The following is a 55270-nucleotide window of genomic DNA, read 5'->3' as shown; positions in this document are numbered from 1 at the left end:
AGGGGAGCGCCCACGCGCACGGAGTGGGAGCGCGGAGACGGGGCAGGACTCGGGGCAGCTCCCGAAGTTGGCGCGGGGCGGGCAACGGGAGCGCCCTGAGAGGGCGGGGCCGGCACGGCGGGGGCGGGGGCTGCGGGGGCGGGGCCTGTTGGGTGGGCGGGGCGGGGCCGGAGGGGCGGGGCCTGTGGGGCGGGTGGGCGGGGCCTGCCGCGGAGCGGGTGGGGCGGGAAGCTCGGGCGCGAGGCGGGAAGCTCGGGCGCGAGGCGGGCGGGCGGGCGGGGTCGCAGCGCCAGGGCCAGGGCGCGAGGCGGGTGCGGGCGTGTGTGGCCGCCCCTGGGTGCGCGGGAGGCCGCGTCCTTGAGTGGGGCGTGGCCCGCGAGGCTCGTGGGCGGGGCGGGGCGGGGCGGGCGCGTCAGGTGCGCGTCAGGTGCGCGTCCAGCGGCGTCGCCGAGGCCGCCTCTCCTCAGACCGCGGGCGGGCGCGGCCCTGGGCGGCCGTGGGGCCCGCGCTCCCCGCGTCGCAGCGGCGTCCGGCGGGAGCGGCGCGCGGTAAGGCGGGTGCGGCGCGGCCTGCGGGGGTCGCCGCGGGCGGGCGGGCGGCGGCGTCGCGTTGCGAGCGGGGCCGGTTCGCCCGGCCGCGAGCTCCGGGCGCTGCGAGGCGGCCGCGGCCTTCGGCGCCCTCCCCGACGGGCCCGCGGGGACGAGCCGCGCGCGGGCGTGAGGGGCCGCGGGCTCCGCTGCCGGGCCCGGAGGGCGCCCCTGGTCGGCGCGGGACCGCCGCGGGCCCTGCCGTCGCGGCGCTGGCTCCCGAGGCGCGGCCCGGCGGCGTTGGCGGCTCCGCGAGGTCGCCCTGCCCGCGGCCCGGCGGAGGCGCCGATGTGGGGCGGCCCCCGCTGCCGGGCGCCCCTCGCCGGCCCGAGGCGCGGAAGCCGCCGGCGGCCCCTGAGTGGGCGCGCTCGGGGCGCGGCCGCGGGGCCTGGGGCGCCTGAGGGCGGCCGGGCCGGGCCGGGCTCGGCGCGCGCGGGTCTCGTTCGCGGCCCGATTCCGCGGGGGCGCCGGGGCCCCGCCGAGACCCTGAGGCCGGCGCGAGCCTCCCCCCCACCCCCCCCCGCGCGGCTCTGCCGAGCAGGTGCGTGTTTGACGCGCGCGTGCACCCGGCAGACGTGGGTGTGCGGACACGCGCGTGCACGCTCACAGTGCACACGCGCAGCGCGCGCACGCATAGCACGCACGCACAGCGCGCCCACGTACTGACACGCACAGCGCGCCCACGTACAGCGTGCCCACGTACAGGCACGCACGCACACCGTGCACACGTACAGGCTCGCGCGCGCACGGCGCACGCACGGTACACGGCGCGCACACGCACGCCGCACACGCACGCACGCCGCACACGCACGCACGCCGCACACGCACGCACGCCGCACACGCCAATCCCTAGAAGGGCTCGGGGCGTCGGGCGCGGCCCCTCCGGCCCCCGCTGCCCCGCGAGCCCGTCCGGGCCTGGGGGCCGGGTGGCCGCCAGCCCCGGGCCCGCCGAGCGGTGGGCGCGGGCGGGATGCGGGCGGCGCCGCCCCGGGAGCAGCGGCCACGCGCGGCCGACACACTTGGCGCGGGCTCGAGGCCGCGAGGGGGGCCGGGACGGCATGTGCCTGGGGCGCCGGCCGCTGACGGGGTTTAGTGCCGGTGCCGACGCGGGATGCCGACCCGGGGCTCCCGGAGCCGCGGCGGGCCGGGCGCAGCCTCTGAGCGCCGGTTCGATCCCCGGCCAGGAGCGGCCCCCGCGCCCGCCGACTCCCGGCTCCCCGCCGCCCCGCAGCGGTGGGTCTCGCGGGGCCGCCGTCCCGCGCCCGCTGTCTCGGGGCGCTCACCCCGCGCCTCCGGCCCGCGCCGGCGCTTAGCTCGGCCTTAGCCAGACGGGACGCGGCCCCGCCGCGGCGCCCGGGCCGGTGAATTTTGGCGCGTTCGGTGGCACCGGGCGGGGCCCCCAGGGACAGCGGGGCAGGACGGGCGCGTCTGCCGAGACCCGCCGGGGCCGGGCCGGGAGCTCCGCTGCGCCCTGCGGCTGCCTCCGGGCGGGGCGGCGGCTTCACAGGCTCGGTTAGGCCCTGCGCCCCCAGGGAGGCCCCGAAAGTGCCTCGAGGCCGTGCGCTCCCGCCCGCCCTGCGCCCTCTGCTCGCCGCGGCTGCGGGGTCGGGAGCGGGAAGTGGCGGCGGCGTCCGCCCGGGTCACGCGCGCCGCAGAGGCCGGGCCGGGCGGGCGCTCCTGGCGCCGGGTCGAGCTCCGCGCTCCGCTGCCGCGTCCCGGCGGCCTGGCCCGGGCGGGCGCTCGCGGGTCGGCGTCTCGGCGGGGCACCCGGCGCGCCTCCCTCGCCCCGTGGGGCCCACGCAGACCCGCGTCTAAGCGTTTTTAAGGAACCTCCGGGCTGTGGGGCGTGAGCGCGGCCGGCCTGTGTTCCCGGCGGCCGTGCGGGGGCGCCTCTGCCCCTCCTCGCGGGGTCGTGTCCCGGTTGTCTCCCGACCGCCGCTTGGCCCGGTGCGAGCTGACGTCTCGTGTTTTCCTTTGTGGTTTTTTTCCCTCTCTCGTTAGTTTGTTTTCCTAGCTTTGCTCTCCCCCTTCCAAACCTCCTGCGCCCACGCCCCGCCTGCCCCCCACCTCTTCCTCGCTCTCGGCGCTGAGTGCCGGGTCTGGTCCTGCTGGTCTTTGTCTGTGGACGATTCTTTTTTTTTTTTTTTTTTAATAGAGGCATGTTTTATTTATTTATTTATTTGTTTGTTTTGTTTATACAAGCACTGGGTACAGCCAGAAGCGCGGGAGGGTGAGAGGATTCACCAGAGCCAGAGCGGGGAGCAGAGCAGGCAGAAGGACCGAAGGACACTGCTGAGGGGAGCAGCGGGCGGCAGGAGAGGTCTGCGCGCCATGGGGGACCCTCCTCCGGTGGCCGGGGAGCAGCCGGGGATCGAACCGGCGCCGCGGAGGCCGCGGGCAGCTTCGCAACCCAGCGCTCAACCGCTGCGCCACCGGGGAGGCCCTGTGGACGATTCTTTCATCTGTGCTGCGCAGAGGAGGGCAACCCCCCGCGGGCTGGCTGCTGCTCTGCGGTGACTGCACGCCACAGCGCCATCCGTTCTGTCCCAGATGCCACCCTCTCCGCCATTGCGCGTGTGTCCCGGTCTGCCCGCCCGTCTGCTGAAGGGCACGGGTCCTGGTTCGCAAACGGCAGCCGCGGGAGTCCTGCTGTGTGACAGGCGTAGGGGAAACTTTTTTTTTTGAAGATTTTATTTCTACAAGAACCGGGTACAGGCTAGAGACGCGGGAGGGTGTGTCGCCAGAGCCAGAGCGGGGAGCAGAACAGGCAGACTGACGAAACCCACTGCTGAGGGGAGCAGCGGGGAGACAGGAGGGGTCTGCTGCGCCCTGTGGGTTGCTCCTGGCCGGCTGGGGATCGAACCCGCGCTACAGAGGCCACGGACAGCTCCACAGCGCGGCGCTCAACCCGCTGCGCCGCCAGGGCGGGCCCTGGGTGAAGCTCCTTTTCCTAGAGTGCTCCCGGCTCACGGGTGTTGCTGGGCCACGCGGGATCTCCAGCCGTATTTCCTCGAGCTCTGCGCGCTGCTCTGCACCGGGGCTGCCCGGCGTGGGTGCGGCGCCTTCCCCCGCCTCGCCGGCTTTCCTTCCTCCAGCTCGTGGCCGCGCGGCGAGGGTCTCTGCGCGGCCCCGGCGCCCACTCGGCCGGGGTTGGCGCTTCTGTCTCCAGAGCGTCTGGTCGGTGGCGCCGAGTCCGGGGACCTTTCTCTGCACGGACGGGGACCCCAGTCCAGCCTCGTGCTGCTGGGCGGTGCGGGGGTGGCGCCGCCCGGTCTCTCGGTGCCCCGCGTCTAAGGCCGCGGCTGTCGTCCGGCAGGGCCAGGCTTTGGCATGTGTGGGGCCCAGCGCTGCCTGGGGGGCAGACCAGGGCGAGGCCGGGAGAGGCCGGGGAGGCCCGGGAAGGCCCGGGAAGGCCCGGGAGGCCCTGGCATGCCCCGGCGGGTCTGGGGCAGGAGCTCGGGCCCTTTCTGCTGCGCCTGGAGCCGCCCCCCCCGTGTCCCTTCCTGCGTCCCCTTTCCCGAGGGGCGGCTCCGCGCCGGCGGTGGGGGGGCACATCCGAGCAGGGTGTGTGATCGGGCACCCGGAAACCGTCACCGTGTGCGCCCCGGCTCCGTGCTGCCGGCCCTCGGCCCCAGGGCGGGCGCGTCCACGCTGGGTGCCTGCCGGGTGTCCGCGGTGGGGCCTTGCCCCGGGACCGCCCTCCCGTGCGGGGCCCTCGCCGGAGAAGGGGGCGCCTGCAACTCACCCGGCGGGGTGACTGGCCAGGGGCGGGCCAGGGCTGGCCAAGCACGCGTCCCGTGACCGTGGCCGATGTTTCAGGAGCAGGCGTTGAACCCCGACACCGGCCGTGCTCCGTGGGGGCCCTCCCCGCCGGCTCCGACCCCGGGCCTGACACACACATCCCCCCCCCAACCCCCCCCCCCCCCCGTGCCGTCAGAGGAGGGTCGCGGTGGCCCCGCTGGGGCCTCAGGGAGGGAGGCGCCTGGGCGCTCAGCCCTGTTCTCCCTGCAGGGGCTGCTTCAAGGCCTTGTACACCCACAAGCCCCCGGCGGACTGAAGGGCCCCGGCCTCTCCCCCGTGCCGGGCAGGGCGTCTGGTCCTGTGCGGCCTCACTTCCCCGGCCCTGACACGCCCCTGGGCCGCCCTGGGGGACGCCTGCTGGACTGTTAGTCGGGGCGCCCTCCTGGTTGCCCGCCCGGGCCCCGGGCCAGGCGCCTGGCTGTGCTGCCCGTGCAGGCCCAAGGGCCGCTAGACAGCTGGGGGTGCCCCGTGCCCCCGTGGAGACCCTTGGGGGTCTCAGGGTGTGGCGGGAAGGAGAGCGGCCCCACTCTGACCCGGCGCCTGCCTCAGGGCCCCCCAGCTATGGTCTCCTGGGAAATGGACGTCTGGGGTTTGTCAGAAACTCTAGACTGAGCTGCACCGCAGGGCCAGGCCTTCCAGCGCGAGGCTGCCGCGGCCCGCGGGGCAACACCAGGTCCAGACGACACGGCCTCCCCCGCCCGCCTGGCCAGCCCCCCTTCAGTCGGGCCCCCAGACGTGAGCAGAGCTGACTGGGGGGGACCCGGCTGCCTCCAGGGCCGGTCTGCACCAGCCCGGTATGGCGGCGTCGGGGGAGGCCGGCCTGGGGTTCCTGTGCTGGCAAGGCCCGAGTCGAGGGCAGCTCATCACCGGGGCGGCCGGCCTATCTGGAGAGGCAGAGGGTGTGCACCAAGCCCCCCGCCTCCCGCCGGGCCCCACGACCCCCGCAGCGCCGCAGGCACGCGCCAGCTGGCCCCCGGGGTAAGCGGGGTCTTCATGAGGCCTGGCCTTCCCAACTAGCTCCTGCCCCCAGAGCTGCCCGCACCCGGGTCCTGTGCCGGGAGCCTCCCAGGGACGCCATCCACAGCGCAGGGACCCAGGCGCCGGCCCCGCGCCCTCAGCCCGTCGCCAGGGGCAGGCTGGCCTGGGAGGGGAAGGAGCGCCTCCCTCTGCTGCTGCCCCGGCTCCAGGGCGCTTCTGGGGGTTGGGGGTGGCCCTCCGCGTCCCCGGGCTCGTGGGCCAGGCTGGACCCACCGCACCCTGGCCCCGGTCTGCCTGCCTGGGATGCAGGGCGGCCCACCCAGCCCAGCCCGGACGGGGCGCAGCGGCAGTGGCGCCTCTTGCTGTCGGGGGGTGGTGGGGTGGGGGGCGGGCGCGCGCGCACGGGGAGCGCAGGACCGGCTTTGAAATGAAAGGGCGACTTGGGGGGACGCTGGCGCCGCCGGGCACCGGCCTCCGGGAGCGGGTGGACGCCGCCGTGTACGAAGAGCATGTAATTAATTTATTTATTTCTTTACACAGAACTGAAGTGATGTTACAGTACATAAGTTATTTACACTGTGCAGTAATGTGTTGCAAAATAAATTATCTAGAAGGCAGCAAAAGTACATTGTGAATGTGTATAAAACTGTACAGCTTACGGGTACGCGTCTATGGTTATTGGCTCTGTAGTGTTTCAAGTTATGTTCTCAGAAAGAGAAACCAAATGCCCAAGAGTAAAGGAAAAAATATACAAACCACGTGGATTTGACTCCATTAAAAACACGAAGGCGAGCCTGGCTCCGCGTCCCTCTGAGCGGCGTCCGGCCCGGCTCCGCGGGGGCGGTCGGCGCGCCCTGGCCCTCCGGCCGGGAGCTCGGGATCGGAGGGGCGGGCGCCTGGATGTTCTTCCTTTCGCCGACCGGGACGGAACACGGGCCCTCGCGCTCTGTCCTGCAGCCGGCTGCGGACGGGCCAGGCCGCGGGGCCGCGCCGGCTCCCCGGCTCCCACGGCGGCCGGCGGCCTCTCCCTGCGTCCCCGCCGACGGGGCGGGCGGCGGTGCTGGGCGGACGGGCGGGCGCGTCAGGCCGGCAGCAGCACGAAGTCGTCGTTGACGTCCACCATGGGCACGTAGAAGGAGGGCACCTCGTTCACGCACAGCGACTTGTGCCCGGCGGGGTCGAGCTCCTGCACCTTGAGCTGCCACTCCATCCGCTGCACGGCGTTCAGCGCGGCCGCCTCGTGCTGCTGCCGCATCAGCAGGCAGGTCTGCGGGCACAGCCGGCGGGTCAGGACGGGACCCGGCCCCACGGCGCCCCTTTTCCGTCCGAGTGGCCCCGCGGCGGCGGCCCGCGCCGGCCCCGACCGCGCTCCTAGAGCGCAGGCGCCGGGGAGGGGCGGGCTGCCCACCCGCCGCGGCGCTCGGCTCGGGCCTCGCCGGCGTCTGCCGAGGTCCCGTCCCCTCCGGGCACCGACTGGGTCCCCGTCACCGGGGACGCGCAGACTCTGCTGCTCTACAGGGAAGCCCCGCGTCTGTGCTGAGGCGCTGAGGCCGCCCCGGTCCAGCCGGGGAGGCGGCGGGCAGAGACCGCGTGGCCGGAGCCCCAGCCCACGCCCTCGTCGGCCAGCAAAGGGCCAAGTGAGGCTGGCGTCTGGGGGGGCCGGCGCCTGTTCCGGGAACCGAGGCCCCGACCCCGCCAGCCACGGCCGCCACCCACAGGAGGCCGGCCGTGGGCCGCGAGGGCCGGGGCGGGGCGGGCACCCACCTTCATGCGGTCGTACTTGTCGTCCACGTCCTGCAGCCAAGAGATGAACTGGCGGGCGTTGAAGCGGTCCCGCACCGACTTGTTCTCGTCCCCCTGTCGGGAGCAACGGCCGGTGAGCGGGAGACCCGGGTGCCGCGGGCCCCAGTGGGCGTCCGAGCACACCCCGAGCTGGGGCGGGGCACGCGCCTCCACTTTTTGTCATCAAAATGGATTTTGTTGTTGACGGGCGACTGCGCGTCAGCGTCCGGGGTCCGCGGGACGAGGGGTTTCCAGGAGGAGCTGCGGCAGGCGCCACCCCCCCTCCCCCCGCGGGGGTCTCTTCCTAGGTGCCGTCCCCGACCCCCAGGCCTGTGCTGGCGCCCCTCTGGCCAGAGCACCCCTTACAAATGCCAAAGTACCCGGCCCTGCTGGCGCAGCGAGGGGACGGGTGTGCTCGGGGCCACGGGTGCGGACGTTCCCTGCGGCGCCGAGCATGTGCCGGCAGCCGGCAAGCCTGTCTGCGCCCTCACGGCCTGCGGGGCGCCAGGAGCGTCCAGAGCTCCTCAGGCCCTGGGCCGGAAGACAGGCGAGAGCGCCCACTGGGTGGTGCCCGGAGGTGGCCAAGGCACCAGCAGGCTCTGACCCCACAGGCAGCTCTGACCCGGGGCAGGAGGCAGGAGGCACCCCGTGGAGGGGACGGCTGGCTGCGCGAGGGCCCCGCACCAGCGCGGCCAGCTTCATTCACAGGGCCCCGGGGCCGTATACAGGCCAGGAGGCGCCATGCCCAGCAGCCCGGGCCCCCAGGAGGACTCTGCGTACCCAACGAGGACACATGCACGGAAAGGCCCCCGTCCACCCCACGGCCTGAGTGGCCTCCGGGCCCCGCGCCCGCCCACCTGGCTCTCCAGGGGCATGTTGTACACCTCCGAGTCCAGCAGCATGGTGCAGGCGCTGAAGGGCACCGCCTGGTTCGCGATGGTCCTGGCTGCCCGGCAGTGGACGCGCAGGATCTCCTGCTCGCAGGAGACGATGAGCTTCTCCTGGGGCAGGGGAGGAGCAGCATCAGCCAAGCCCTGACTCCCCAACAGGCCCCGCGCACCCCTCGAGGCCGCGCGCCCCCAGCCCCGCGTACCCGCTCGATGCTGTGCTGCAGGCGCAGTTTCCCCCTCACCGCTTCCTGCTGCTTGAACAGCTCCTTCAGGGGCTCCGCCAGGGAGGGCGGGGGCGCGATCTGGGGTCACATGGGGGAGCGAGTCAGTGCCGCCGCCGGCTGCCCGCACAGCCTCGCCCCAAGACAAGAGGCTCAGCGCCGGAAGAGCACCCCAAACCCCACTGCCCGCGGTGTCTCCCAGGGAGGGCCCCCAAGAACTGCGGCCACGTGGGGGGTGGGCAGGGGCGCGGCACAAGGTGCTCCCAGAAGAGGGCCTCGGCCGCCACCGCACCCGGCAGGCCCCGACGTCAGGTGCCGGGTGAGACGGGCGCGCCGGGCACCCCAGGCCGCCCCTCCCTGGGTCCCGGGGACGACAGCGCCGCCTCCACACGGCCCTGGGGGCCCCGGGCGGCTAACCAGCGAGGGGGAGGGGAGCCCCCCGACGCAGCAGCCGGCGGGGCGCACTCACCACGGGGATGTGCAGCTTGCTGAGCGGCTTGCCGTCCAGCAGGTAGGAGCCCGTGTAGGTGACGTACTCGGCGTAGCACTGCGGCGCCTGGGGCGTGATGTAGCAGAGGATCTTCCGCTTCTCCTCAATCTTCTTGCGGATCTGCAGGTACTCGAAGTAGGGGTTCGCCCTGTCGCTGTGGTAGGGCTCGATGGCGTCCAGCTTGATGGCGTCCACGATGGCGGCCAGCGTCTGCTGGATCACCTCCCGCGTCTGCTGCGTGGACGGGTGCAGCGGCGGCGGCAGCGTCTGGCCCGAGCGCTGCAGGCGGCGCTTGCGCGGGTGCTGGGCCTGGGCCTCGTCCTCCTCGCAGCCCCGGCCCCGGGCCCTGGGCGCGGCGGGCGCCGGCTCCTTCTCCGGAGGCGGCGAGCTCTGCTTGTGCTGGTTGGCCAGCATCTGGGCCCGGTTCCTGGTCATGCGCTGGGGGACCTCCTCCACGCGGGGGGCCTTCTGGGCCTCGGGCGAGGGCTTGGGCTCCGAGTCCGCGGCTTCGGGCTGGACGCCGCCCGGGGGCCCCTCCGGCCCGGCGCTGTCGTGGGGGCCGGCCCGGTCAGCCGCGTCTGCGGGAGGGTCGGGGGCGCAGCGGGGCGCGGCCAGGGCATCCGGGTCCTCGGCCTCCTGGTCCGCGCTCCCTGGCAGGAGCTGCTCGGGCAGGGCTGGCTCCGGCCCCGAGCCCGGGCCGGCATCCCCGGGGGTCTGCTCGTCCGGCAGAGCCCCCGCCTCCCCAGCTCCCTGCCGCGCCGCGTCCGGCTCGGGCTCCGCGGGAGGGTCGGGCTCGGGCCGGGGGGGCGCCTCTTCTGGAGGCGGCAAGAGCTGTTCCTCGGGGGCCGACGAGGCTGCGTCCCCGCCGCTCGCCAGGGCGGGGGGCCCTGCAGGGGTGTCCTCTGGAGGGCTGAGGGGGCTCCCTTCCGCAGGCTCTGCCCCCACGTCGGAGACGTCCTTGGGCTGGAGAGGAAGGTCGGGCAGTGAGAAGGGCCCCAAGTCCAGGTCGTCCTCCGGGCCGGCGAAGGCGTCCGACCAGGGCACGGCCTCCACGGGGCCCAGGGCAGCCAGGCCGTGGCCGTTCCCCAGGAAGTTGCCGTCCAGGGCCCCCAGAGCCTGCACCTGCGCCACGGCGGCCACGCACGCAGGCTCGGGGGGCGCGTCGGGGGGCGCGTCGGGCAGCGCCTTGCAGTCACCGAAGAAGGACTCCAGCCTGGAGGAGGTGGCGAAGGGGGTGGGCTCCTCGGAGGCGGGGACGGGGACCGCCGCCTCCCCGGAGTCGTCCTTGACGTCCTCGAGCCCGGGCTCCGGGACGGACAGAGGGTAGGGGACAGGGGAGGCCGGGTAAGGGGCCTCGGTGGGGCCGAAGGGCCCCGGAACAGCAGCGTGGAGGGGCTCCTCGGCACAGAAGTGTTTCGGGGACTCCGGGAACCGCTGCGGAGACTTCAGCAGGAGCTCCGAGCCCATGGGCCAGCTGACGGGGTTCTCGGCGGCGCCCCCCAGCAGGCCAGAGGACAGGGCCTGCTCTGTGGCAGGGTGCGCCCACTCCACGGGCCCCTCGGTGATGACCGTGCTGAAGGGCCCCTCGTCCAGGGGCTCCAGGTAGCTGGGCTCGGGGGGGATGATGGCCGCCGTGGCCTGCTGGTCCTCCGTGGCGTCCAGGGGGATGCCCAGGTCGGGGGGGAGGGCGCCCTCCATGGACGGGGCCGACAGCGCGTCTCTGTGTGCGGGCGGGGACTTGGCCGGCAGCGTGGAGAAGGCGCCGTCGGGGGAGGGGGTGGCGGTGACCACGGCGGCCGGCGGGCAGTGCAGGGCGTCCACTCTGGGGGAGGCGGCGCCGTAGTCCGGCGAGTAACACCCCGGGGACAGGCAGGCGAACTTGTCCGCGGGGCCCGGGGGCCCGGGGGCCTTGTCCTCCAGGAGCGGCCCCGGCGAGCCGTAGCTGGCCGGAGCGGGGACGCTCTGCTGCCGGAACAGCTTGTCCCCGACGCTGAACTCCTCCTCGGGGGTCCTCCGGATGTCCACGGACACGGACCGGTACAGGCTCGTGCACAGGGGCCGGGTGGGCGTCTGGCCGGGGGTCTCCGAGATCCCGCCGGCCGCCGCCGCCGCCGCCGAGAACCGGTCGTAGAAGGAGGGGGAGCCGGTGCCGGCGACCGTGCCGGGGGCGGGCGGGGGCTCCGTGCAGTCGAACATGAGGTCGGGGTAGTCGTCCGCGCTGCAGGACGGGGTCCGGGGCGTGTGCATGGCCTCCTCGTAGCCGGGGCAGGGCGGGGCGGGCGCGGGGACGCCGGTGGGCCGGCCCTGGTCCGGCCTGGGGGAGGCGGGCAGGCCCTCCCTCGCGGGCGGCCCCGCCAGCCAGTCCCTGGCGTCGGGCGCGGGCGCGGGCAGGGGCTTGCCCTCGGCGGCGGGGGCGGCGGGCGCCGGCTCGCGGGGCTTCCTGTCCTTCGGGGCAGGGTCCGGCCCGGGGGGCTTCCTGGCGGAGGCGTCCAGGCTCTTCTTGCGGGCGTCGTCGGCCGGCCGCGCCCTGTCCTTGAGCTTGGGGTCCCCGGAGCGGTGCCGCAGCTTCTCCATCTGCTTCATGCGCTCCTTGTGCCGCTTGTGCCGCTCCTCGATCTCCAGGTCCTTCTGCGACAGCATCCGCTCGAAGCTGGTCATCATCAGGTCCCCGTCCCCCAGCAGCTTCTCGCGGGGCCGGGCGTCCTTGCGGCCCGGGTCCCGCGGCAGCGGCAGCCGCTCGCTCCCGTTGCTCAGCCGGGCCGCGTCGCCCCGCTCCTTCTCGGGGTTCTCCTTGAGCCTGTCCCTGGGCTTGGCCTCCCCGAGCCGCGGGCCCTCGTCCCGGGGCTTCTCGCGGCCGGGGGCCGGGGGCCGCGGCTCCTCCTTGTGGTGCTTGTCGCGGTGCCGCTCCTTCTCCTCCCGCCAGCGCTCGCGGCGCCGCTCCCGCCGGCGCTTCTCCCGCAGGAGGCTGAGGGCGCCGGCGCCGAAGGGCTTGAGCTCCTTGTCCGGCTTCTTGGCCGGCTCCCGCTCGGACTCGCCCTTCTCCCTCTTCTCGGCGGGAAACGGCTCCGCGGCCTTGTCCGGCTCCTCGTCCAGCTCGGCCTTGGCGCCGTAGGCCAGCGCGTAGGCCTCGGCGTCCAGGAGGTCCCTGTCGTGCGGGCCGGGGTCCTTGCGGCCGCCGGGGTCCTTGTGCTCGTCGGCCTTGTCCCGCTTGTCGGCCTTGTCCTTCCGGGCCCGCTCCCGCTCCCGCTCCCGCTCGTGGCTCTTCTTGGAGGAGGACGAGGCGTGGCGCAGGCGCTCGCGCTCGCGGCCCCGCTCCTCGGGCGGCTCCGGGAAGGCGGCCTCCAGCAGGGCGCTCAGCGCGGGGTCGGGGCCGCGCTCGGGGAAGCTGTCGGACGACGCCTCGCTGGCCTTGTCGTTGGAGTCCTCGCGGTCCTCGCGCAGGGCCGCCTCCTCCAGCCGCTCCAGCAGGCTGCGCTCCAGCTCGCCGGCCCGCGCGGCCTTCCGCTCCCGGCCGTGCTCCCGGTGCCGGCCCTTGGCCTTGTCCTCGGCCGCGCCCTTGCGCTCCGCCCGCTCGGGGGGCTTCTGCTTGGGCCTCTTCTCGGGCGCGCCGTCGGCGGGGGCCCGGTCCTTGCGCTCCCTGTACCTCTCCGCCGGCTCCTTCTCCCGCCGCTCCTTGTGCCGGTCGGCGCCCCGCTCCCGCCGCTCCCGGCCCCCGTCGGCCGCGCCCCGCTCCTTCCTCTTCTCCCGGGGCTCCTTGTCCTTCTGCCTGTCCGCGTGCTGCCGGTCGGCGGAGCCCTTGCGGTGCCGGTCGCCGTCCTCCCGCTCGGGCGGGCCGTCCGCCCGCGCCGCCTCCCCGGCCTCGGCCGCCGCGAAGGGCTCCTTGTCGTCCTCGCTCTCGTCCGTGAAGATGTCCGCGATGTACCAGCTCTTCTCCTTGCCCTTCCTGTCGTCCTTCTTCTCGGGGGCGTCCTCCGCGGCCGCGCCGGCGAGGGCCTTGTCCCTCCGCTCCCGCGCCGGCTCCGGGGCCGCCCTCCGCTCGCGCTCCCGGCCGTGGGGCTCCCGGTGCTTGTCCTTGGCGTCCTTCTTCTCCTTGAAGCCCTTGTCCGGGTCCTTGTCCTTGGGGGCCCTGTCCGGGCCGGCCTTCTCGGCCCTGTCCTTGTCGCTGGACTTGTCCCTGTGCTTCTCCGCCTTGCTCTTCTCCCGCTTCTCCCGCTCGCGCGCCGGGTGGTGCCGCTCCCAGGGCTCCAGGCTCCTGCCCGGGTCGCCGTCGGGCCGGTCCCGGAAGACGCCGTCGCAGCCCAGCTCCTTGGGCTCCTCCCTGAAGGCCTCGTCGGGCCTGGCCCTGCCGTCCTTGCGCTCCCGGGCGCCCTCCAGGGCCTCCTTCCTGTCGCGCCCGCCCTCGGCGGCCTCTCTGCGCTTCCGGTCCTTCTCGGGGAGGCCGCCGGGGGGGCCCTTGTGCTTCTCGGCCGGCTCCCGCCTCTTCTCGGGGTTCCTGTCCAGGGGGTCCCGCTCCTTCTTCCTGAAGAGGGCGTCCCGCTCGGCCCGCCGCTCCCCGTGCTCCCGCTTCTCGCGGGCCCGGGCCTCGCGCTTGCGGTCCTTGCCGTCCTCCTTCACCGTCTCCAGGATCAGCCTGGCCACCGAGTCGCCCTTGAGGTCCCTGAAGTCCGTCCCGGGCGAGTCCCAGCTGTCCTCGCCCCGGAAGTCGAAGGAGGAGTCGGACAGGTCGGAGAGCCAGCGGTCCTGCTGGTCGTCGGAGAGCCCGAACTTGGCGTCGTCGGGCTCCAGGAACTGGCCGGCGCCGCGGTACTCGTCGAAGGCGGGCTCGTCGCGGAAGGCCTTCTCCCGCCGGGGCGCCGGCGCCTTCTCGCGGCTCGCGCGCTCCTCCTTGCCCTCGCCCTTCCTGTCCGGCCGGGCGGCTCTGTCTTTGGGCTTCTTCTTCCTCTCCTCGCGGCCCGGCCTCAGCTTCTCCTCCTTCGGGGACTTCTCCTTGGCCGGCTTCTCCCGCTCGGCGCGGAGGCCGCGCTCCCGCTCCTCGCGCAGGGCCCGGCCCGCCTCTTTGGTTCTCCGGGGGGGCTTGTCCTCCCGGCAGACCCTGCCCCCCTCGTCCCTGAAGAGCCAGTCCTTGTCCTCCGGCTTCGCCTTGCCGGGCCGCTCCTCCTTCCGGAAGTGCTCGCGGTCGTGCTTGAGCGCCCGCAGCTTGCTCTCGGCGGGCAGGTCGCTGTCCAGCAGGAGGGCCTTGTCCGCCCGCGGCTTGGCGTCCTCGTACTCGTAGCCGAAGCTCTTGAGCTTGAGCTCCTGGCCGACGGGGCCCAGCCCCTTGTCCTTGCTCCTGTGTTTGTGTTTCATCTTGTGTTTCTTGACGACCTTCCCCTCCTTGTCCAGCTTGGGGATGGCGCCATCCGCGCTGGAGTGGACGGCGCTGCGCTTCTCGGGCAGCGCGCTCTGCAGGCCGCCCCTCTTCCGGTGCTCCTGCCGCTTCCGCGCGGGCTTCAGCGACTCCACGCTCGAGCCCTCGGAGGGGCAGTCGGACTCGCTCGTCAGCCGCGTCCGCGTGGAGTCCGACAGGGAGCTGACCTCGGACCAGGCGGGGGAGGAGATGGTCTTCCAGTTGTCCGTGCGCCAGTGCTTGGCGTGCTGCTCCGAGAGGCCGGGCGCGTGCTTCTGGGCGGCGCAGCTCCCGTGCGACGAGGTGGAGGAGGCGGACAGGGGGCTGAACAGGGAGGGGTCCTTCAGCACCAGCGGGGACTCCTTGAGGCCGCCGGAGCTGAGCACCGAGTCGGCGTCGTCCGCGCCGCTGTCCGGGCACTCGCTGTCCGAGTCCGAGGAGAACTTGTCGCTCCTCTTCCCGAACCGCACCTCCTTGCCTTTCGGCTCCTTCTTCCGCTTCTTCTTCACCTTGTTCTTCTCCTTCTGCGGCTTGGCGGGCGCGGGCTCCCGGGCCTTGCCGCCGGGCAGCAGCGCGTGCGCGAGCCGCAGCTTCTCGGCCGGCCCCGCGGGCACGCCCACGTCGTCCTCATCCGAGGAGTCCGACAGGATGCGGTGGACGGCTTTCTTCGGTGCGGCCGCGCTGTTCTTCGCGTAGCTCTTCACGTCCATTTTGGGGATGGACACGAAGCTGGTGGCCTTGGCCTCCTTCCTGTAGTCCTTCTTGAGCAGGTGCTTGTCGTCCACGGGGGGCACCCGGTCCTGCTCGTCGTCCTCATCGAACTCGTACTCGTCCTTGACGGGGGCCGCGGCCTTCTGGGGCTCGGGCGTCTTGGCCTTGTGCTTGAGGCCCTTCTCGAACTCTGAGTCCGTGTTGTTGCCATCGACGGAGCTGGACGGGGCGAACGAGGGGGCGTCCTCTTCCTCGGAGCTCTCTGCGGGGGACAGAGGGGGTGTCAGGCAGGCTCGGGGCACCGCGGACAGGGCAGCGGCGCCCCCCCCCCCCAAAGCAAGAACAGGCCTCTGGGCCCCGAGACCCCACACGGAGCAGAGGGGCCACCCCGCCCGGGCCCCGGCACTGACCGGTCGAGCTCTCCTCGCTGGATGTGTAGGTGCCTTTGCCCAGCAGGAGGTTCACCATGGTGGGCGAGCTGGCCACCTTCAGCGGTGTCTCCCCCTTCCTGTTGCTCTGCTGGGGGTTCCCCCCGTACCGCAGCAGCAGCTTCACCACCTAGGAGACAGCGGCGGGCGCGGGGCGGCGCTGAGACCAGGCTGGGGGCCAGGGAGATGCCCTCGGCCCTCCCGTGGCCCTCGGCAGCAGCGGCCTGGGCCTGCATCCCAGGGCGCAGGAGGCTGGAGCCAGCACTCCCACCCATGGGCAGCACTCCCCAGAGGAGCCACAGCCCTCGGGGGCGGGGACGTGAGTGACGGTCACCGCCCGTGGCCTGGGGCAGGGGCTCTGCCGGCTGAGGCCCTCACGCACCCTCCCCCGACCCTGCCCACGTTCTTCTGAGCAAACCCCAGACGGCTCACGAGCTTCCTCCACTTACTTGCCCAGAAGGGCCTCAAAACACGAGCCCGGCAGCCGACGGCGCCATCCCACCGGGGAGGCCGCTCCGGCTCCTGGGCCTCGGACCCCACCTGTCGGACCCCACAGCCCAGTGCCCACCTCGGCGCTCAGGCCCTACAGTGGACACCGCGGGGTCTGCCGACGCCATCTCCCCAGCTGGCACCACTTCGGTCCCGTGCGTGGTACTCCCTGGCCCCAGCCCCGCTGGTGGGGGAGCGGCTCAGCGCCCCGGTCTGCAGATGGTGGCCGATCGTGGGGGCATCTGCACTGGCTTCCGGGACCCCCGCTGAGCCCCCAGAGCCCCCTTCTGGGGCATGACCATCCACTCCCCCGGCGGGGCGGCCCCCACGCGCGCAGAAGCCCACCTTGTAGTGCCCGTTGTTGGCGGCGTCGTGCAGGGGCGTGTCGTCGTCCAGGCCCTTGGTGTTCACCTCGGCGCCCGCGGCCAGCAGCTGCTTGGCCACGTCGTAGTAGCCGCGGTTGCAGGCCTCGTGCAGGGCCGTCCAGCCTGCCGAGGACACACAGGACGTGGCTCTCCTGACCCTTGGCCCCTCGCCGCCACCCGCAGTTGGGGAGCCCCACCCTGCAGCCCCGGGGCCCATGGCCGCCCACCTGCGAAGTCCTTGACGTTGACGTCGGCGCCCTCGCTGATGAGCTCCTTGATGCGCCGGGCGTCCCCCCGGATGGCCGCGCGGTGCAGGCGCGTCTCCCCACGCTCGTTCCTCTTGTTCACCTTGTCTTTGGTCTTGGAGGCAGAGCTGGGCGTCCCCTTCTGACACACGGCCGCCTGGGAGGGGTGCTTTGGTGTCGTGTCCACTGCGGCCGGAGAGGACGCGGCGTCACCGAGGCTGGCGGGCACAGGTGTGGCCGCCCCGGCCGGGCCCTCCCGCTGGGCTCACCTGGGCTGTTGGCCGACTCCTCGGCCGTCATCTGCATGAGCAGCGCCACCTGCTGGCGCTCGGAGAGGGGGTAGCCGGCGCGGATCCCCGACAGCCCCATGCCGAAGAGCAGCCCAGCCTTGCGGGCCACCGGCTCCTTCTTGATCCGCTTCCGCTCGGGACCCTGCTTCTCTGCGAGGCGGTGGAGAGAGGGCAGACTTTGTGCCGGCGCGTCCCCGACCCGCGGGCCCTGCCTGCCGCCTCGCGGCCTCCGGGCACCGGGGACGCCGGGCGGGCGGTGCCGTCACCTCGGCCGGAGAGCCACGAGCCACCCGCCGCCTCAGAGCTGCCGGACGCCCGCGGCGGCGCCCCGACCCCGCTCCGCGGCAGGTGCCTCCCGGACCGCCCGCCGCCCTCGAGGCGGAGGCGCATGGCCCGGCGCTCGCAAGCACGTCTCTGCCTAAGCACGCGTGTCTGGCTCCGGCCGCCTTCCCCGACCCGCCTCCACACGGTCCAGAACACGCAAGCAGGCCAAGCGGCTGTCGTACTGTACCTTTCTTCTTGCTTCTAGGAACCTCCATTTCAGGGCGTGGCGCCTCGAGGAGCGAGCCAGCCTTGCAGTGCCACGACGTGGACTGGGCTGGAGGCATCTAAAGGCATCAACACAGAGCACTAACGAGACACGAGGCACAGCCCGCTCGGCCGCGCCTGCTCGGCCACCTCACCTACCAGCACACGCTCCAGCCTCAGGCCACGCAGGGGCGCGGGGCGGCCGCTCACGGAGCCCCGGGGTGAGGACGGACACTGCCCCGGCACCACAGGCCAGGAGCCCAAAGCTGCCGCCTCCGCCCGGCCTCGGCGGGTGGGGCCCGCGCGGGAGCAGACCCCAGGCCACAGCCTGAGGCGCCCCACTTCACTCAATGCCCCCGGAGCGCCCCTAGAGCCCACCTAGCTGGCCACCTCGCCACACGCCCACCCAGCCTTGGGCAGTGCCCCGGCCTCCCCACCCAGTCCAGACGCGTCCCAGCGCCTCCACGCGCAGAGACACGCTTCCCGTAGGGCGCGCGCCTGACAGCGTCCGGAGAACGCCGACGCGGCACCCCAGGCGGCCCCTGCCCAGCACCTGGCCAGCAGCAGCGCTGCCGGCTGCTCGACCTCCGCACGCACGGCGGAGCCACGCACCCCGGGACTCCGCCCAAGGGGACCACCGAGCCACCGGGAACACACGCCGCCCTCCGGGGCGCTGAGGAAGGAGCCACAGGATGACCCAACCGGCCCAGGTCGGGGTAAAGGCTCTCCACCCGCCCCCACCGCACAGACCCTGAAGACCACACGGGGGCCTGCGGGTCCGGCCCGGCCGCGTCTGAGTCACGATCCACTTAGCTGTCCACTGACGGCCACGCTGGGGCCGCTTCCTCCCCGGCACGCTGCAGGCAGCAGCGCCCCTCACCCCCGTGTGGGCTGGCTGCCCTGAGGCTCCCGACCCCTTGCCTCCTGGAGCCGCGGCGCCCCTGCTCCGCCTGCTGCACCGTCTCCCCTAGGGCCCCGCGTCCCTGCCAGCACCTGGCCAGGTGCTGCCTGAGGACCGTCCTGGGCCTGGAAGCTTCGTGAGAGTGGACAGGCTGGAGGGGCTGCCACGGGGTGGGCGGGAGGCCTGGGGTCAGAGCCTGCGCGCACTGGACCAGCTCCGCCCACCAGGCCTGCCCTGCACGGTTCCCAGGAGGCCGGCGCTAAAGCCTTGGGTGCGGGCACGGGGCAGGGGCACCCCACAGGCACAGGCCTTGGGGTCGCTCGGGGCGCCGGCCCGGCCCGCAGAGCCTCCAGTGCCCAGCTGGCCTCCCGAGCAGGGCGCCCGCATGGCCTAGCCACCAGGCCTGGTCAGGAGACACAGGCCTGTCCGGGCCTGTCTGCACGCAGGCCCAGCCCTCCCGCCAGGCGTCACACTCTGGCCGGGCTGCCGTCCCTCAGCTCCACGCCCGCCTCCCTCCCTTACAGACCAGCGCCACGGTCACCGCGGGGAGGAACGGGCCTGTGAGGCCCCGGCCGGCCTCCTGTGTCCAGATGGAGGTCACGGTGCTGCCGCCGGGGGCCCAGGAGCTCGGCGGGGCCGCAGTGGCGGACCAGGTTGGTGCCGAGCCTCATGAGGGCCAAGCCCCGCCCTGCCCGGCCCCTTCAGAAGGCCGGAGCGGACGGCGCCTGTGTGGCCAGGCTGAGGACAGGCCAAGGGCGGGGGCGGCCTCAGGCTGAGCGCTGCTCCGGCAGCTCCGCCGCAGGCGCTGGAGGCACAAGGGTCATGTTCCCCCTTCCGACGCTGGATGGGAGCTGCTGATTGGCGAGGCTCCTCAGAGGGCGGACGAGTTCCCGGCCTGGCCCGCATGTCCGGAGGCGCCGGCCTGCGGTCTGTGTCACCAGGCAATGTGGCCAAACGGGGACCCGGCTGCGGGCAGGGCCCGGGCAGAAGGCCCAGCCCCCTCGGCACTGATGCGGGCGCGCAGCACGGCTCAGGCACCACGCGGTCTCTGGGGGGCTCGCCGCGCTCCCTGTAGCCCCAGCCCAGCAGCAGCAGGAAGGACACAGCCCACCTCCTCCCTGCACGGGCTCACGTGGGCGGCCCCCACCGCTGCTCCAGGCTGCGGCCTTTGCGGAGCCCTCAGCCGGCCTCCGGGGCCCCGCTCCTCTGACAGCAAAGGGCGTCGGTGCCAGGCTGGGAGCAGAGGGCAGCCCCGATGCCCACCACCTGCGTGTGCTGCCCACGTGCTCACCCAGAGCGCCCTCAAGTATCCTTTGCTCTTCCTGCGCACAGAGCCCTGTGGCCACCAGCCCTGAACACCGGAGGAGGCCTGGCGCGCACCACCTGCTGTCTCCCGCCGCCACGCCACCCAGCTGGACGCTCCGGAGCCCATACTCTAGAGAGGCCGCAGGCCTGCGGGCGTGCGTGCTCAGGAGCCGGGCTGCAGCGCGACACTCCCAGGGGCACCCCACGGCCCGTCCCCACCAGCGCCTGCGTCCCCGGCTCTGCGCCAGCCCCGTTCTGTTCCCAAAGTGCGGCCCCCTGGAGGGAACCGCTCCTGGTCAGAGCCCTCCTGCGGCCCAGCCAGGAAGCCAAGGCCCCCGGGCCTGCGTGTCCACGCCGCTTGCAGTTCAGACCAGCTCCGGACTCCCCCCGCCCCCCGCATCTCAGGCCGGGACCCTAGGGCCTGTGCACACAGCCCCCGGCCCGCGGGGGCCTCTGCCGCTGCACTGGGTTACCGCCCCAGGCTTCCCGCCCTCAGGTGCCTGGGCCCTCCTTGGCCGCCTGCAGAGCAGGACAAAGACGGTGGGGCGAGGCCCAGGCCCTCCTGACCCCGCTCCTCTCCCACGAGCAGCCGCCGCGGGGAGAAGCCAAGGCACACGCCCCAGGGTAGCCGGCACGGACGCCACAAAGGCCCCTCGCCCGCCGCCGACTCACGCACGGCGGCCACAGAGGCCCCACGGCCGCTCCTCAGCCCAAGGAGACTCGGGCGCTGCCCTCAGTGCCAGCTGCCGGGCACGCGGGCGAGCGCGCAGAGGGCGGGTCCACTCCTCTGGGCTGCGGGCCCCGGGCTGCCTGCGGGCGGCGGCGCCAACTCCAGACCACCCCCGCGCAGCAGGGCGCCTCCGCCGGCCGCGGTACCTGTGTCCGAGTCCTTCTGCTCTCCATTGGCGCCCGCGGAGAAGGGCAGCTTCCGCTTGCTCGCCCGCTCCCTCACCTCCTTGCCGCCATCGCCGCGGTCCAGCTTCGGGGTCTTGGTCAGAGAGAGTTTATCCTGGGAAGCAAAGGGCGCGATCAGACGCCCCCTGAGCCAGAGCCCAGCCCGCGTCCTCAGGCGCGGGAGACCCAGGCCTGGGGGGCCACGGCCCAGCCGCCGCGAAGCCTCTGAGCCCGAGGGGCACGCAGGCGAGAGCCCCCCGCCGCCATCGGGACGCTGGGCCCCCGCGGCGCAGGCCATCTGCTCCCACCGGGCTGGACAGTCTCAGCCAGCCCAGCTGACGGTGCTGTCGGGGGGACTGCTGGGCGGTCCCCACAACGCTGCCCTGCCCCACACCGGCGACGCGGCGCCTGGCCAGGAAGCCCCGCCAGCCCCACCTGGACTGCACGGCCCTCCCTGCCAGCAAGGTCCTTCCGGAGTCTCCCCCAGGGAAGCTGTTGGCGAACATGGTGCCCTCACAGCACCAGGGCCTCCTGGGAAGAGCACCCCAAGACGGGGCACTGCCGCCTTCCGAAGGCCCACAGCCCCCGCGCTCGCAGCTGAGCTGCGGCCACAAGGAGGGCTCCTGGCCACGGCCTGGACCCACCACCCCGGCCCGGGGGGGGGGGATGGGGGCCGCGTAGCTTCTCGGCACTGGGCAGGGTGGACAGACGCGGGTGAGAGCCCCGCGGGGGCTGACGCGGCTCCTTCCGCCCCAGCCCCGCCTGGCCCCTCTGCCCCTTCCCGTGGGCCCCGCCAGCAGGGCCTCAGACGGGCAGCTCCGGGCCCCGCGGCCCTGCCCTGGGCCGCCCCGTCGGGCTGGGCCTGCCCCGCGCGGGGACGGCTGGCTTGGGGCGGATGCCCCCGTGCACGCAGCCATATTAAAACCCCTTCCCGGTGCAGGTCTCCGCGCCAGAGTGCATCTTGAAGCAGCAAACGGCAGGGCCCAGAGTGGGCAGGTTTGGGGGTTCAGGGCGCCCTCCCCCGCCCTGTAACCGAGCCACCGTCATCACAACAGCCACAGAAAAGGCCCGTGAGAAACGCAACGCTGCCCACGACGCGTGCTCTCCGCACACGGGGCACCAGCACCCAAGACCAAGACCCCCGGGGCCCTGCGCCCCACGACACGCGCCCACGGCAGGAACCTCGGGCAAGGAGCCCGCTGACCGTCCCGCGCGAGAAGCCCGGCCACAGCCCCGCGGACGCCAGCAAAGCCGAGCACCTGCTGCGCCACAGCCATCCGTCAGCCAACGGCCCGGAGCCCGGGGGCACCTGCCCTCGTGAGCTGACACCCGGGCCCTGGGCCCCCCTTCACCAACACCGCCTGCCCCCGACGGGGCACCCGCCTGGGACAGGACGACCCCCACCACAGGGCCGCCCCCCACTCCCCAGACGCACCCGGAGGCCAGAGGCAGCGCCTGGACAGGGCCTGGGGGGCCCGGCGCAAAGGCACACCCACCGCCGACGGGCACGCGCAGGGGCCGAGCCGCGGCCCTGCGCCCGCCTGCGCTCTCCTGCGGGCTCGGCCGCTCTCGGAGCCCGGGGAGCCGCGGCCCCAGTGGTGTGGGCCGGGCGCACACCGGCCTCCTGGCCCAGCCTGTCGCGCCCCGTCCGGCACCCACCGCGCCGGCCTGGGTCCCCACGCACGCGCCCGGCGCTCCCGCCGAAGCCCAGCCGCGCGCCCACCTTCCTGCCGGCCGGCTTCTCCACCATGTCGCTGCTGAGGGCGCCGTCTCCCTGCTGTGGCGTCCTGGAGCTCCCGCCCTTGGGCATCGTCGTCCTCCCTCACGCCGCCGTCATCGACGCTGCCGGCGCCTCTTCCTTTACCTGCTCCGGGAGAGAGGACGGGATTAGGACGGGGTAGGCCGGTGCCCCACCCACGCGGCGGGCCAGCAACCCCGAGACGGACACACGCCCCCACCCCAGGGCTGCAGGGAGCGTCGCTCCTTTGAAGAGAAGGCAAGACTAAGAAAGAAACACAAGAGCAGCTGAGGGTCCCCCAGAGCCACCCCGGGGGGGGGGGGGGTGGCCGCACAGGCATTGTGGGGCCGCGGCGAAGGGCACCCCCAGACCCAGCCGCCCGGTGGGCTCGAGGCAGCGCCGCCCCCAGAGGACGGGGCAGAGCATCGGGCTGTCTCCACCGGGCGACGCACGTGGTCAGGCTGCTGTCACGCAGGCGCCCCGGGCGTGGGCTCTGAGGACACGGGCAGTACGGAGCGGGAGCCGTGGGGGGCAGGGCTGCTCCAGCTCCTCCCGGGGGAGGCCGACAGGCACCCCCCTCACCCCTGCAGGAGCCCCGTGGGCGGGAGACCCGGGCCGTCACCCGAGCAACAGCCCCAAACATGTGCGCGGCGCCAGCTGATTCCCGGGAGCTGTAAACAGAGGCTGACGCTCCAAATTTTCAGAATCAAAGCAAGGACCACCCACCCGCACCCCTGCCCGCCCACGCCTCACACCCCGCAGGGCAGCGCCAGCGCTTCCATGCAGAGCAGCCGCAGGAGGCCCCAATTCGTGATCTCTGCGCGACGGAAAGTGGGGGGTAAAGAAGACGACCCAGCTGCGTAGGGACGTGCAGTGGGAAGGGCACAGAGAGGGTGCCCAGGCGCCCAGCACTGGGGGAGCCCCACAGCCAGAGCACAGGGTGACCTCCCCGCACCCCGCTCTGTGAGCTCAGCCTCACCCACGCCCCCCCGCAGGACCGTGGGAGGAGGAGCCTTCCCAGCTCCCTGCCGCCACACGGTGACAGAGCGCGAGGACACCGGCGAGTGGCCTCCTCGCACCCACGTCTAGCCGGGCCGACCGGGCTGGACACGGGACCGGACGCCGCCATCAGGGACCCACCCCTGGGCGAGGGGTGCTCGGGCTCTGCTGTGTCCGGCCCTGGCCCCGAGCCCCCGACAGTGACCGGCGGCAGAGAGGAGACGGGAGTGCTGGGGCCAGCGTCCGGGAGGGAGAGCCCCAGGGCAGGGCAGCGGGCGCAGCGCTGGTGCTCCCAGCAGGCGGGGCTCCCTCGGCCACGGTGGCTGCCCGTGGGAAGCCGGGACACGGCCCCGTTCCGCTCACCTCACGCAGCCCAGGCGGCCGCAGGGGCCGGCAAGGAGAGGCCTCCAGGCTCAGGGCCCGCACGCGGGCCGTAGGGCAGGCGCCGCTCCGCCCGCCAGGCTGGACTCGCTTTCAACGGCTCTCGGGAAACCAGAGCCTGGGGCTTCCCGCGCAGACGCCGTAGGAAGGACGCGGCGCCCTGAGCTGCTCGAGCTCCAATTTAAGGGGGACACGTGAGACCCCTTCCCCCAAGACGCTCGCTGCGAGAAGCTGCTGTTTCTGGCACCCCCTTGGCACAAGGCCGCTGCTGCCCAAGCACCGCCCTCTCCTGAGCTGCCGAGAACTGGGAGGCTGGCGGCCGCAGGCCCCACAGCAGCACAGGGTCAGCGCAGTCAGGCCGCACACGCCGAGCACGGGCCCAGCACAGGATACCTAGGGGCACGGCAGCGGAGCTGGGGCACCTGAATGGGGCGACCGGCCCCTCACCCCGCCCTGGGGGCCCTCCAGGGAGCAGCGGCTGGAGAGAGGCTGCAACGTCCCGCGCGGTTCTGGCCGGGAGCACAGGAGGCCCCGCCCAGCGCCGAGTGCCTGAGATGAGGACAGGGACAGGGACAGTCCAACGGGGGAGGGCCACCGGGCCCCGTCATGAGGTGGGCGCCCCCCCCCCCGCGCAAGGACCCACGCTGACTGGCCAGGCCAGGGTCCCAGGCCCAGATCTGCCGTAGAGCAGTTACGGGGCAGGGACAGGCCGCGGCAGGGTCTGGAAGACTCGACATGCTGCCCACTCCGCCCACGGAAGAGCCCCACAGGCTGTGAGGGCAACCTGCCGGACACGCGCGGCTGTGGGGGGGGGTGCCCCGGGCTACCCCCAGGAGCCACGTTCCTCAAGCTTTTATACCGCAGAAGCGAGGGAGACGGAAACATCTCATGCGGATCTACTGGGCGAAAAACTGTCGAAACATCAACCGTGGAAGTGCTTGTTGGCATTACGACCCCCCCAGAGTCCCCGTCCTCCCCGGAGGTGAGGGCCGTGCTGGCCTCTGGCTGCCGGGACGCCCGCCGCGGCGGAGCAGGACAGGGCCGCGGGCCCGGGTGAGCAGGAAGGAACACGCAGGGAACCGCCCGAGAGGCACACCCGCCCGGGAGCAACCCCGGGCCGCAGCTCCTCAGGACGGCTCACCGCGGAGATGCGTCGGCCCCAGAAACGCCCCCTGTCCCCTCACGCGCGCGCGCACCCCACGCTGCCACTGTCCACTCGGCCGTGGAGCCGCGCACCGTGCCACAGGCCCACAGGCAGGGGCTGCGAAGACCCGGCTTCGTGTCTCAAACATTCTATGGCGGGAAGTTCCGGAGAAGTCCCCGGGCCAGCAGCTCACGGCCACAGCTGCGAGGACGCGAGCAGGAGGACAGAGAAGGGGCCGGCGCGGGGTGTGTCCGCGCCCGTGGGCCCTCTCCCGGCGCAGCCTGGGGGCGCAGGCAGGCTCAGCGCGGCTGCACAGCCGCAGATGCCACACCTGCCCCTCTGCTGCCGGAGGACCAGCTCCGGCGACATCGGGACGCCGCCAGGGCAGCCGCGCCAGCCCCGCTCCTGCACGATGGCGGCTCAGACACTGACCGCTGGGCCCGCAGAGCGGCGAGCGGAGATGGACAATCACCCAGGCCCTGGCGCGCGTGAGACAGACCGCCCTGAGAGCCCAGGGCTGGAGTCGACTGCTGTCAAGCCCCCCACGTCGGTCTGGAGCCAAGTCACCCACCCAGAGACCGCAGCAGGTGGGCACCGCGGCCACGCCCGCTGGAAGCTGCCTCCCAGCAACACCGAGGGCCGGAGGCCCCGCGCAGCAGGCAGCCCCTCGGTGACCTGCCCACCAGTGCCTCTCAGGACCACTCCTGACCGTGACGGAGGGCCCTCCCCCCGACCAGTGGCGGGCCTCCAGCAGGGCGGGCTGCAAGAGGGCCACTGACTCGGAGGCCCCAGGGGCTATGCTGCACCCAGCAGCTGCGTGGACAGTGGCCCGACGCTCGGTCCCGTCGGCAGCCTGTGTCTCCCGGCCACCCGGACGGGGCCGGTCCCCGAGCCCGGCAGGCGGGAGTGCCCCACGCCTCTCGGGTGGCTCCGACGGGACAAAGCTGCTCAGAGCGTGGGAAACAGCCTCCTGGACTCTGTGTGCTCGGCAGCTGCGGGGGCGTCACCCCGGGCGCCATGTCCGCCTGGAGGTTCCCACTTACAGAGGCCCGGGACCGCACACCAGCCCCGGGCAAGGGAGGCCACAGGCTGCGGGAGGGCCGGAGCCAGGGCACACCTGTCCTGCGGCCTTCAGAAGGTGCCCCCTGCCCAGCGCCTCATGAGCCAGCGGCTGCGGGGAGCACCTGAGACAGGCCAGAGAACACAGGTCGTGACGGGGGCGAGCCCGGGGTCCCCAAAAACGCGCGGCACCCCACCTTCCGAGCCACCCAGGTGAGCCACCACTCACCAGCGCGCTCCCGCACTCGGCCCACAGCTGCTGGACACCCGCAGCTGCAGGCTCACACCACCAGGCTCCCCAGAGGCCGCTAGGCCTCCCGCGCGCCGGCCAGCCTGGGCACCCAGACGGGCCGCTGCAGGGGTCTGTGGAGCCCACACCACCGCTGACAGCCGGGGCCGCCCCCGGAGCCATGTGCCAGGCCCCCTGTCATGGGTTTATCTAACTTAAAAGGGTTGCCGGGCTCCAAGGCTCATGAAACCACGACACCGCCAGGAGTGGGCGCGACGTTGGCCACGGAGGACCCGCACGGCAGCTCGGGAGGAGGCGGCTGCCCCTGCGCCTCAACCCCGGGGCCAGAGGGCCGCGGCTGACGGGCCAGGAGCCCACCGAGAGACCCTTCCGCCCGCAGGGGCCAGCGAGACTGAGCTCGGGGCTCAACGGTGGGCCCAGGTGGGAGATGCGGGCCGGTCCCGAAGAAGAGGCTTCAGGCCGGGCACCCGCATCTCCTCAGGGGCTTCAGCTCTCAGGGCCCTGGAGACAGGGTCCAACCCTACACGTGGCCACGCTGGGGAACGGACAGGCGCGGGGGGACCGCGGCGTGGGGGCCACGCTGAAGGGGTGTGGGAAGGCGGCCACAAGCTGTGGGTGGTCACAGGCCGCACCCGCCTCAGAGGCACAAAGTGGGCGCTCCTGGCCGAGGGGCACCTGACCTCCGTATCCGTGGCCCACCCGCCTGGGCTGTGTCTAGGCCTGGCGGCCTGGCGAGCCTGCCAACAAGAAGACCAAGGCCAGGGCAGGGCCAAGGTCGCGGCCCGGGCACACAGCTTCAGCGTCAGGCCGCACCTGAAGCCAGGGGTGGACACCACCGACCCAAGGTCATCGCCGTAGGACCCAACTCACCGAAGCAGCCCTCCAAAGCCCCCCAGACAAAACCTGGACCCCGGCAGCCTGACACCCAGACCAAGGGTTCCAGAGAACCCACAACTGTGGCGCCTGGGCCGCGAGCCTGGCCCCTGGGCTTTGGGCGGAACCAAGACAGCCCCCAGGGCTCCCTTCCAGGCCCGCCCCCGGCCGCCACCACGTCTCGGAATCCAGTGCTGAGCCTCCCAGGGCCCCGCAGAACCGTCACGGCGGACGCCAGCCGCGGCCCTGCTGTCACGCCACACGGGGCAAAGGACAGAGTCCGCGGCACTGGGGACGGCGCGGGACAAAGGCTGCATTCTAGGGATGGGGAGTCCGGGGCTCCCCAGCACAGCCTGTCAACGGACCCCTCGTCCTCCGCACATCCAGAGCCGCTGTCACCGAGAACCACAGCTCCCACCCCACGTCCCCCAAGTCCACGGCTCCCCAGACCCCGCCTGGGACAGCAGGCGCCCCTGCTCTGACGGCCTCCCGCGTGGGCAGACCGCCCGCCCCTAGACCGGCGCCGCGGCAAGGCAGCTGTTCAAACCTGGTGTTCGCCCCAGAGCAGCGGTCGGCGGAGGGGAGGAAAGGTCAGGAGACCAGACGCTGGCCTCGGCCCCTCCTCTCCTGAGCACGTCTCTCCCTGCCCCCAGAACCGGGCCCTCTCCCGCCACGGCGCGGCACGGGTCACGCGGGCTCCCTCCGGCCTGGCCTGCCCCGCCCTCCCTCCCCAGGGCCGAGCCCCTCGCCAACCTCCCTCTGCTGCTGCTCTGCGTCCTGCTGGACGCGGCGGTTGGGGCGGCCCCGGCTCTCTGCTCTGCCGCCCCTGCGCCCCGCTGTTCCCAGAGCGTGCACCTCCTCCGGCGGGGCCCCTCACCCACCTCGGGCACCATCCGCCTCCTTGGCCCAGGCCGGCAGCCCCCACTCCAGGACGCGGACTCCTCCGGGTGCAGACGGCGCCCCCCCCAAGCAAGGCGCGGAACAGCCGGCCGGGCCAAGCGCCTGGCAGGACAGACACGAGGAGGCGCGGCCGCGGGGGCCTCCAGGCACCTTCTGCACCACGTGTGCCCAAAACCACTGGGAAGCGCAAGTTCATGTAAAACAAAGCCAAGCCACACTCTGGTCAAGCGGGCCCACCCCGGCACTGCGCAAGCTCCAACCAGCCCCCCGCCCCCCGCGCCTCCTCACGAGGGCAGCCCCCGGCCCCAGCAGTTGGACAAGGGCGCCCCCAAACTGGCCCCGACGCTGGGACCTGCAGTTTTTCCCACATACAAGAGCTGGGGTGCAGGGCAGAGGTGCAGGGGGGGAGAGAACTCTCAGAGACAGAGTGGGGAGCAGACCAGGCGGATCCACCGAGATCCAAGGCTGAGGGGAGCAGCGGGGAGACAGGAGAGGTCTGCTGCGCCCTGTGGGTCACCTCCCTGGCCGGGGATGGACTCAGGCCACTGTGGCCGCGGACAGCGTGACGAGGCCTAGACTCCACCCCAAGGCCCCCAGGGAGACTCCTCGTATATTTCAGGTTGCAGGCAAGGGGGTGGTCAGAGCTACGTGTCAGCAGATGTGGGTGATGCGGGATGACCAGGGCGGGGGGGGGGGGGGCTGGAGAGGCGGGAGGGAGGCCTGGCGGGGAAGGTGGTCAGAGGCGCGCAGTGCAGCGGGCTGGGGAGATGGAGAGAGGGCCTGGGCCGCACCTCGGGACCACCCCCAGGACAGCGCGGCAGAGTTGGCGCCCTGGGGGCCACCCGCCGCAGGTGACCTCAGCCAGGGGGACAGGGAGCTCAGCTTCCCGGCAGGTCACCTCACGGCCAAGCTGCATTGTTTCAGGTGCCTCGATCTGGACCCCGTGTCGCGTCCATCCGAGGGACAGGCGAGAGCGCCTTGCAAGACCCGACGCAGGCCCAGAGTGGGCTCTCCCTGTACCCCGCCTCTTCCCGCCCCTCCACCCACGCCGTGCACCCACCTGCCAGGGAGAGGAGAAAGGGAGGCCACGGCTTGAGTTCTGGGAGAGAGGTTTCCCTCCCGAAGTCCCGCAGCGTCGCGGCCCCACTAGCCCTCGCTCAGGGGTGCCTTTTTAAAAACTGAAGCCCCTCAGCGTCAGCCCCCCGGGAGAGCGGGTCTCTGAGGAGGGCCCAGGCTGGCCGCAGCACGCGGCCACCCACGGAAAACAACCTGACCTGCGAGCCAGCACAGGTCTCCAGCCCGGGGAAAGCGCCCAGACCCGCTTCCCAGAGCCGGGAGGGGTCCGCGTGGCTGGCGCTCCAGAGCCATCAAAGCAGAAAAAAGTGGGCGTCTAGGAGCCCCGACATCAGCACCACCCGAGGCGCCATGGCCACACGGAGCCCCCAGTGCTGCTGGCTGGGTCTGCACCCAAAGAGGCCAGGTTTCCTCCAAGTGCTTTGCGTGTCCCTCCGAGAGAAGGGATTTCTGGTGTTTTTTTTTGTTTAAAGATTTATTCATGCAAGAAGTGGGGTACAGGCCAGATGTGCAGGTGAGACGACTCACCAGAGACAGAGCGGGGAGCAGAACAGGCAGACTGACTGAAATGCACTGCTGAAGGGAGCAGTGGGGAGACAGGAGGGGTCTGCTGCGCCAAGTGGGCTTCTCGCCGACCGGCCGGGAATCGAACCCGCGCGGCAGAGGCTGCGGACAGCTCCACCGCAGGGTGCTCAATCCGCTGCGCCACCGGGGAGGATTCCGGTAATTAAAAAAGTGAATTCCTTCAAGGGTGTTGCTTTGGGGGTTTGGTTTTATTTCTCCTTCCTGTGTTACAGGATGTGAAACCACACTCGGAGGCCCGGGCAGGAGCCAGGCCCGCTCCCCCGCGCTGTGGGCGGGCTCACAGCATCACCCGAAAAATCTAATGTTTCTCCGTTTATTTTGCTGAAGATGACTACAACGGAGGGGGAAGGTCACCCCAGCTCCAGCGAAGGCCTTAGGAACCCCATGGCTTGCACGCTGGTCCACCGGCTACACCCCCGCAGGATGCGCGGGCCTGGGCAGCGGGCGGCATGGGAGGGACCGGCTGCCCGGCGCCGAGAGAGAAAAGCAGCCTCTGGCGTCGTGGTATTACTACACACAAGTTAAACTGCCATTGCAACCAACTCTCACAGATCGCATCTCTCTAGGCTGACGCAAATCGAAGGGGGTGGGATCTCATGGATTTCAGCTAAAACTTGACAACCTTGCTCTAAGGGACCGCGCACGTCCTGTGCGGAGAAAGGCCCGCCGTGTCATGGGGTGAGCCGGCGTGCGTGGCTGCTTTACAAGTGGAAAAAGAGCGCCTACGGATTTTCAGGGTAATAAATAATTCACTGCACAGATGCCAAGGGCAGGCCTGGAAAGTCAGGCCTCGCCCCAGCGGCCAGCACCCTGCAGGTCAGACGCGGCCCCACCTGGGCGGCCCCAAGCAAGTGCCGGCCCGGCCGCACCGTCCGGGACTCCACCAGGGCAGGGCTCCCCCCCCCCCCGCCCCGCGCGCGTCCAGGCGGCACCCCTCGTTTCCATGCTGAAGGCTCACGGAGCCCTAGTCATCAAAGCAGCTTCGGCACTCTGGGATTTTTTCAGCTCTCCAGGGGTGTCTCTCAAAGCTTTCAAGCCCACCATCTCCTCGCCCCTCGCGACCTGAGACGCCGAAGCCGCACAAACCCAGCTGTCGCCAAAACCAAGAACTCGGGTCTCTCTCGCCCGAATCACACCCGCTGTCTTCCCGAGTCTGCGTCTCGCCAGTTACATAACAGGTTCATCAAATAATCGCCGGAAACTAAACACAAGTGGGAACCACCTCCCCGCAGCGAGGTTTCCGTTTTCTCCAGTAAAATGCTAAGGCTGGGAGAAGGGGGCGCCGCACCCAGGAACGTATGTGACATTCGAACCGCGGCTTCGACCTCGGAGCCTAGGCATTCTTTTACTGTAATTGCTAGAAAGTAGAAATATAAAAACTAAACTGCTGAGACTCTGAGAGGAGCCAAGGCAGCGCTGCCCAACCCTCCTGTGACCTTTGGCCAGAAGGGGCCCCGCGGCCGGCCGCAGCAGGGCCGACCGGGCGCCGCCACACCCAGCAGCCCGGCCCGCACCTTCCAGGCCGCACGGTCAGGACAAAGCAGTCCCCGGAGACGCCGGCCCGGAAGCAGCAGTCCTCCCAAACCCACCGCCACCGAAGACCTCTTTCCCCGAGACGGCCTTCCTCGTCACTGACTCAGGCGCGTCGGGGGCCGGGGCTCACCTGCGCCGCCGCGCCGGTGCTGACGACAGGCGCGACGCTGCCAGCCCAGCCAAAACAGACGCACCGGGACCCCAAGTCTCTCCTGTCACACAGCCACACTCAGGCTTCCACCCACTCACTCAACAGAGGTTGCCCGAGCCAACTTTCAGGCACCGTCATGCCCAGGCTGGGTCCTGGACGCTTAGAGACACAATCCCTGTCGCCATCAACCGTCAGCCTCGAGGACAGAGACATCCGTCAGCCGCCACACACACTGGATCAGCTGTGCGAAGCTCCATGAGGCTGCAACACAGCCCGGGCCCCTTCCCTGGGAGCGAGGCTGCACAGACCCCAGAGGACAGGAGCAGGCCAAGGCCCAGGCGCCGCCTGCAGAGGCGCAGTCTGGAGACGCTGGAGGCGGAGGACCGGGCGGAGCACCTGCCTCGTGACCAGGCTGAGGAGAGCGGGGAGCGTGGCCACAGCGCCCAGGTGAGAGGGACGGTGGCCCAGGGCCTGACTGGGGCCCGAGGAGAAGGCTTAGGCCTCAGAGTCAGCTCAGCGATCACAGGGGCCCTGCCGTCAACTCATAATTCCGCCACAGGTAAAACACCGTTTCCTCTAAAATGAACTTGAAATTTTAAAGGCGGCCTGGGGAGAGCAGGAGTTAGGGGAAGCACAGAAATGACAACAGGCAGCTCTGGTCCCGAGACCGCCGTGTCCCCACGGGCGTCCCTCTTCACCGCCCTGCCCACCAGCGTGCATGCAGGTGCTGTGCCCGCCTGCCCTCCCTTCCCTAATAAACCTGTCCTGCTAAAATGGAAAACAAAGAAGACATTTGGACACAAAGCGACTCTGCGCTTAAAGGACGCCCCAAACACTGCCCGTGAAGCACACCCCGAGAGGTGCGGAGGCTCTTTGCCTGGCCTGGAAGGCGCTATGCCCACCCCGCACCTGCGCTCCAGAGCTGGGACGCAACACACGCTCTCGTGTGGCATAAGGTGGAAAAGTTGAATGGCACAGAAATTCCGTCTGAAATTCACATGACGAGGACGCGCGCGGACAGTACTCGGAGGCAGTAACTTCTGTTGCCAGAGTCCCTTCAGTTCTTGCATGAAGTTTAGCAAATGGACCAACTCAGCCCCCACTGGGACCTGACTGCCCAGCAGTGACAGCGGACACCGATGCGCCAGCCCAGCAACAGCGTCCCACCTGCTAACCAGCGAACGGCTCCGCTCACCATCGGAGGGATGAAGGGACTTAGGCAGGAAGAACAGACAGATCAAAACACTTATTTTGGCAACAAGTGCAGATTACGCTCCACACCAGCATTTGCTGACACTCTCTAATTATGTCATTTAATTGATGACGGGCTCACTGCCCATATGCAAAGTACCCTCCTCGGATGGCTGGCGACAGCCTCACCACGTCAGACTCGCGCGCAGCCCCGCAGCACATAGTGCTCTGCGAGAGGCTCCCACGGCAGCGTTTCTTAGCTCGATTGGTAGAAAGTTCTACTCATCACTGAATCAAGACTGTAATCACAGTGGACGCGTCCGCCACCGGTGCCGGGCAGCCCGTCTGGTCAGATGCGAAAGGCGGGTGGCCGAGGAGTGACCGCGGCTGGCCCGCAGAGGCTGTCAGACAACACCCAGAGCACGGACTCGGGGTAGGAGCTGCAGGCGTGGGGACCGGGCCACGCCTTTGTGTAAGTGAACTTCTGGTAAATTTTGTTCTGCACATTTTAATTTAGAACAAAAACGCTTCCGCAAGTTTCAAATTTGGGTGCAATTCAGCCATATTTGGGGGTAGCGTTTTAATGATTGAGACAAGCACAAAGAACACAGAAAAATGTCACAGCCACAGGCCTTTGTTCCTCCCCTGCCCTCCATTGAGGCGGCCGGCCTATCAGAGGACACGCGGACCCCGAGCTGCAACTCGGAGCACAGCTGAATGCGGCGGGGGAGGGCCGGCGCCCAGATGACCCGAGTCAAGGGTCACAACCCGAGTTGGGCAAGCCCGTCTCTCTCTCCTAAGCGAGCTTCAAAGCAACCTGCGGGCCTTGTGCAATCCTTCCCCAAAACACACACGGGCCGCCGGGCCCGCCGGCCATGCCCAGCGCCGGGGAGGCCACGATCCCGAAGGCACCCAACAGACCCTCCGGGGGCTCTGACGGAGAAACGTCCGAACGGTGCCGTCCACGGGGCTCCAGACGCCAGAAATAGCGACTTCCAGCGGCCCGGTTCGCGCAGGCGGCTGTGCCCGGTGATGTCTGTTCGCCCCCGCGGGCGCCGCGACACCGGCTCCGCGGCCCGCGCTGGAGCCCGCCGGACGCCCCTCGCCGCCCGAAATCCGCTTTCTCCGCCGAGAACGGGGCGCCCCGGGCCGACGGCCGCCAGGGCCCGCGCCCGCCTGGAGAAAACGGCCCGGGGCCCGCGCGCCGCGGAGGTGGGCGCCGGCGGCCCATGTGCGGCGGCGGCCGCGGATGATGAAATGGGGAACGGAAATCGGGCCGCGATGGTTCCCGGAGGCCGCGGCGGCCGCCGCTCCGCCCGCCCCCGGCCCGGCCCGGCCCGGCCCGGCCCGGCCCGGCCGCGCGCTCCCGCCGGGGCGGGCGCAGCAGGCGCCGGAGCAACCACCGCAACCCCCGGCCCGGCCCCGCCGCCCGCCCGCCGCCCGCGCCCCGCCGGGCCCCGGAGCCGGCCGCGGCGCCCCCACGGCCGCCGGGACCCGGGAGCCCGCGCAGGCCCCGGCCCCCCCCCCGCCCCTCAGGCCCGCCCGGCCCCGACCCCGACCCCGACCCCGGGCCCCTCGCCCCCAGGACCCCGGGGCCGGCGGGCCCCGCGCCGCAGCCCGGCCCCGACGAGGCCCGCGCGGAGGCCCGGCCCCGGGCAGGCCGCAGGCCCCGCCGCCGCCGCCCGCCGCCCGCCGCCCGCCCGGGACGCTCACCGGCGGCGGCGGCTCAGCGGCGGGGCGCGGGCGCGGCCATGCACCCCGGCCGCGGCTCCCGGCCGCGCGGCCCGGGCGGGAAGGCGGCGGCGGCGGCGCGGCTCCGAGGGCGGCGCGGCCGGCGCGAGGCGGGCCGCTGGGGCGCGGCGGCGCCGCGGCGGCGGGCGCGGGCTCACTGGGCGGGCGTCGGGCCGCGGGCTCGGCGGCGGCGCCTCCCCGCCTGGGGCCCTCGCTCCATCGCGCTCCGGCTCGGGCGGCCTCTGGCTCCAGGACCCGGCGGCGGCGGCGACGGGCCCGCCGCATGAGACGCCGCCGCCCATTGGCCCGCCGTATCAGCCGCCGCCATTGGCCCGCCGCTCCGGCGGCGCCGTGCACGTCACGGCGTCGGAGAGGAAGTGCGCCGCGAGGTGAAGGGGCGCCCTCGGGGCGGACGCTTCCGCGACGGTGGGAGGCGGGGCGGAGGGGACGACCGCGCGGATTGGTCGGGTCTTGCGTCAGGCGCCCGGGCGCTGGGCAGCGCGTCTCCGGATTGGCTCCCTGCGTCGCGGAGGGGCGGGGCTCCTCTCGGACGTGACGCTGGGGTTGTCATGCCGGCCGCGACGGGCGCTGGCAGCGCGGGCGGGGCGGGGGCGCGGGCGGGGGCGCGGGCGGGGCGGGGGCGCGGGCGCGGGCGCCCCTGGTGGTCTCGGGGCCGCCCCGGCCAGTGCGGGCGGCCGCGCCTCGGGCCTGCCCCGCCCCCGGGCCCCTCGCGCCCGCGGCCAGACCGCACGGGGAGCGGGCCCCGCCCGGCCGGGCTGGAAGACGCGGTCCTGCGCTCGCCCCGAGACCGACGAGGGGCGCGGAGCGGCCTCCTGGGGGCCGCGGCGGGGCGCGTCCGGGCGGTCGCGGGAATAAAAGGGCGGAAAGGGCTTTCCCGCTCCTGCCATCGCGGCTTCGGGGCCGGGCGGCGCCGCGCCCCGCGGGAGGGGTCGGGGCGCCCGGCGCTGAGGAGGGGCGCCCGGCCGCCTGGTGCGCGGGCGCCACGACCTTTGAGCGGTGGGCGGCGAGGAGGCCGGGCTGCGCCCCGGGCCCGGGCCCCCGGCGGGGCGGGAAGACCCCCTCGCGAAGTCTGAGGGACCCCGAGGGAGGGGCCTGCACCCCGGGGGGCTGGAGACGCGGCCCGGGGTTCCCGGGGCCAGTGGCCGATGAGGTCAGCGCCGGCCGCGAGGGCCCGCAGCGGGGGCGGCTTCGGGCTGCAGAGCCTGAGGCCGAGTCTCGCGGAGTTAAGTCTTCGCGACTCCGCGTGGGTGACGGTGGATTGGGGGGCGGGGGGGGACCCAGGGGCAGGCTGGGCCTCGCGGGCGGGGGCGCCAGTGCCTCTAGCAGAGCGCTCAGGAGCGGCCCGAGGGCCAGGGGCGGGCGGGCGGGCGCGGGCAGGGGGCGGGCGGGCGGGCGCGGGCAGGGGGCGGACGCGCGGAGAGCGCCTGCTCCGCCAGGGCTCCGAGGGGCAGCCAGAGCCGGCGCAGCTCCCAGCTCCCTGTTCCGAGTGGAAAGGACACTAGCTTTCCACACGCCGTGGGGCAGACGAAGTATCACAGTCGCAGGCTCCTGGCGGCCGTCCCTAAAGGCCGTCCTGCTGGCGGTACCTGGGCGGCCCAACGCCCCGAGGCGGTGAGACCCGGCCGCCTGCACCTGCTGTCCAGAGCCGCGCCCATCCGCAGAGCGTTCCCAGGAGGCCTGATGCTCCAGGTCCCGCGCTGGGAGGCCCCGTGGCTCTCGGCCCCCCAGAGCTCCAGGGCCACCCTGCAGACTTCGAGTCCAGGCCTGCCAATGGCCAGGCACGGATCTAGGAGCTGTGGACAAAACCAAGTCCGGCCAGAGGCCCGTAGGCCTGGGTTACCCGCAGCCCCAAGCAGCCAGCTGCTGAAGGAACACAAGCCAGAGAAATCCTGGTGAAGCCTGCTGCCCCTCCCCCCACAGAGGGACTGCCAGGAGTCTGCTGGGGATGGGGGTCCCCTGCTAAGTGAGGCTACCCTGCCCCCCTCCCCGCCCCGCCCACTTGTTTTAGGCACTGTGGCCACCGGAGCCAGGGCAGGCCAGCCTCATCCCGCACCTTCCTGTCTGCCCCCAGGAAGGGTCAAAGAACTACCATCTGGACTTGGCCCGGCAGGCCTAGCCCCTGCCCCGGGTGAACCCCAGCTCACAGCGTCCTTGGCCACAGGAGGTGAAGCCCGACTGGTTTCACAGCCAATCCTTCCCACGGGCTGCAGTAGCTGCACGGGGCGGGGCACAGGGAAGTGAAGCGTGACCAAGGTTCAGGTGTTCTTGGGGCGCCTTACCTGAACCACCAAGCCCCCCCTGATTTTTAAAATGCCTCACTACATTTTTTGTTCCCCAGCCCCTTTTTTTTTTTCCCTAAAGATTTATGTATTTATTTATACAAGCACTGGGAACAGTCAGAAGCGCGGGAGGGTGAGAGAATTCACCAGAGCTAGAGCGGGGAGCAGAGCAGGCAGAAGGACCGAAGGACACTGCTGAGGGGAGCAGCGGGCGGCAGGAGAGGTCTGCGCGCCACGTGGGACCCTCGCCGGTGGCCGGGGAGCAGCCGGGGATCGAACCGGCGCAGAGGCTGCGGGCAGCTTCGCAACCCAGCGCTCAACCGCTGCGCCACCGGGGAGGCCCCGTCGCATCCCATTTTGATGTGTCCTTAAAGTCTAAGCACCAGATGCGTTCTGTTCAGCCAGTGTATCACAGATCCAGCCAGAAACACTGCAAGTGAAGAACAGAAAAAGGTCTCCTAAGTCTTCCCAAAGCCTTTGCCTGAAGTCTGTGCATATGGCCTGCACTGGCCTGCAGCAAGCAGGGAGCCTGCTAATGGGGAGCTGAACCCGGTGCTCCCATATGCACACCTCGGTGCTCACGGCTGAGCAGACACCAGGACACGCACTGCCCAGCCCCCTTCTGGAGAGTGGCTGGCCGGGAATATTGCTGGCGGCCATCTCAGTGGCACTGCCCCCTTCTGCAGCTCCAAGTGGAGACCAGGAGGCTTGGCCATGAGACCCTCTCTGGAAATTAGCTCCTAGGAACACTGAGTGCAGCCCCTGTTCTGGGTGAACAACAGGCTGGTCAATGCAGAGCCCAGTAAGGGTTAGAACCAACCCCCAAGCTGTCTGCAGAGTTCGTGATGTCTCAGCTGGGAAAGGACTGCAAAACATTTATTTATTTATTTTTAATTTATACATATAAGAACCCGGGTGCAGGCCAGAGGTTGGGGGGGGGTGAGAGGACTCCCCAGAGATGGAGCAGGGAACAGAACAGGCAGACTGAGTGAAATCCACTGCTGAGGGGAGCAGCGGGGAGACAGGGGGGGTCTGCTGCGCCACGTGGGTAGCGCCCTGGCAGGCCGGGGATCCCACTCACGCTGCAGAGGCTGGCAGCTTGATAGCGCTGTGTCTTTAGCCCCTGCGCCAGCTGCCCCCACCCCACCCCAGCTTTATTTTAAGCAGCAGCGCAGGCCCGGGTGATCTATCTCGGGCAGCGCAGGCAGAGGCGGGGAAACCGGGAAGGACAGGCCCGGGGCCTGACAGCACAGCAGGGAGAGGGGTGCAGCAGGGAGAGGGGTGCTGCCCGGGCGCGGGCCAGGAGCCGGGCACCGGTCTCAGGACGCTTTCCAGCGGGGGGCCGGGCCGCACAAGTCGAGCGGGCACAGGCCCGCGGGAGGCGGGAGGGGCATCTGCGCCGCCGCTGCGGCCAGCACCTCGGCCGACAGGCCCCCACTCGCCCTGTCGCGCCCCCCCCGACGGCGCACGGCACGAGTCCGGCCACCGGGCGCGTCCCCAGGCGGGTCCCCAAGGCGGGTCCGAGCCACGCGTCGCCGGGAGCTCGGGGCGCCCCGGGGCCGGAGCTGTGGCCCGACCCCCCCCGGGGTGGGCGCCTGGGGGTGGTCGCGCGCGCGGGGCGCGAGCCCGGCACTCGGGGCGCAGGGGCGGGGGCCGCGCTGGTCTCCGGAGCCCCGGGAGGGTCCGGCCCGCCCGCCGGAGGGACGCCCGGGGCGAGGGGCCGGCGTCGGCCGAACTCCCGCCCCCGCCGGGCCAGCCCCGCGGGCTGCGCCCAGGGACCTGCTCCCGCCCGCCGGCCCCGCCGGCCCCCGCGGCGGCCGCACCCCGCAGGGGCCCCGCCAACGGCCGCGCGCCCCAGCGGCGCCGCGACCCGGGACCCGCCGGCGCGGACGGCGGGGCCGCGGAGGCCCCCACGGCGCAGGCGCGGGAGACCCCCCCACGGCGCAGGCGCGGGAGACCCCCCCCCCACGGCGCAGGCGCGCGGCCGCCGCCCGACCGCGCAGGCGCAGTTTCCGGCCGCCATGGCCGCCGCCATGTTGCTGCTGCGCGCCCTCGGTCGGGGCCCCGGGCCCGGGCGCCTGCGGGCCCCCTGCTGGGGCGGGAGCCCGGGCCTCCCCGCCGGGGCCGGGAGGAGGCGGTGGCGCTTAGCCCACGGGCCTCCGCTGGGTGTCGCCGGGGGTGCCGGCCGAGCCCCACAGGTAACGCCGCCGCGGGCGCCGCCCGGGTCCACCCCGGCGGCCCGTCCGGGGGCCGCTCCCAGCGCCGCGTGGCCGGCGGCTCGTCGCGGGCGCCCCGGGGGCGTCCCCTGGGGCGCGGAGCCCCCCGCGCCCCGGCTTCCCCCCGTGGTCGGCCGCGGCCGGGCCCCGCGCCCGGCTCTGGCCGGCGCCTTCCGCGGGGGCCGGCGCGTGCCGAGTGAGGCCTCGCGAGCGCGGCCGGGGCTCGACGGACGCTGCGAGGCAGAGGCCGAGGGGCCGCTCGCCGACACCCTGCGCTGAGCGGGCGCCCGCCCCCGCCCGGCCCCTGCCGCGAGGGCCTTTGCCCGCCCCCGGCGCGGTGACTCGCGTCGCTCAGGCCCCGCCGCCCGGGACGACGCCGGCCCGCGAGGCGGGGCGGGTAGTGAGTGCACAGGGCGGCGCGAAGCCGGGCGCGTCCCTTGCTGGGAGGAGACGGCGCCGGCCGCGTGTTCCTCCCCTGGCAGCAGCCGGAGAGCGAAGGGAACATGAAAAATAAAAAGAAACGACGTCCTGGCGCGGATGGAAAGCCGCGGGCTGGACGGGCTGGACGTCGGCGCTGGAAGACGAAACACTTCAGGGCGCGCTCACGCTGCCTTCCGCGCGCCCGCTCGCTTTGTCGTTCTTGTCTCTTTCCTGCGATGTTCTGTGAAAACCGCCGTCATGCTCAGAGGCGGCGTCGCGCTCGAGGGCCGCGGTGTCGGCGACTGGGCCGCTGTGTTGCTTTTTTGTTTTCCTTCAGAGTCTGCAGATGCAGCTGCTGACTCCTGTGTTTGAAGGGCTCCGCGGATCATTGTTGAAACCACATCTCGTCCAGCATCCACTCCGCTCCTGGAAGCTTTTAGGTGTGTAATGCCGAGAGAGGTGGCAGAGGCCATGGCATTTGTGAAAAAACTAGGGTCCCGTTGCTGCCTTGACAACGGACTGAGAGATGAAGTCGGTTCAAGGTCCTCAGTTAATCTTGTTGGGGTTCCTTGGTTGCCCTGAAATGAAGTTCACCTAACACGTGATTGTTTAAGGCCCGAGTAGGTCATTTATGTTTGTTTTCAGACATCATTTTTTAAAAGCTTGTGGTGCAGAGTAATAACCAGGCCGCTTGAAAACGTGTCTTGTCTCGGTATTACCCGGCCGACGCCGGGAGTGCTCAGCGAGGGCCACACAGCGGCTCTCCGTGTCTTACATCCCACAGGCAGCTCCAAACCTCCTGTACATAATTCTCTGGGACACGGGCCTGCACTGTCTCGTGAGACCCTGAGCCGTCCTCCCACCTCTCTTGACCTCGCGTCAGAGGCCCTTGGCATGGCCACCAGGCATTTTGCTCTTGCTTCGCCCAGTGGGGATAGGAAGAGGTAGACCCTCCCACTCCTCATGGACTTGAAGCAGTTGGGCGGCCATATGTGATCCATGCCACACGCGGTCAGGAGGCCTGTAATGCCCAGGGGCACCCCTGCCATCTGTGTTCCCCTAGAGCCCACCGCACCCAAGGCACACACACCACAGGCTCATCAAGGTGGCTCCTGCCCCAGCACGTACAAGTGTGTGCAGGACGGGGACACGCTGGCTCTGAGCAGTGGTGCCATGCCCTGTGGGCCAGAGACGGCGCTGCCAGGCCCCGCTGATACAGAGCCCTCGGCTTCACGGAGCCTGCAGAGCACAGGGTTGTTCTCCAGCAGACGTGTGATCTTTCCCAGTTTGCACGCGTTCCCTCACATTCATTCCGTCACAGCGGCCAACGTGCGTGGAAGCAGTTCATGGCTCCACCATCAGCAAGTGCTGCCCTGGGGTGGGCAGCTCGGACCCCGAGTGCTGGGCAGGGCTCTCTGGGCAATTTCTGTCTTGGTCTGGTCGTGCAGGAGGTGCACCTGTCCTGACTGGCCCTGCAGTTGCCGAACCGAGTGCTCAGCACTGCCTGGCCCTTGCAGGTGCCACCTACTATTTCAAGACCTCAAGGATGCAGCAGAAGACAAAGGACGGCGACAAACCCAAGGGGAGGGCGCCTGAGGACGACGAAGGTGCGGCCGGGGTCCCTGGTGGCGCTGCCCGCACGGCCTGCGGCATCCCTGTCCCAGCCGGTGTCTCGGGAGTGGGGTGTGCCTGGCAGCAGGCTTCTCGCCTGAGAAGCACTCCCAACTCTCACCCGCGCTGCTGTGGCTGGAGCCCTGCCCGCCACCCTTCAGAGGCTCCAGTCCTGTCCAAAGGCAGGAAGGAGGCGGGGCTGCCTGGCTCAGCCCCTTTACCAGCCGACTCCCTGCCCCACCGCTCTCTTGGCTACCCTGGGCGGCTGAGGCGCCCCGGAGGTCAGCTCTCTTGCCTGCTCTGGAGATTGGGGTAATGGGGTGAAGGTGTGGGAAATAGGGTGTTTGCGGGCCTGCCACTAGTGGTGCCGGCTGCCCGAGGCAGGGTGTGTCTGCTGGGGGAGGGCCGATCTCTGCCCTGGCAGCGCCTGCCCTGCCCAGTGGGCGGTCCCTGGTGGAGCCCGGGTGCTGACTGAGGTGCGAGGGCGCGGGAGCCCAGGTGGAGACCTGGGGAGGGTATTTTTGGGGGCCAGGCTCAGAAGGGCTGTGCCTCTCCAACCCAGATGTCACCCTGGGTCGATGGAGGCTCCTTTTTGGTGCAGCCCCTCAGCAGACAGCTCCCAGTCCCATCCTGGGGGGCCCAGATGGCTTCCTGGCCAGCTGCTTGCTGACTCTGGGCCCTCGCTCCTGTGCCGGGCATCTGCGGCTGGTCTGCGGGCCACACCTTCACCCCACACGTCCCACCAAGGCAGCCACTGAGCCCCGGGCCCGACTGCAGGCGCGGCGCCACCCCCGTCACACTCGGCACGGACTCGGGCAGTGCTCTGGCTCCGGAGTGCTGCGGTGGTGGCCGCGACGTCCCCCGTTGACAGGTCCCTGGTGTTAGATGGGGGCTGTGCTGTTCTGGGGCTCCGTTCCCGTGGGTTCCGCCTGGGCGTGTGCGGCGTCTGGGCCAGGTGTCGCCTCGGGCGGTGCCGGAGCAGGTGCGTGCATCGCCGGAAAGTGCAGGATCTTGGGCGGCCCTGGGAGGCTGGGGTGGCCAACGACAGATCCATCCAGGTCGCCCTGGCACAGGGGAGGCGGCCTGACGCTCGTGCAGACAGACACAGTGCGGAAGCACTAGGAGGAGGCTGGAAATGTCCCCGTCCTGACACGCGAACGGTCTCTCTGGGCGAAGACTAGGCCAGAAAGGACTCCCCGGGGCCCGGCCTGCGCTGCCTGGGGAGTTCATGGGGAGGCGGCTGCTCCCCATTCTTTCTCTGAGCCTCTTTCCCGCCTGCTCCCAGCCCCCAGGGCAGACTTTCCCTGCAGGCTCTCTGGCACCTGCGAGGCCTTTCCCAGATGAGTGGCCCAGGCTGAGGGGGCGAGGGCGGGCGCTCCTGCCGTGGGCTGCCCGGGTGTGCACGCTGGCCAGGGGTGGGGGGGGCACCTCTGGCCAAAGCAGCGGCTGCTGGGCCCCAGGCGTGAGGTGCCCCAGCTGTGGCAGCGCTTCCTGCTGGCCGTGCTGGGCCAGCGGTCAGAAGGTCTGTGTGGCCGTCTCCTGACGAGTGGCCAGCACTCTCCATGCCTTGGGTGGACAGCCTGACCGCTATGCCTCCTCGCCTGCCCCCTCAGGGCTGCCGCGGGCCCTGCGCCCACATCTGGCTCTCCCAGAGGGTCTGGGGTGAAGCCCTGAGGCGCTCCTGGGGGCGTGGAGCCTGGGCAGGGGGCCTGGGAGACGGGGTTGGGACCGCTGGGGCAGGTTGCCCGGAGGCGGACCTGTGGGAATGGGGCACCCTCAGGGCGGCTGCTGGGGCGTGGGCCCCGGTGGCGGCCCCATCTGACTGACCCCTGCACCTGCAGAGGGGAGGCGGCGCAAGGAGCGGGAGGACCAGATGTACCGCGAGCGGCTGCGCACCCTGCTGGTGGTCGCCGTGGTCATGAGCCTGCTCAATGCGCTCAGCTCCGGCGGCGGCAGCATCTCCTGGAACGACTTCGTGCACGAGATGCTGGCCAAGGGCGAGGTGCAGCGGGTGCAGGTGGTGCCCGAGAGCGACGTGGTGGAGGTCTACCTGCACCCCGGAGCCGTGGTGTTCGGGCGGCCCGTGAGTGGGCGTGGCGGGGGCCGGGGGCTCAGGCTGCGTGTGTGGAGGGGAGGGGAGTGTTCGGCTCCCCACAGGGGATCCAGGGGGCCCAGGCTGTGTCTCCAGGAAGCCTGGAGGAAGCCCCCGGGAAACCTGGCGCTGACTCCTGCCTGGCCGTGTTGGCGTCTGGAGCTCAGGGCCAGGCTGTGGGGGAGGTGCCTCGGCTGCCATGCCTGCTTGGGGCGGCCCTCATGCCCCTCTCCTGGGGACGGCAGCGGGACGCCCAGACTCTGACCTGTTGGTCTCCCTTCCGGGCGGCCAGACCCCACCAGTGCTGTTCTCCGCGGGGGAGGATATTCAAACACGCACCCCCCGCCCCATGCCCTGCAGCGCACCTCCCGGTGGGACGCCTGTGCGGGGGGGGGGGGGGGGGGGGGGCACCTGTCCAGGCCCGTCCGCCCGCCCCCGACTTACAGTGCTCTCTGCCGCAGCGACTGGCCCTGATGTACCGGATGCAGGTCGCGAACATCGACAAATTTGAAGAAAAGCTGCGCGCAGCCGAGGACGAGCTGAACATCGAGGGCAGGGACCGGATCCCCGTGTCCTACAAGCGCACGGGCTTCTTTGGAAAGTACGTTGGCGCCCCCCGGGCGTGATGTGGGCTGCCCGCGGCCCGAGACAGGCGCAGCCGCTGGCCTGCAGCGGCAGGCATGGGGATGAGGGCCGGGTGGGAGGCCGCGCTGGGCAGGCGGCACCAGTCCCCCGGCCACCCTCCTGTTGTCTGGCACGGCCGGGCCAGCCACGGCGGAGGCGGCCACGGGCCTGGGTCCCAGCAGCCCCTTCCTGTCCTGGGGTGGTGAGCGCTGCTAGGCCTGTGGGAGCCCGCGGGGGGCAGGGTGCAGGTTCCTATGCGGTCGGAAGCGGCTCCTGGGTCTGGGCAGGGCCAGACCTCGGGGACTGTGGCCTCCCGTTTGCACACGCGGGTGGGGACAGGGAAGCCCATCTGGGGCGTGCTCTTCACCACGGCTCCAGACATCTCTGGGCTCACCGGGCGCCTCCATGCTCTTGGCCTGGCACTGCAGCCCGCACAGGTGCACAGTGGGCACCCTTCTCGGTGCTGTGAGTGCCTGGGCAGCGCCTTCAGGCCCTGATTCTGCTCCTCTCCCGCCAGTGCTCTCTACGCCTTGGGGATGACGGCCGTGGGCCTGGCCGTGCTGTGGTATGTCTTCCGTCTGACAGGGATGACGGGACGGGAAGGAGCGTTTGGCGCTTTCGTAAGTTGTCCCGTCCCTGTCCTGCAGAACTGGGGATTAGGGCCTGTCTGGGGCTTCCCCTCACTGGCCCGGGGGGTGGTGACTGGCCTGGGGGTGACTCTGCCGCCGCAGCCCCTCTCTGTGGCTTACCAGCCGTTCTCAGTGCTGGCTGGCGTCAGCTTCCCCTGCTAGCTGAGACGCTGAGAAGTGTCAAAGGCCATCTTTAAAGAGCCACCGCCGTGCCCCTTGCAAACCTGCAGCCGCAGGGTGGGAGCCATCCCCGCTGGTCGTGTGTGCCTGGGCCTCCGAGGCCCCCAGGACCGTGACCCCTTCAAACTGGGGCTGGAGACCCTCCTCGTGGGGCGGCCTGTCTCCACGCCACCTTGGCTGTTGGGGTCCTGCACCCCACTCCCACTGCGGGGTGCATGGCCTGCATCGAGGGCAGCCTGGCCCTGTGCCGGCACCACCTCGTCTCCCGGGCTGCCTGTGACTGTCCTGCCCCGACAGTCTGGAGCTGAGCGCCAGGCCTTGCTCGTTGCAATTGGGAAAGAAACTGGTGGGAGATGTCACGAAGGAAAAGGAGGCTGTTTGGGAGACTTAAATGGCCTCACTTGTTGAGGGAGCTTTTTGATTTTGTAAGGGAGGTTCCTGGACGCCAGGCAGCTTTCCAGCCGTAAGGACTGGACTCAGCCTCCCCAGCGCGTCTGCGTCCGCGCTGGGAGGGGGACCTTGCTCTACTCCGCCCTCTGACCCCTGCCCTTTCTGTTTTCTGCCCAGAACCAGCTTAAAATGGCTCGCTTCACAATTGTGGACGGCAGGACGGGGAAAGGAGTCAGCTTCAAGGATGTGGCGGGGATGCACGAGGCCAAACTCGAGGTCAAGGAGTTTGTGGATTACCTGAAGGTGAGCGCCGTCGGGCGGATGGGGGCAGCCGCAGCACTGCCCTTAGCCCGGGAGGCCAGAGTCCCTGTCGGCCGCGCCTGGACCCACACGGGACCTACTCCTGGCCCAGCACCTCCTGTCCCCCACCCGCAGGGGCGGCTCCGCAGGCAGCAAGCAGCCTCACGGGAGCCCCTCCTTCCAGAGCCCAGAGCGCTTCCTCCAGCTGGGCGCCAAGGTCCCGAAGGGCGCGCTGCTGCTCGGCCCTCCTGGCTGCGGGAAGACGCTGCTGGCCAAGGCGGTGGCCACAGAGGCCCAGGTGCCCTTCCTGGCGATGGCCGGCCCGGAGTTCGTGGAGGTCATTGGAGGTGGGCGTCGCGGGCCTGCCACCGCCACGGGACAGAGGATGGGGCATCCAGAGCGGGGAAGTGGGGTGTTCAGTAGGGGCGGGCGTCCTCTCAGGGCCTTCCAGGCGTGTCCCCAGGGCCCTCTGCCGGCGGCTGCAGCCACTGACCGACTGGCCATCCTCCCGGTGCCCACAGGCCTCGGCGCCGCCCGCGTGCGGAGCCTCTTCAAGGAAGCCCGGGCGCGGGCTCCCTGCATCGTGTACATCGACGAGATCGACGCGGTGGGCAAGAAGCGCTCCACCACCATGTCTGGCTTCTCCAACACCGAGGAGGAGCAGACCCTGAACCAGCTGCTGGTGGAGATGGACGGTCAGTGCCCGGCGGCCTCCGTGGGGTGGGCTGGCAGGGCACAGCCACGGTCTCCTCCACCAGCAAGGGCTGTGCACACGGGGACCGCCCGGCCGCCCTGCCAGACGATCAGCTCCGGAGCGCTGCCCTCCCGCCCCCGAAGGACACGGCTTAGGTGTAAAGAGATTCAAGGCGAAAGTGAAGGGAGAGCCAGGACACGAGCAGCCAGGGAGGCAGTGGTGCTGGCCCCCAGCCCCGACCCGAAGCCTTGGGCTGGCCGTGGGGCCCCTGCCGCGAGATGGGGCAGGACGCTGGGCTGTTGTCACATGGCCTCGTCTGCTGCCCTGGCCGGGGCTTCTGGCCGGCTCTTTGTAGCACTGGCATCGCAGGGGGCGATGGGGGGGCCCGGTGGTGGGCCCTGCTGAGCTCTGTGTCATCTGGAGCCTCTGCCCACGGAAGCTCTGGCTTAGCAGAGGCTCCCAGCTGTCCCTGGGAGACGGCCGCCTGCGGGCGCTGGGCAGATGGGGAGCGCCGCCTGTGGGAGATTGCAGAGCTGGCAGCCCCACCTGTCGGACGCGGGGCCTCAGCTCCTGGAGAGGCCGGGGGTGGGGGGGCCGCGCCAGCCCTTTCTCTCCGCTGTGGCTCTGGTGCGTGCGCCGAGGCTGCTGTGGACGGGAGCCACGGAGGGCCCCCCGGAGCTGGCCCCAGTGTGAGCACGTCTTTTTGCTGGCCCTGCTCTCGCCCCGCGAGACAGCAGCTTCTGCAGGGGCCCTGGGGCTCAGCGGTCAGCTAGCACTTTCCTGAGCCAGGGCTCCACGCAGCGGCACTTCCGCCCGGGACCCGGGACTCAGGTCTGCTTGTGGCGCTGGGCCCGCCGCGGACAAGGCCTTTTGTGCGAGGCCCGGCTGAGCTGTGCGCCTGCAGCTGCCTCTGAGGGCCTTTGTTTCCTGGCGGGTGGAGCTGGCCGGCGTGGGAAAGCTTCTCCGGGAAGAGGAGCCCCGCCTCCCGGCCGCGGCGTCCTGCTGGCTGCCTGCACCCGGCACCCACTTGTGCCGGCTCAGCCCCATCCACCCGTGCAGGCGCCTCCGACCGGCTCGGGCGGCGAGGAGGTCATGGGCCACCCCCGTCCGGCTTCTAGAAGCTCCTGAGTTGTGGGAGCCCCAGTGGGGTTCCGTGGCCCCTGCACTTCATTCTGCCACGCGGTTGGGATTCGTTTCTTGATGAGGTTTTGGCTTTTCCTGTTCGTGCTCCTTGTGGGGTGCTGCGCCGTGAGGGAGGAGCTGGCGGGCTTGGGGCTGGCCCCGCGCCCCGTGCGGCGCCCCCCTGGGCCGGGACCTGTCCTGGGGCAGGTGGGCACGGCCCAGCCTCGCTCTCCGGCCATGGTCGTCGCGGCTGTTCTGCTTCTTTGGTGTTTCCCATGACTCCGAATCAGGTGGTCCGGATGCACCAGAACTGCTGCTGCTCTGGGAGCGCACACTCGTGTGGGGCGCCCGGGCCGCCTCATCCTCCCAGGTATGGCCTGGGCAGCTGCTGTCAGGACAGTCGGGCAGTTCCTGAAAGACTAGACACACTCCGTGGCTTTGTGTCGCCCCTGGATGCGGCCCCAGAGCTCACGCCGCCTGCTGGGAAGGGCCGTCCATCTGAGGCTGGGTGCTGGCCCCGGGTGGCCATCCTGGACCGTCCTGTCGGCACAGCGCACTTCCTGCCTCCAGCGGCCGCTGCCTGGGAGAGGCTGGGCTCCGTGCTGGAGCATGGTGGGCGGCGGCGGCACCAGGAGAGGGAAGCCAGGACTTGGGCTGCTCTGAGACATCGTCCGGTGCCCTCTGCGCGCCGCGCCCGGGACTCGGCAGGGTGGCCTTCCCGCCGCCTCTTCCCAGTGCAGGGCAAGGACGAGGTGCCTGTCCCTGCTGCCCCTCTGGGGTCTGGGGCCGTTTCTGGGGACCGGGGGTCGTTTGGGCCGTTGCGGTGGCATCTGCCCCATGGCTCAGGAGGTCGGTCAGTCCCGGGGGACTGGGGGCAGCCCTTGGGGGTGGGCAGTCCTGGCAAGTCCGGGGCGTGTCCTTCAGGAACACAGCCTGTGGATGCAGCGGGAGGCCGTCCCACCTGCTCCTCCCGCTGCGGGGACACCTCGCTGGGCCCCTGCCCGCAGCCCCCACCCGACCCCTGCTGTCCCGCAGGAATGGGCACCACCGACCACGTCATTGTCCTGGCGTCCACCAACCGCGCCGACATTTTGGACAACGCTCTGCTGAGGCCCGGCCGACTGGACCGGCACGTCTTCATCGACCTCCCGACGCTGCAGGTCAGTGTGCCTGGTCCGCCCTGTCCCCGCGGGCCCGGCCTCTGCGGGCTCCCCCGCCCCCCCGCGCCTGCTCCGGCTCCTGTTGTTTTCCTCTCCGTCCGGGGCAGCGGGCTGCAGGGGCGGGTCTGGCCGAGTTTCGTAGCCAATTCTTTGACATCCAAGCCAGGGGACACCAGGCGTCCCTCTCTGCGCCGGGCTCTGCTGGGGCCAGGCGCCCTCGTGTGAGCCGCGCCTCTGGTACCGCGGTGAGCCGGGGGACCCAGCGTGGGCAGGGGTCGGCGCGGGCCTGACGGCGCCCCGGTGTTCCTGGGTCAGCAGCGGGGCTGGGGTGCGCCGCCCTCCCCTGCAGGGCACGGGGCCGGGAGGGTCAGTCTCCACAGAAGACCCACCACGCGCGTTGCCCCCTTTGCCTGCCTGAAACGCTCCTCACGGGCCAGCGTGACCAACAAGCCGGTGACGCGCGGGGCTTTCCGGCGCGTCCGTCTGGTCACGCGCACGTGTCTGGCAGGAGCGGCGGGAAATCTTCGAGCAGCACCTGAAGAGCCTGAAGCTGACGCGGCCCAGCAGCTTCTACTCACAGCGCCTGGCGGAGCTGACCCCCGGCTTCAGCGGTACCAAGGCTGCAGCCCTCGCGCTGGCGGGCGGGGGCTGGCACAGCGGGCAGGGGCAGTGTGTCCATCCCTGCCCTGCACAGTGCTGGGCGCCCGTCCTGGAACAGCCGGCTCGGCTCTTGACCCAATCAGGGGACACTCTGGGCTGCCGCCCCGATGGCTCTTACTCTATTTATGTCTTCACTTTAAGGATTTTATTTATTAATTTCTGTAATAAGAGCTGGGGTACAGGCCAGAGGGACGGGGGTGAAAGGCCCCCCCAGAGACAGAGGGGGGAGCAAAATAGGCAGATCCGCTGCAACACTGCCGAGGGGAGCAGCGGGGAGTCAGGAGAGGTCTGCTGTGCCCTGTGGGTCGCTCCCTGGCCGGGCTCGCACACAGGCCGCAGTGGCTGGTGATAGCGCTGAGACTCAACCCCTGAGCCACCGGGGAGGGCCCCATGGCTCTTACTTTAAAGGGGTGTAAACACGGCCCCTTCCCCCACCACGTTCCTTCCTTGCTGTTTTTTTGTAAACGTCCTGAAGAACCCACTGTCAGCTGTCAGAGAACCCCTAGTCCCTGCCTCCCGCTGTGCTTGCAAAGGGCCGCTTTGGCACACGAAGCCACACAGGCGGGTGGACAGAGGAGGCCGGTGCCTGGGCTGGCCAGGGGCAGTGGTGCCGCCCACACAGTCCCGGGCTCCTGGGTCTCCCTCAGCCTGAGGACGCGGAGCCCATGCCCTGTGCCCACAGGCGCCGACATTGCCAACATCTGCAACGAGGCAGCCTTGCATGCAGCCCGCGAGGGACACACGTCCGTGCACACATCCAGCTTCGAGCACGCGGTGGAGCGCGTCATCGCTGGTGTGTTGGGCTCGGCGGGGCGGGGGCAGAGCTGTGTGCAGCGTGGCTGGCTTCCCTTCGCCTAAAATATGGCGGCTTCGCCTAGAAGCAGCGTAGGCCAGAGTGTGCCAGGGCCTGTGGCCTGGGGTGAGCGTGCGGGCCCAGGAAGGGAGCCGCACCACCTCAGGGCCTCTGCTGTTCTCAGGCACTGCCAAGAAGAGCAAGATCCTCTCGAAGGAAGAGCAGAGGGTGGTGGCCTTCCATGAGTCGGGCCACGCCCTGGTGGGCTGGCTGCTGGAGCACACGGAGGCCGTGATGAAGGTGCGTCTGGGCCAGGCCTGCGCCCGCGTGGCCGTGCTCCAGGTGCGCAGGAAGGGGGTGAGGCTTGACCGTAGCAGCTCGGAGGATCAGCGTGAATCACAGTGTGTACCTCTCACAATTTGGGGGTTCTTCTTAGGATTTTCACGTTTCAAGGTCAATCCATTAAAGAAAGCAGGAGGCAAAGCCCCTCCCTTGGAGTCTGCTGCTCGCTGAGGCCTGGGGTGCCCGGGGCTCGTGCTGGGGGTGTCTCAGGCCTGCACCTGCAGTGAGCTCTGGGCTCCCCGGCCCCTCTGCTGCCCCCGCCTCAGGCTCCTGCGTGGGCCACTCCCAGCGCTGCTGTGGGCCCCACCTCCATCCTGAGCCCATCTATGGCTGTGGCCGTGGGCACAGGGTGCACGGCTGGCCTTGGGGGGGGTGGCTAGCACTCCAGGACGGCTCCCCTGGGCATCCTGCCCCTGTCGCGGGAGTGCAGGGCCCCCCGTGCACCCCCCTTGGCCCGAGCCCTGTCCTGCTGACGGCTCTGCCCGCCTGCAGGTCTCCATCGCGCCGCGCACCAATGCCGCACTGGGCTTCGCGCAGATACTGCCGAGAGACCAGCGCCTCCTCAGCAGGGAACAGCTCTTCCAGCGCATGTGCATGGCCCTGGGTGGCCGTGCCGCTGAGGCCATCTCCTTCAATGAGGTCACCTCTGGTGAGCCTGGCCCGCGGGGCTCCTTAGCGCAGGAGTGGATCCCCGGGGCACCATGGCCAGCGGGCTCTCAGACGGGGGCCAGGCAACCCTGAACGTCCAGACACATGGTGGGCACGCCACATCCACGGCTGTCAGGCCCACGTGTGCCTGGGGGCCGAGAGGGTGTGAGCAGGCTCCGGCAGCACTGAAACCCTCCCTCTTGTGCCACATGCAGGGGCACAGGACGACCTGAGGAAGGTCACCCGCATCGCCTACTCCATGGTGAAGCAGCACGGCATGGCACCCCGCATCGGGCCTGTCTCCTTCCCTGATGCCCAGGAGGGCCTCCCAGGCATCGGACGGCGCCCCTTCAGCCAGGGCCTGCAGCAGATGATGGACCACGTGAGGGCCTCGGGCGTGCGTGGGGGGCTGTGAGCAGGCATCACGGGCAGCTGGGCCCTGCCTGTGGCCCAAGGCCCACGGCAGGTTCCCGGGCGGCTGTGCCAGGTGTAAGCGTGGCCTGTCCCGTCTGCACAGGAGGCGCGGCTGCTGGTGGCGAAGGCGTACAGGCACACGGAACAGGTGCTGCGGGACAACCTGGACAAGCTCCAGGCGGTGAGTGAGTCTCCTGGGCCTGCGAGCACCGGCCCATCCTAGCACTAGGACACACACAGCCGTGCACGGGGCCTCTGCCCCACTCCCCCCACCCCCCACCCACTTCTCTTAGCTCTGTTTCGGACACATCAAGCCAGTTGCTTCCATCGGAGGAGCCTCCTGGCCTACCTTCAGCAGAATTACTGACGTTTTCTCTATTTTGTTTAATCCTTTCCCAACCTGGGTTTTTCTAAAAAAATTTTTCTTTTTCTGGAGTTTCAAGAATAAGGTTTAAGGTTTGCGACAGTTTTACATTTACAGAGAAGTGGCAGATCTCTGATGTGGGTAACACTGGCCACTTCCTCCTATTCCACAGCGTGGGGCCGCTGCCCTGCCAGGAGGGAGGTGTGTGTGCCGGCCTGACCACCCCGACAGCCTCGGGGACTTTGCACAGGCAGCTCTGGTGCTCACATCCCACCGACGCTGCTGTGGGGACGGTGGCTCCCTGTACTGCCTGGGCTACGTATGCCTCCAGCTGACATGTGGCTGCTCCCAGCTGAGGGTCCAGGCAGGGCAGCCGTCAGGTGGGGTGTCACACGCAGACATGCTGGAGCAGCAGCCCTCATGGCCAGCACCCCCACAGTGACCACTGGTGCGGTGGCTCCCAGGACCCTCAGCTCTCCACAACCACTCTGAGGCCACTCCCTCCCCCACTACACGCAGGGCTAGTTTGTAGAAGCAGTTGAAATTGGCGAAACGAGCATTTTGGAGAGGGAGGCAGGAGATGCCAGCTGGTGGCTACGGTGGCACCGCCAGCTCAAGACGGGCTGTTTCTTTGCTGGTCCTCGGCCTGCGAGCTGGGCCTTCACCTGGGGGGTTGCTCTCCAGAGGCTGGTATGTGCCTCTGTGGGGTCACACTACCTGTCTGGCCCCCAGCTGGCACACGCCCTGCTGGAGAAAGAAGTGATAAACTACGAGGACATCGAGGCCCTCATTGGACCTCCACCGCACGGGCCCAAGAAGATGATCACGCCACAGAGGTGGAGTGATGCAGAGCCAGATGCTGGGGAGGAGGAGCCCGCGCCTCCGCAGCCACGCCTCAGAGAGGAGCCATCCTGACCGAGCAGCTGATCTCCTGGACTGCACCATGGGGACATGGTACCATCTGGCCCGGGGGCTGTTCTGGCATCTTCATCTGAGATGGACGCCTCTGCGCAGTCCTCACCAGTCCTGCTGCAAGGCTTCCGGGAGCCTGTCCTCACTCCTGCCTCGGGACTCACAGTCTTTGGGAGTTGGGCTCCCAAAAGGTGCCCCACAGGAGGCTGCCAGGCTCATCCCAGGTTCTCTGCTCCTGGTGTATGGGTGCCGGGGGGCTTGTGCTGCAGCCTGAGTGGCCTGATAGCTTCAGGATGACGGGGCCCTTGGGCCACCAGCCCTGGCCTGCTGTTCACGAGGGCACAGACAGCCCAGGGCTGGGGACCAGACCCAGCTGCCACTGGCCTGCCGAGCTGTTCGCACGCCTGTTTTTTTTTTCCCTGCCAGAGCTCTGTTTGCACTTTGTAATAAATGCTGTGACTGGAACATCTCCCTTTGTGCTGTGTGAACCCCTCCTCCCAGAGCAGGTTGACCCGAGGTGCCCCACCCTGGCATGACTCCACGCGGGTGATACTCCCTGCCTTGTTACTTGCTGCTGCCCTCCCTCTGCAGTGGCATTTGGTTGACTGGGTTTGTCTCTTCCACACTCAGCCCGGAGGAACCGCCAGCACCCCTCACACCTGCAACAGGGTGGCTTTGAGAGGAGTGGGGGTTGGTGAGGACAGCTCCTCCTGCTTCATGGAAGGAACAGGTCCAGCAACCTGCCCGGTCCCAAAATGAGCTCGCGCCAAGGCCATGGCCGTTTCCTTAGCGACCTGTTGGGTGACCGACCTTTGTCTAAGTGCCTCACAGGTAGAGCGCGCTAACAGGTCTGGGGAGGGGGCTTGGTCTGCCAGCAGCTGCGCAGCGACGGGGGCCTGGCCGCTACGTGAGCACAGGCCTGTTCAGAGCCGGGTGGAGCCTCCCCCAGGCTCAGGGCGCTTCCCGAGGCCGTTCTCCGCCTTCTTCTAGGCTGCCTGCATGGTCGTGCCCTTGGGGTTCCTCCGAGCCCCCCCGGTTTCCTAAAGCTGCGTGTCTCGGCCCAGCGCTGTCACCGGCCAGGCGCTCGGCGCGGGACACGGGGCTCCCCAGTCTCGCTTTGTGGCGTGACGCTCTGCAGCGCGGGCGTCCCTGGAGGAAGCCGGGGCGGGGGGCGGGGGGCGCGAGCGGCCGCCGGGGAGTGTCCCCGGGCCGGCGTCCCCGCGCGGAAGGCGGCTGGTGGCTGCCGGCCCGGCTCACGGCCGCCACCGAGGCCGGGCGCGCACGTCCCCGCGCGGGGAACAAACCCCGCGAAGGGGGCGACGCCCCGGCGGCCCTGCCCGGACGCGCGCCCCCGCTTGGAACGGCACGGGCGCCGCCATGGGCGCCGCCATGTCTGCGCCGGGCCGCGAGGGCGGCCGGGAGTGTGCGCGTCACTTCCGCCCGGTCCGGCTGTGATTGGCCGGGACGCCCTGACGCTTGGGATTGGTCGGGCTCGCCACGACCCCAGCGTGCTTTGCGGCGCCAGTTCCTTTGCACCGGCCGTTCTCCCCCGGAGAGGTGAGCCTGCTCGCGCCGGGCGCCATGGGCTCCATCCGCCGCCATCCGCCGCCATCCGCCGCTTCGGCGCCGGCCCGCGCCCCCTGCGCGGCGCGGAGGCGTCCCGGGCCCGCGGCGCGGCCTCCTCTCGGCCGCGAGCGGCGCGCCCCGCCGGGCCCGGCCCTGACTGTCCGCCCCTCGCCCGCAGGCCCGTAGGCCGCAGCCATGGCGCCCAGCCGGAACGGCATGATCCTGAAGCCGCACTTCCACAAGGACTGGCAGCGCCGCGTGGCCACGTGGTTCAACCAGCCGGCGCGCAAGATCCGCAGGCGCAAGGCCCGGCAGGCCAAGGCGCGCCGCATCGCCCCGCGCCCCGCGTCCGGCCCGATCCGGCCCATCGTGCGCTGCCCCACCGTGCGCTACCACACCAAGGTGCGCGCCGGCCGCGGCTTCAGCCTGGAGGAGCTGCGGGTGAGTGTCCCCCGCGCCGCGCGCCCCCCCCCCCCGCCGCGGCCGCGTGATGACCGTCTCCGGAATCGCTGCCCGCCGTGATGACAGCCTCGAACCCTCGGCTGACGGCCGCGCGCGCGCCCCGGGGCTCGGGCGCGGGCGCGCGCGCCGCCTGACCCGGCCCGTCCGCAGGTGGCCGGCATCCACAAGAAGGTGGCGCGGACCATCGGCATCTCCGTGGACCCCCGCCGGCGGAACAAGTCCACCGAGGCCCTGCAGGCCAACGTGCAGCGGCTCAAGGAGTACCGCTCCAAGCTGATCCTCTTCCCCAGGAAGCCCGCGGCGCCCAAGAAGGGGGACAGCTCTGTGAGTGCGGCGGGCGGCGGGGTGACGGTGTTTCTGGGGAAGCTCAGAGCCCCCGTGGTGCCCCGGCGTTTCCTAGGGGGCGGCGGCTCTGCACACACCCGGCGGGCGCGCAGGGCCGCCTGGGGGCTTCGGGGTGAGCGGAGCCCCCTGACCCCTTCTCTTGGACACACAGGCCGAAGAGCTGAAGTTGGCCACGCAGCTGACAGGACCCGTCATGCGCATCCGCAATGTAAGCCTGGGGGGGTGGGGTCTGCTGGGCCCCCTCCCCCCAAGGGACCTGTCTGTCCACCCCGCGGCCCCCCCCCTGCTGGGGCAGCTGGTCCTTGGCCTGGGGGCGGACAGGCATTGACCCCCGTGCCCCCCCCCCCGCAGGTGTACAAGAAGGAGAAGGCCAGGCCCATCACAGACGAGGAGAAGAGCTTCAAGGCCTTCGCCAGCCTTCGCATGGCCCGCGCCAACGCCCGGCTCTTTGGCATCCGGGCGAAGAGGGCCAAGGAGGCTGCGGAGCAGGATGTAGAAAAGAAAAAATAAATTATAAAGTGTTGTCGGTTAACTGGAGCCGAGTGTGTCTGGAGCAGGGCTGTGGATGAGCAGGTTGCTGGGGCGGGACTCGGTGCACTGGGGTGGGGGCTGCCGCTCTTCCATCACTGGCGGGCTGAGCCCTGGTCTTGGCCGTACCCCAACCAGGTCACTCAGGTCGTGTCCACCTCAGCTGACGGGAGGAAGGCGGTGTCCAGGCCAGGGGGGCGGGTGAGGAGTGTCTGGCCCGGCCCTGGCGTCACGCCGAGCTGCTGGGGGTGGTCAGAGTGCATGGCTGGTCTGGGTCCGGCCCCCACACGGCCAGACCCAGGGTTTATTAGGCAACCTCAAATGTTAGGAGTGGGGGAGGGAGTACAAGGTGGGCATGGCTGTGCCCCGTGCTGCCTCCCATTTGGCAGAGGCTGCCGAGGGCAAGTCCCCGCCATGCCCCGCTGGCTGGCTCCAAGCACAGGTGTCTTCCCCGGTCTCTGGGCAGCGCGGCCAGGCTGGGTCCAGGGGGCTGGTCCGGGGCTGTCAGCTCCTGAGCCTGGGTCCTGACTCGGCAGGCGGCTCAACCCCTTGGCTGTGGATGCCCTCCCTGCTCTCAGGCCATCTGGGCCAGGCGGGT

The 55270-nt window shown here is 70.8% G+C and overlaps 3 protein-coding genes across 3 annotated transcripts; 2 read left to right on the top strand and 1 right to left on the bottom strand.

The window, feature by feature from the left end:
- Nucleotides 1-6447: 6447 nt before the first annotated feature.
- Nucleotides 6448-22101, bottom strand: ANKRD11 (ankyrin repeat domain containing 11; the record flags this gene model as incomplete). Its single annotated transcript, XM_084256578.1, has 11 exons — nucleotides 6448-6633; nucleotides 7131-7223; nucleotides 8006-8149; nucleotides 8242-8340; nucleotides 8729-15108; nucleotides 15257-15404; nucleotides 16109-16251; nucleotides 16356-16559; nucleotides 16643-16813; nucleotides 20274-20406; nucleotides 22015-22101. 11 exons carry the CDS (start codon nucleotides 22099-22101, stop codon nucleotides 6448-6450), a joined length of 7788 nt encoding a protein of 2595 aa, XP_084112704.1.
- Nucleotides 22102-38221: 16120 nt separating this feature from the next.
- SPG7 (SPG7 matrix AAA peptidase subunit, paraplegin) lies at nucleotides 38222-52287 on the top strand (the record flags this gene model as incomplete). The annotated part of the gene is made up of 17 exons (XM_084257086.1): nucleotides 38222-38398; nucleotides 39174-39276; nucleotides 40354-40443; nucleotides 42289-42530; nucleotides 43001-43140; nucleotides 43681-43783; nucleotides 44540-44665; nucleotides 44847-45009; nucleotides 45184-45357; nucleotides 47514-47638; nucleotides 48147-48249; nucleotides 48981-49091; nucleotides 49276-49391; nucleotides 49926-50082; nucleotides 50297-50463; nucleotides 50599-50676; nucleotides 51592-52287. 17 exons carry the CDS (start codon nucleotides 38222-38224, stop codon nucleotides 51772-51774), a joined length of 2358 nt encoding a protein of 785 aa, XP_084113212.1. The 3' UTR covers nucleotides 51775-52287.
- Nucleotides 52288-53306: 1019 nt separating this feature from the next.
- Nucleotides 53307-54665, top strand: RPL13 (ribosomal protein L13). The gene is made up of 5 exons (XM_084256577.1): nucleotides 53307-53328; nucleotides 53516-53778; nucleotides 53950-54123; nucleotides 54296-54352; nucleotides 54496-54665. The coding sequence occupies exons 2-5, from the start codon at nucleotides 53533-53535 to the stop codon at nucleotides 54652-54654; spliced, it is 636 nt and encodes a 211-aa protein (XP_084112703.1). The 5' UTR covers nucleotides 53307-53328; nucleotides 53516-53532; the 3' UTR covers nucleotides 54655-54665.
- Nucleotides 54666-55270: the final 605 nt, after the last annotated feature.

This window comes from Talpa europaea (assembly GCF_964194135.1).
Source record: "Talpa europaea genome assembly, chromosome: 16".
NCBI classification, from domain to species: Eukaryota; Metazoa; Chordata; class Mammalia; order Eulipotyphla; family Talpidae; genus Talpa; species Talpa europaea.
The sequence above is the reverse complement of the archived record's forward strand: the minus strand, read 5'-3'. Positions and strand labels throughout refer to the sequence as shown.

Coding starts and splice junctions, on each gene's coding strand:
- RPL13 (XM_084256577.1), top strand. CDS start 53,533: ATGGCGCCCAGCCGGAACGGCATGATCCTGAAGCCGCACTTCCACAAG. Junction 53,779..53,949: donor TCAGCCTGGAGGAGCTGCGG/GTGAGTGTCCCC, acceptor GCCCGTCCGCAG/GTGGCCGGCATCCACAAGAA. Junction 54,124..54,295: donor CCAAGAAGGGGGACAGCTCT/GTGAGTGCGGCG, acceptor TTGGACACACAG/GCCGAAGAGCTGAAGTTGGC.